This window comes from Amblyomma americanum, chromosome 11, assembly GCF_052857255.1.
Source record: "Amblyomma americanum isolate KBUSLIRL-KWMA chromosome 11, ASM5285725v1, whole genome shotgun sequence".
NCBI classification, from domain to species: Eukaryota; Metazoa; Arthropoda; class Arachnida; order Ixodida; family Ixodidae; genus Amblyomma; species Amblyomma americanum.
The window spans coordinates 37,075,175-37,147,016 of NC_135507.1; the positions used below are offsets into that span (position 1 = coordinate 37,075,175).

Genomic DNA, 71,842 nt, shown 5'->3' on the forward strand with positions numbered 1-71,842 from the left:
GGTTTAGTCATCCATATGGCTCTCTTCTCTCGAATTTTTAACGCAGCTCTGCGTTGTTTTGTATTTTTACTTGATCGTTTTTTATCCCGAAATGCGAAAGGCTAAATAACGACATCACTTGAAGCGATGGCTCTCATGGACATCATATTTAATACACCAGTAAAGCAGGCTTGTCAGTATTTCTGATAGGCACTATGGATCAGTTAGTGCGGTGACTACCTCATATTATTAAAGAGCGCAGTCTTTCTCGTGCCTTAGGCTAGACTAAATATGCTTTGCAATCTGCTTTGAAATGATATTCAGGAAGTGGCGTAACACATTCGAGGGAATGCATCTCGTCGCGACGTCTTGTTTCGGCAAGGCAACCATTCGTATGTGGCATTGCTTGCGCGGCATAGTGCAGCGTTCCGAACGTCCACCTTCGGCCGTCCTCACTGTTCACAACGGCTCCCATGGCGCCACACAAGATTAGGGTGCCGCTATCCAAATTGCGCATTATGAAGACGTTGTACTGTGAAAATAAAAAGTTCCTCGATGCAGCTATCGAGCCACTCAAGCGTGACACGTGCTGGCCTCTGGCTCGCGGATTACGCATCACGCGCAGCACGTTCTCTGCGCTCACATTTAACGAGAACTGCGCGCGCGCCGCTCGGGCTGCTGTTGACAGCGTAGCCACCCTCGGGCCCTACGCTGACTGTGTAGGCGGCTGTACAGCACACAAGGGCTAAAAATCAGAAGGAAACTTTCCCGCAAAGTTTGTTTGGGTTCTGCGCCTTGTTCTCCCTTCGATTCAGAGCCGTGTTCAGCGCCTATTTTTCTTTGTCTTCTATCGCTCTGATCCCAACAGCGCCCGTACCGCGCTGACAACGGGAGCTAACAGTATTTCGGGATTAAATTTAAATTTCATAAGCGCTCATCAAGAGGTTCAAGAAGGCACTCTCAAGACCGTTTTGCTCAGAACGGTTGGTTGTGCGTGTGGTACTGTGGTACCTGCGACTCACGTCATGGTATTCCAAGAACGCAGGTTGAATGAACGTTAACGAAAATATGAGACACTTTATGAAAAAAAAAACTGGTGTGAAGAGCGAGACCAGAAAACATCCGCAAGAGTAGGCACAGACTTCATTGACCGAGCGCTTACCCCTACTGTGCTAAAGAAAATGTTATCCGCCATCGCGTCCGGAAGATTCAATACGTTGTGCTTGCCAAAAAAAAAATGAAAGCAAGTTAAATAATAGCGGGAAGCAGTTTAATACGCCGCTAGAAAATCCACGAAGTTGAATGGAATTTAATTTGCATGACGTTCATAAAGGATTGACCGCAACTATGTACTTGCCGCATAGAAAATATCACTTACCTAAAATTAAAGCGCTGAAGTCCCTGCCTTCAGGAAAATGTTCACAAGCGGGACCTGAAGAAAGGCTTCGCTGCTCTCAGCCGTGGAAATACCGCCTGTTTAAAATCAACCTTTTTATAGCTTCTACGAAAGCGACATGAGTCATGAAAAAAAAACAATGTGTGAGGTGCGATTAGCCGGGTGATTAAACTTGCGATAAAACTAAAATGCCCTGCAGCACCACCTGTGAGAAGTATTATATTTTCCAATCAATCGACCCAGATTAAAGCAAAGGAGGAAAAAGATTGGCGGTGGTTTAGCTCTGGTTAAACCTGGAGTGAAGCGATAACTAGAGCTGGCCGAGTGGAACTTGCTCAGTTGAATTGCAAAGTCAGTCTTTCGCCGCTCCGTTTCGCTTGGCGTTCCTTCATCATCTTCGTCCCACATAACATGGCGCATGCGCACAGCTATGGCAGCTCGGTTTCGCCGGCGCGCTGCGCCGCCGGCAACAGCAGCTGCTCCACACCAAGTGGCTGGTCACGTGAGCAACTACGTGCAAACCTCGTGATCAGCCACGGCGTCGCGCCGCCGGCATCTGCTCCACATCACGTGGCCAACCACGTGGCGGCGCAGCCACGGGGTGGCGGTGCAGCCACTGGGTAGTGGCGCCGCCACGCGGAACGCTCGAAATGCGGCAGTAATGTAGCTGTCGCTACAAAAAGATTGCAAAGAAGGGAAAGCCTTAACGATTTGTACTTAGGGATTTCTGAGGGAATACATATACATAGATCGCCATAATTACTAGTACGTGGACCATGAAACCTTGGATGGATATCAGGAGCGCCGCCTCTTAAACAGTGTGATGACAGGCGCCGCCATAGCCGATATTTCTACCTATTCGTTTGTAAGCAAAACATTTAAGTTGTAAGTACAGTCTCAAAGCTCTCCTGTTTCTTTTCATACAATTTCTGTAGATCTTCATGCAGACAGGTTCTGGCTCCCGGATTTCAATCTTTTGGTCACTGCGTTTGGTTTTAAGCCAGCATTCTTAATAAAACGTTTGCTAACGTTTAAAGCGCATTTATTCGTATCATCTTTGTTATCTCTAAACTCTAGAGTCTCAAGGATAGTCACTGTGTCTGCGCCTACATATGGAGCGGTATTGCCTCATTTTAGTTAAATATGCTGAATCGTTTCCTCATATATAACACACACTGGGTTAAATTTCTTTTTTGTTCACTGACGTTCAAAGACACCATGCTATCTCTTCACGAAGTAAAGCGCTTCCAGTTGAATCACCAGGCAGTGATTGCTTCCTAATCTGAGAAATTAAAAAAAAAACAAAAGAAATGATGCAGTAACTGTCTCACATATCTCCGTGTACATCTGAACCGCGCCGTAAGGGAATTGATAAATGAGGAAGTGAAAGAAGCAAGGATAAAAGAGGTAGCCTAGTGGAGGACTCAGCAGTAATTTGGACCACCTGAGATCTTTAACGTGCATTGACATTCGGCAGCACACGGCTGGCTTTTGCGTTTCGCCTCCATCGAAACGCGCCCGCCTCGATGTGGTTCGAAACCGGGTACTCCAGCTCAGTAGACGAGCGCCTTAGCCACTGATCCACCATGGCCTAATTTTCCTTATTCGTTCTGTGGATATGTCGAAGGTCTACGATTTTCGTTTTGAATTTTTCTAGTTCTTGGTCTCTGCATCTCTGATCTTGAGTTTAATGCTCTTTAGACGCCATTCGCGTCTTTCCATTACATGCTGCTTGGATTGAAAGTCCAATTTCATCACTGTGACTAAATGACCTCTCTGTACAAATTCTGGCGTACCTTAGCTGCCCACCTGTTGCAATCCAATTTTATAAGATGGTCTTCATATAATATTTTATTATCAGCACCCTTCTTGTGTGGTTTAACCACGCCTTGGTGATGTCCACTGGACCTGCGTCAATTGTGGGTTTCTCTTGAGCCCTAATCAGTATGTGCCAAAAGTTCTCTGATGTATTTCTTGCCGCGACTGAACAGTTCATCTGGAGATGTGATGAAAATAGCACCATCTGTCGTCTTCGCGATAGCCGCTGCCATGCTGGTATCCACGCTGGGCAGCAGCCGCCCTTGTATGCAAGAAACTATGTATTTCTAGGCTTGCATAGCTATGTTATCTGGAAACTTTGTAGTTTCAAAACGGCTGCTTAGAACAGCAAATGCTGAACTTGATTTTCACAGTTGAGAGCGTGACGTTCCTGGAAATTTTGTCGCTATCTTTTGACGCCGCTCAGGAATGGAAATTTTTAAGAGCGTTAGCTCTTACTCATCACGTTTCGAGATTTAGTGGGGTCTGCTACCACCCTGAGATCATAGCGCGATCTAAGGCAGTACCTAGAACACAGCACATCTTGCATTGAGACTTGTAGCGCCCTCTATAATAGCATTGTAGAAACAACTACCTGCCGCGTGCCAATGATGACGTCACGATCCAATATGGTGGATAGAGCTAAAACTATGTGAGTATGACGTCAGGGGACGAAATTGTGGCATGGTTTCTGTTTCTCGAATCCAAGATGGAGGCCATTAAAATTGGTTGTGCCCTCCAATTCCTATAGCCATAGCTGCGCACTTGGCAGTCACGCCCGCCGCTGCGCTAGCTGCTGCTCGGCCGCTCCTCCTCACCAGTTGTTGTATGTGACGTGTCACGTGATTTGCTCTGGCTCCTGGCAGCCTCGTCCGCCGCTGCGCTGACCGCCTATATGGCGCTCGCTCTTGCAGTTGTGGCACGTGATGCATCACGTGATTTGCTCTCGCTGAAGTATTGAAAAAATAAAGATGAACCAAATCTAAACCGTTTCTAACTCTGCTTAACAAAGCTTTCGTTCTGTATATCCTGGCTGAGGTTAGTTGAGCCGCATCCACTTTTTTTTTTGGCATCCCTTTTTTTCTACTCATCAGTGTTCGAGTTCCGTTTCAAACCGTAAGCATGGAGAGGGCTTCTTTTAGTTTTATAATTTCTGGGAACTTACAAGTGAAATTGTGTATAATTGAAGGTTGATCAGTCCTAATGCAGCCAGTCAAGGATTACGCTCAAGTTGTGATTGAAGAGGTGAACGAAATAACTTCCACATTACATGCTGCTTATTTTCGCGATCTTATAAGCGTTCTCACATTTGTGGCCTATGCTTTAAGCATAGGATGAACTTAAATTAATGATTAACACAGAATCCCATACTGGGCTACACATTTACCAACATCAGTTTTCCCTTTGTATGGAGCCAGCTAGCTTTAGTTATGAAGTTTTTTGCGCAGGTTTTAAACCGCAGTGATTCATATACAGTGGTTCTGTGGCTAAAATTTTAATGCACCGGTCATATGTACTTTCCCTGACTCTTTAGGACCAGCACTGCAGCCTCTTGCACTCAACACGTCTGCGGGGAAAATGACACCAATTTGAAACTGTTGCGCTGTCACGTTCTTGTTCGCGTTCTGCTTTCGTGCATAAATACGCTAAAGCAGGCACACAAGACATTGCTTTTGGCTCTCTGTATAAAAAAATAAAAACAGAATAAAGCACGACACGAGAGATCCTGTGCAAACAATGCTTGTGTTTGCTTTATTTTGAGATTTTAATTTCCCGGGACCCACTTACTAGAAATGCTTACATCCCTTTCTAATAATAATCTGGTAATCTCAGAAGTCTACATGCGGTGAACGCGACTGAGTCTTTAGAAGCAGCAGGCAGTACGAATAACTGTTACTCTGAACTTTCTCTTTGCCATTCCTTCGCTCGCACTCGACATCGACGCACCAACGGAGGCGTACATTATCTTGAGTGGCACAACTGATTATTTCCTCGGCGTCCAGCGTCCTCGTAAACAATATAAGCTTGTCGCTGTGTTTATCAATGCATGCGTGCTGAAATCTAAGCCTTGACCAATCAATCCTCTGAATAGGCGCGTGCAGCGTACGAATGAAAGACGAAGGTAGTAATGTCAGCGACGGTACGATTCTATTAGACTAGTTGAGTCGGGCTCCCTAAGCCTTGGCCCTGAAAGCCAGCTAAAATTCATGACCCCTACAAAAATTGTCTCGGTCTCTCCATACCCTGGCCTCCGCTTGAGCGAAGACTAAGGCGGGAATCTACAGGGGAAGAGAAAGCCAGGTATCAAGCAGCGTTTCTTCGTAGAACAAGAGTCTGAAGGTTCACAATGGCGGACAAGGACAAAAAGGACGAAGCCAAGGAAGCCCCCAAGGATGAGGCCAAAGATAAGAAGGAGGACGTGAAGAAGGAAGGCGAGAAGAAGCCAGAGGATTCCAACGTAGACAAGGACTTCGTTATCTTCCACTTCCCGGGCGTCGAACAACCAGACGGGACATCGGCGGGATGCGAGACGCTGAAGATCCCGCGCCAGGCGGCCATCGGCATGGTCCAGAAGGTACGTCCCGCCGTGGCGCGGCTCGTCGAGCGCTGTCCCTGTAACGACCCAGAGCCGGAGGCTCCGGAGCCGGTGATCCCCTGCGTAGACTGCATGGCCGAACTCAAGGAAGAGGCGAGGCGGTTGTCGACGCGGGCCGTGGTCAAAACGCCCGTGTCTAACATGTCCATCCAACAGCCGTGCCCGTTCAAGGCGCAGTCGCTGACCCTGACGCAAAGCTGTCCTGTTCCGCCGCAGGCCCCGCCGCTCCCGGAGACGATCACTCAGCAGATGTCCTTCATCAAGTAAGGGCTGCCGCAGTCTTGAGTATATGCCTTGATGCCGTTGTAGACCCGGGACGTTCCTCAGGCCAACGGGTTTTTTTGTGGGTCCAGCAACACTATTTGCCCAGATGGCGTGCACTAATGTCATTGAGGCTACCATAGTGAACAGCCAGGACCCTATAGGAGGCATATCTCTAAGCCTTTTGCAGGCAGCACCAGGAAAGGTGCCTCAGTTGACTCAGCAAAAGGACGAGTTTTTTTAATAGTGAACTTGAGAAGAACGGTCAAACTAAAATAAGATTATTTTTAACCTTGAGTCTGATTTTTTTATACTGAAATACTGAATAGTACGCCAATCTTATGCGTTATTTTCGTTTTGTTTTGTGCGTTGCAATGCAAATTAGCTGATTCCTTATGCGGGTAACCTTTTATTGCTCTGTGAAAAGCTATAGCATTGGTCTAATGTATACAGGTGCCTAGAGGAACTTTCAGAACACTGAAATTATGAAAAATCTGAACTTCCTCACTGCCTTGACGCGCCACCAGGTAATGAAGGTGGCACTGGGCCGGTCACGTAGGGAAATGCAAAAACCTTTAATTTCGTGGCTATACGTATAGATTTCCAATCAAATAACCTTCTTTGTGATCTTCGTGCTTCTAAAAATTTTTTGGGGTGCCTGTACTAAACTACGCCAGCAAGATTTAATGGCTTGATTGCGTGTGAAGGCATTAAAATACCTTTATTGAAAGATATGTACTCACAAGCATCGTGTCATTGGTGCGCGTTTTTTATTCGTATTAAAAAAAAATAAGGTTCATCTGAAAGCTACCTGACCAACTTCGAAAGCAGCAGCTTCAGCAATGGCTCAGTTTCGTACCTGTTTTAACTCGCTGACGACATATAGCTATAACTGTCATACCGTCGACAGAACTGAAAAATATTCTTGAAGAATATACTCAGTACTAAACGCGGCATTGGACTTTTTTTAGCTACGTAACGACAAAGATAATATCAACTATATTCTTTAGGAATGCTTTCTTGAGCCCCGGAGGGGAAAAAGATAAAGTCGCTTAACCAATGGGAGGCTCTTCTACTCAGCTCCTATCTGGACACTCAGACAAAGGTCGTACAACTGGCCGAAGACGCCGCCTTAAGGCGGTGGGCCTAAAGCTCCTCAAACTGTTCAAAATTAAAGTTTTACCATCGTTCGTCTGCGGCTGTCTCGCGCAGGGTAAGATTACGATTTCCTCCTGCCCTGCAAAGTTAGAGGTTTGTGAGCAGAAAAATTCCCAACAGTTTCTTTTGCGCCTTAAAACTTGAAAATCATCGCTGCGCGCAGACGACGACGGCGCGGCTTAGTGGCCGCGTATCCTCGTTGTTGAATGGATTCATTGTACTGCATGCGCACATGTGCAACGACATATGTATCAATGTAATCCGCGAAGTTATGAGTAAAGCAACAGTGTTTCCCAACACCTATCTTTGGTTTCAGTAACCCTTGTGATAAGCTCAACAATGTGTTTTTATATTTACACAGCTCTCCAACTTGCACAGATGTTTTGTTATCGTGCCTCAGTTCCACTGTTTAGTTTCTATGCCCACATAGGAAGAAAGAATTCGAGCCTATAACCGGCCATGGCCATGCCGGGAGTTGCCGCTCGACTGGTAATTTTTGTGAGAGCTTGATAAATTTGCAGGGTGATTCAAGAACGCCAAGGCATATGTCATAACATTGCTTTCTTTCTATCATTTTTTCTTTTTTTGCGCGCATTCATTCGGACATTTTGTTTAACGACGAGGAACATCCCTCTATGTGGTTTGCACTGTTTGCCCCTCCGCGCGACCAATGTTGACACGAGATCACCCTCCCGCAGGATTAGCTGCGGCAAGTGTGGAGCCGAGCAAGTCGCCGACCCGAATCAGACGGCGTCAAGACCTCCCGCTCCAGGAGCCCCTAGAGCACTGCAACCGGGCATGGCATCCACCAGCGGAGGTCCATGCGCTGGACCCGGCATGATGAACGTCGTAAAGTCCATCCCTGGTTCCGACACGCACATCCAGTTCGTCTGCGACTGTCTGGAAAAGTTCCAACCAGGAGGTGCAGGAGGTGGGTACGGTGCACCCCTGCCGCCCATACCGCACGCTCCCAACTGCTGCTACGCCCGGGGTTTCCCTCCGCCCGGCACGTCGGGGGCTCCTCGTCGAGGCCACAGCGAGCGAGTCAGAGACCGGCTCATATCTGAGGAGCGACGCATGATGTCGAGGTTCGAAAGCGAGGACGATTACGCTGGTGGCGGTGGTGCCGGAAGGCCGGGTAGTCGGAGGTGCCAGGAGTTGGAAGAGCGGAGGACATACGCCCCGAACAGAGCTAGCAGTGGAGGCGGGGGTCGATCGGGTCGTTCCCCGCCGCGAGGGTATGAGTTCCGCGGCAGGCTTGAAGAGGCCAGTGAAATAAGCGAAGGCGACGACGGAGGAAACGGTTCGTACGTACTTCGTCGCACTTCCTCTGGCAGCGTCGAGGTCATTGGCGACGACAATTATAACGTACGCGTCTCGTTGGCTGGCGGTATCACCGGCGCAAAATCCATGGGCCGGAGGCACGGCCGATGACCTTTGCGTTGCGGTCGCTGTTCGATAGGTTTCCCGGGACATGCTACATCTTTAAATTTGTCAGCACGAAAGTTGCGATTCGCAGAGAAAACTCGAAAAGCAGCACAAAGCGCGCCAAATTCTTAGCATATGTGCAGAGAATAAGAATAAAATTACTGGTGATCGACCGTCACACTCGCCAAAGATCTCGCCCTTTTTTTGACCATAATCTGGCAGCGATAACTTTAGCTCGCTGGTTCCCTGCTTTCACTGCGATATCAACCTGAGGCTCACACGGAACTGACCGCATTGTTGCGAGTGTCTGAACCTTCATCATCTTGTTCATAATGGCTCAGCAATATATACATATTTTACGCTACCATCACTAGTTGCAGTATCATCATAGTCCATATACAGCGTCAGCCCAACATACCATACCATGCCATGCCACGCCATGCCATGCCATGCCATGCTATACCATACCATACCATACCATACCATACCATACCATGCTATACCATATTCCATAACATACCATGCCATGCCATACCATACCGTACCGCAACATACCATACCATACCATACCATACCATACCATACCTGTTGCTGAAAGCCGGGGGGTCTCGTGGGATATAAATCCTCCCACCGATACAAGAAATTTGAGAACCCCGTGCTAGAATGTAGGGACTCATGAATCCGAAGCAAACAACCACATTTTATTTTTCTTGTCTGTGGTGGTCGTAACATTTTTTTGTTTAGCGTTGCTAAAATTTCCTTGTGGTTTTTAGTAACACACATTAACCTGTTTTTCAAAACCCGAGACGGAGAAAAATACAAAGTTGGCATCGCTACACAGGCGATGAAAGAAAAAGGCAAACCCGGGCTTTTACACCACAATCCGCTCAACACCTGGTTGCTCAGTTCCAAGGCTACAAAATAACAACGAGCTACCTGGAAGGCCTTGGGGATCATTTATTTCATTTCACTGACAAACTAGGCAAACAACGACCTTTAAAAATGATTTCTCTGCTCTGCATAAACCGATGTGTAAAACAGGCCGCCAGCCGCTTTCTCTCTCTCCCGCTCGGAAGACATGAAGTACTGCTCAGGCGACGACAGGTTTCATTAAGGAACGCCAAAGTATTAAAAGGCCCTAAACTCACACACAGAATAAAACTGAAAGAGCAATCAAAGCTAAGCGAAAAGCGCAAGGTAACTTACATAAGAAAGTTTAATATGGAGGGAATTGAGCATGTCCTACAGAACGGAACAGCCTTAAAGCAGTGAAGAGAAAACCAGTCATAGGCAAAAATCAGATGTACGCGTTAAGAGATAAGCAGGGAGCCCCTTCCGAAAACATGTACAAAATACTGAATATTGGTCTTATCAAACTGGCACTTTTCTGCAAGGGCAGTCAAGTTGCCTCTCATATTCTGATTAAAATATCGCGCAAGAGACGCACGTGAGTGTACAGCTTTCGAAAAATAGTCCCTTTAGCTGACGTCCCTGTCAAAAGTAGTTTCGTTAGCGATAAAGGCAAAACGGCGCGTTTATGAACGAGAAAAATATGAAAAAGGGCCGAAAAGAGCCGAGGGCTGAGCGAATGGCCGCCTACCGGCTTGCCCTCTCCGTCAGGGGACCCTGCCAGTAGCTGTGCCTTCGGTCGGGAGTCGAGATATACTTGACATTCTAGTCCTCTGTGAGTTTCCATCCGTTGCTTCGAATAAAGAATAATTGGAAGGTTTGTCTCGTGTGTCTTGGTTTCACTTTTGATGCAGAATGCAAGGCCATGGCTGTTTCCTGGGCAGTTCTGCTAGCGTTTAATGGATAACATGTGTTCGCTCTCCGCGGTGTCGTGCCGCAGGGGTTCCTTCAAACCCGGGCTCCATTGGGTATCGTGTCCGAGCCTTCGGGTTGAAGAAATACGGAACTTGGAGCTTGGGAAAACGAAAAACAAACGGGTTTACTGGCACTTTTCAAGCAACTTGATTACATACTTTAGAAGAAAACAGAAGGAGAAAACAGTCAAGAATTAACCGTTCATTTCGTCGATCGACTGGATGAGTCTTGTCGCCAAGGCCCAGGGTGATCGTTCGTACTCAGGACGCTCGTTAAATAAACTGAGGCTTCGCCTCTTTCACCACACGACTCACAGATGGGAAGAGTCGCCGCACATAGCCCGCAGAGCCCCGTGGGAATAGGCGAGGGGATACGGAAGTCCGCTGCTGCTTCGTCCGAATCAGTCAGTCACGGCAGTTTCGGGAATGCGCTTTTGCCCGCTTCCTTTTGTCGTTTTTTCCATCGTGGGTGCGTCTCGCGGTCCGACACAAGGGGAGCGTGTGTGGGAAAGATTCCACAAGTAGTTCCCCCAAGACATATTTTCGTGGGGTTAACGAGGAGTGAAGCAACGTGCCCCCAGCAGAGTTGTAACAGCGGTCAGAATAACACAGAGATCAAGCAAGCGACGAATCTTGGCATTAAGGATCTCTTTCGAGCTCGGCGAGGCGCGATACGGCCTGGAGCAAAGAGGCTCGTCCGTAGTCACTTGGATATCATGCTCCACTAGCACAGCTTTTCCCGCCCCATCAGCGAAAGTGGATTCAAAATCTGAAAGTATGTGCGGGAAGACGTCCTATTTTGGCTCAGTGAGATCTGAATCGCCAACTGTCCTCTCCAAAACGGCAGTGAAAAAAAGGGGATCCACTCCGGGGAAATATAAAATCTGTCCTTACCTCGTCAGGTGCATTCAGTGCTTTCGTGCTTTCTGTAAAGGTTCGTGAGATTGTTATGGTAAATTTTTACCTCTTTCTGTCTACCTGGCATCTTTACTACGTAGTTGTTCTTCGTCAGTTTCTCCACTACCTGCGCGGTGCCCTCCCACTGCACGTCCTGGTTGTTTCTATCCGACACGGCAGCATTACCCTATCCCCAGCAATTAGCCTATCTATGCTGCCGGACGTTGAGGTCATTACAGAGTTTTGCTTTATACTGGCTGGACTTTATGTTAGCCTCAACGAGACCACTGCACGACTGAAGTCGTTCTTGCAGCTCAAGTACAGTCTTTGGCAAAAATATACAGCCCAAGAGTTTTGCTTCAAAGCCGTGTGGCGGGACCAGTCCTAAGAATGGGACGGTTGAGGACTTAAGTTCTTCCCTCCTTCTTGAGACTGGGGTCTCTGAGTATGCAAGAGCAGCCGCGCTGGAGGGCTCAGAAGCAGACCCCTTGAACTGTAAACTTTCTACAAAGACTGTACATATCTGACGATTGTTGAATCTTTTCATTTTTCCTCCTTAGATCCAGGAAGCATGTGAAGAGGTGACTTTAGCGACGAGTCGTATGCCAGTTCAGCTGGACTAAACCAGGTGGCTTTATGCCGCACTCACCGATAACGAACATGGTACATATGTAGATGGCAAATACGTTTGCCAGAATTGGCGGTGCTCGTTGTGCTAATCTATGAGGACTCTCTTCAGCACTGGATTCCACGCCTTGAGGCTTTCATTAAAAGTGTGTATGACAGAGCAGTGAATAACGCAAATTCCGCAATTTTTGCAAAGGAGGGGGTATGTACTCGTGCGAAAATGTTCTCTTGTTGGCCCTGCAACTCGGAGAAAAAACCGATTCTAGAAAAGACCAGGGAACTTCTTCTCGAGCTGCACTGCCCCAGGCTAGTAAATGCAGCTTCACCGCGCGTGCAGTCACAGAAATTGTGGTCTCCGGAAGAAATGGGACAGCCTACATCACGTACAGAATAATAATTGGTTTTTGGGTGAAGGAAATGGCGCAGTATCTGTCTCATATCGTTGGACACCTGAACCGCGCCGTAAGGAATGGGATAAAGGAGGGAATGAAAGAAGAAAGGAAGAAGAGGTGCCGTAGTGGAGGGCTCCAGAATAATTTCGATCACCTGGGGATCTTTAACGTGCACTGACATTGCACAGCACACGGGCGCTTTACCGTTTTTCCTCCATAAAAACGCAGCCGCTGCGGTCGGGTTCGAACCCGGGAGCTCCGGATCAGTAGTCGAGCGCCCTAACCACTGAGCCACCGCGGCGGGTCTCACGTACAGAGTAGCTGCAGTTTCTACACGAAGAGTTACGACAGATTTGTGGTTTTTATAACTATCCAGAACACGTTATCACAGATGGTGACTAGATACGTTTGGAAATATTCTAACCGTTATAATCACTTTTGTCTTTTATTTAGTATCTGGTCTTGTCTGACTTCTCGATAGAAAAGTCTACAGGACAGAGCTCTGGAAGACCTGACGACCTTCCTCGATCACCGTCGGCTAAAGGCAATAGAACAATAGTGTAGACATGCGGACATTACCTTCATATTTGAACCAGGCAAGCGACCAGCATTAGCCGACTTGAGAGCCATCTCCCTCACATCGTGAGATCGTGATTAGGAATGATGTTGGAGCATATGATCGTTGACAGATTGCAACCTTATTTGGAGAAGCGGGGAGTTCCCGCACACGTAGTTTAGATTGCGGCAAGAGGTGACATGCAGGGCGTCTTTCTACAAATCAAAGAACTAACTGACAAACTTGACAAACATTCCCGCGCCCTTGCATAGGTTTCGACGAATGTTGGCTATATTCATTTGTATAGTCAGCATAAAGCATCCAATGATAATCCTCGCTTTAAATCTCAAAGGGGCCTTTCGCAGTGTAACTGATGACCTTACTTTAAAAAGCCTAGACACCAGTACATGCGGACGAAGGACCTTGAATTACATCACAGCTTTTCTCTAGTACAGAACTGCCACCTTCTGCGTAGGAGGCAACAAATCCGATCCAATTCCGATCGTAGGGGAGGGAACACAACAGGGGACAATTCTCTCACACAGCCTGCTCAATATTGTCATGCGCCATTTGACACCCTTGCCCGGGGAATGCGACACGCATTTTATCCAGATGATAATGCTATCTGCGGCACACACGGTTCAGATGGAGAGATTGAAGTCTCATTGCAGTGAGCTGCGGACACTGTGCATAACATCGCCTGAGCTGTACACCTAACACTCGCCGTCAAAAATCTGAATTTCTTATCCTGCAAAAGTGCAGGGTCCTTATTCTTATTCTGCAAAAGTGGTGGATCCTTATTCTCATTCTGCAAAATTGCAGGATCCTTATTTTTATCCTGCAAAAGTGCACCAGACAAAGATCGATATCGAGGAAGATCTTGTTAGCAAGAACTGCAGGCTTTGGTTAGTCGGACTTCACGTGCGGGCGAACGCGAGAGCCTCATGCTATACTGGACTGTGTAAAATGACAGATAAACCAGCTAATTTGTATGGTAAGTATAACTAACTAGCACTGTGGTCATAAAGAAATTATTTTTCTTTAAATTATTCATGCCTTTATTGTCAGCCGTCTTACATACCACGCCCCTACAGCCGGCTAACGCAAGCTGAATCGAAACAACTAGATACTTTTATTCATAAAGCCGTGAAAATGGCTGCCGTCATACTCCTCTACTCCGCAATAGTCATAGTGTTACAATTAACCTACCATATTAGAATCGACGAGCTTATTAAACCAATAAAATAAACCAACTTGAACGGCTCAAAAGTACTCCCACAGGCGAACACGCACAGTAGAAACTAGGGTAGCCGACCTACAGGCATGCATTCTGTGACTGTAAAGCCATCACCTCGGAATCATAAGTTGACGCCTTTGTCGTCCTATTACCGAGAAACTTACAACTGGAGTTCCACGAAGGAAGACGCAAGGCAAAAGCAATAACACTGCATCATATCTACGGCAAACGTGAAGAAACTGCATCCACGGACGCTACAACACAGCCTATTTAAATGAATGCGACGGCGGCGGTGGCTGACTGGAAGGGTTACACAGTCACCACAGCGACCTCACGCACTGACAATAGCGCAGAGGCGGAAAATTATGTTATAGCACCAGCAATACTAAAAAGGCCACCGGATCAATCAATAATTATCACTACTGACCAGCACACTGCCTGCCGCAACTACGCGCAGGCACACATGTACCCTATCGCGCATAACATCGCACGTCGCACGTATCAAATCCCGAAACCCCGCCTCGTCTCGACACGTGGACACGTTTCTCTCCCTAGAAATGAGCGCGTTCATATGAAAGCCCGAGAGTAGATCGGGGCGCCAGTGGAAGGTCATCGCTACCTAGAGGAGCCGGAGCCCAACTCACTCACCTATTAGCACATTCTCCAACATAACTGCTTCGCCCTCAGAATAAACTCACCATCTCACAAAAAAACTACCGAGGAGGTGGTCTCCAGGCGCCGAATCTTGACTAACACTTTCCCTATCTTGAGCTTATTGACACATTTTATCCCACACGCTGATTGCCCCATTTCTGGCGCACATACAACGGTCTACCTTTGCACATAGAGATGTCCTAATCCTCCCTCAGTACTCTACATACCCACCCCTCGCTGTCCCAGTGGAAATGCTTCCTGTCTAGCGCACCCCTGGACCACCAGCGTGACCTGATCGCTCGTGCCACTCAGACAGCTACGGAAAATGCGGCCCTGGAATAAGGCTCCACCCTCCGGAGCCTCCCTCCTTAGCTTTGCTCATATTAAACTTTTTTTTTTGCGCTGTCTTCAGAACGTCATGGATGGCGTTATTTTCGCTACTCTCCCTCTTCCTTGCAGGGGGCTCGCCTCATGCATGTACAGAAAAAAGGTGACATGAGATTTAGACAGCATGCAAGTCACTGCGTCCTTTTGAAGCTGGTATGAGACCTTGGAGGTTAAGTCTTCATTATGAAAATGCAGCTCTAATACCTACTTGAGAATTGAGAAACAGACACGAGAGACAGAGGAGGCATAGCTATAAATGTTTAAAAATGATGAAAACAAAAGCTTCATTCTATTCAGTCATCAATATCTAATTGTGGGCCTAGTTGCAGAGGAAAAAAAAGAATGGTAATCTTGTCACTTACTAGAAGATAATGAAGAAAATTATAGCGCGAGACAGCGCGCTCCCGTTAGGCCCGAGGGCATTCTATCATGCCACTGCCATACGTAATTTTCTGTTTTTATTGCCTTGCCGGCACGTAACATTTGGTAGCGTTCGGGCGTCGCTCATCATTCAACACCTGTAGCCTCGGCGCTCTGTGTCTGCCTTGGTTGTCTGCCGTGGCCGTAGTTCCTGGTACGCGCAACCCAGCTTTGCGCCAGCCTGCCACAACAGAGCCAAACTCGTGGCAGAACGCTGTGCGCTGTTGGTGTTGGCCATGTTTTAAGAATCTTCTTAGAAAAGTGCGGCATAGATTTTTCGACCTTCATGCCGATCATGCGAAGACTTTTCGAAAAGTTGACATCGTGTTGACTCATTTCGGATAATTTTAAATGTGAGCTATTTTATTCACTATTGAAAACTTGGAGTCTTTGCACACACCTAGAGACGAAACATTCCAAGATTGGTTCGTAGATCTTTGATACTCCTCAGAAAGTTTCGGTTGCCGTCTCCTGACGGTTGTTGGCATCTATGCTAACCGCTGCCATTAAGAAAACAGAGAAAGAAAAAAAAAGAGAGCAGGAAAGAGAAAAAGAAATAAAGTACGAAAGAAAGGAGGAAATAAAGAAGGAAGAAAGGGGAGATGCGTAAGCGAGTCGCTGATCATGTGGAAATGGATACTGGAGTGACACTACTAAAAGCTTGAAGGTCCCCCCATCAGGAACACGAGCATCCCAGGACAATGAAAAGCTATTTAGAACCAAAGTGCTAAGTTTTCAAGCGATTGCCTCGTCTGGCTGTCACATGCTAGAGTAAAGGAGATCAACCTTCACTATCTTAAGTGTCGCCTCCAGCCAAGGGCAAATTAGGGCTGTCTGCTTCACTTGCCACGCAGGCCTTTTGTCGACGTGTGTTTGCAATATTAAACTGATTCGCCCAATAGGGGCGCGGAATTCGGAAATGCTACGCAACATGTCAGTGGCCGAAATAGCAGCGCGTACAGGTGACTGTCACGATAAAGGAAGGCATAGAGGATATCGCTACGCTCTTCAAACACCGCACACAGAATTTCAGGTCGGCCTCATGCAGCACCGGCAAGTTTTCTGTTATCGCCCGTATGTGTGTTTGTGGTCATCCAGAAGTACTCTCGCCGCACCATGAGGCGTTCTTCCGGTCACTGACGCAAGGAAGATTAGCAGAAATTTTAGTCATCTGAGGTAGAGAGAGGGAGACAGTTTAGGTTTCAAGTTTAGTAAGAAAAATCCACAGTCATCATATTTAATGATGAGGGCGGCGAGCATAGAATACAAGAGATTACGCTGGAGGTAGTGAATAAGTACAGGTATCTTGGGGTGTGTATAAATAACGGTGCTGAGTGTCTGACAGAGCATGAAAAATATCAATGCCTAAAGCTAGCTAGAATGAAGCTGTCACAAAAAAGGGCATTGTTCAATTGCAATAGCTACGAAGTGATAAGACAGTTCTGGAAAGGGGTGATGGTTCCTAGTCTGCCTTTCGGCAATGCGCTCCTGTGCAAGAGACCAGATGTTCAAGCAAGGTTAGAATCCAAACAACGCGGCGTAGGGAGGCTAGCTTTGGGAGCACATGGCAGTACACCAAACCAGGTGGTACAAGGTGACATGGGATGGGCGTCGTTCGATAGCAGAAAATCTATCAGTAAGATAGCATTTGAGGAGCAATCGAGAGAAATGCGGGAAAAAGCAGTGGGCAAGGAAAGTTTTCAGTTGCTTGCACATGAGAAATCACGACACAAAATGGAGAAAGCGAACAAGAAGACTGACAAACAAATATCTGGACAGCAGTAGCGGGGGGATCAGGAATTATCGTTTAAAAGAAAATGTTAACGTAACAGAGAGGGCTCTGTGAAAAACAGGGATGGCGATGAAATCGACACATAGAGGATACAAAATGAGCATACAAAGAAAATATCTACGATAACTGCAGAGGAAGCTCTTTGTTGTTCGAGGCGAGAACCGGAACTTTGCAGACTAAGACATCGAGTCAGGTTACCAGGATATAGACACGTTAGGCGGTGTGTGTGAAGAGGGGGAGAAAACTGCTGAAAACTTGATACTTCTCTGTAAAGGGCTTCACTCTAGAGTGGAAAGCAGCGGGGCAGATTTTTTCAAAGCTTTGGGGCTTAAGGACAGTGAAGGAAAATTAGATTTTAAGCGGGTAAAAGTAGCCAAGCGAAAGGTATCTGATTGGTGGCTAAAATGAAGACACGAGTGAAATTTCACCAGTCATGGCTATGTGGCTTGCGCCACCGCGCAAGTTAAACGGTTCAGCCTTATCCACCTATCCATGCGCCAAGTGGCAAAACAGAAAATGATAAGATTTCGTGAGAGTAAAATCGAAATAAAAAAAGGGCCGCCATGTATTTCCTGAGACAGCCGATCTTGGATTCAGCATTTCCGCACCACCTCCGGTGCGATGTTTCCATACCAGCCGTTCTACCGCTCCGTCTACCGGGTCCCGCTCAGGGCAGTCGTTTGGCCGCAACGTTCACACCACCTCTTCTACTCTGGAGGCTTCGATGCCGGTGCGAGGGGCGGCAACCATACGACGCTACTGCTCGTCCATTTCGAGCTTTATACGGAACGGTCTACTCTCGACAGCAGCACGGCTAGCATGAGCCTCAACGGCAAGGCTTTCTATGGCCTTCCTTTCACCATAGTCAACATCACGCCTGTACTGTCGCAGGCAGGCTGGAACGCGTTCGCCTTCTGGAGCGATGTCATCCCGAGGCACGTCACCGTCAATGTCGATGAAGTTGAGAAGATCTCGGAAGACGAGTTGCTACTTTCGACAGACGAAAGCTCCCGTTACGTGCTAACGCAGGCGCACACGGAGGCCCTTCTGAGATGCCGAGGTGCCCAGGCTGAAGACGTCATCGCGAAGGCTTTGCAGGTATGTTTACGTCCGTACAATGCGCGCAGTGGGCACGCTTCGGTCCGCAGGAGTGCGATGTATAAGCGGAATTCTTTTCAGGACATGCGTGAGGAGCCTAAAGAGGCGGTGCATTAGTCCTGTGACCAGAGAGGTCGACCGCTAATTAGTACCAATTTTTTTTTTGCTCCGAGGTTCCAAAAATAGATAATCTTAATTCACGACTATGAAATAAAATTCTGCACCGAACTGTACGCGCTCCTCTTTATATTTAAGAAGTAGGAATTATTCTGTGCAATATTTGTACCCGATGTAAGTATAGTTTTTCCAGTTACTGTTGCCGTAATAACTAAAAACGGAGCAGCGACTTTCAATAACAGTGGCCAGGTGTTTCGACGTTTTGTGGCTTGGAGTTGCCTTTTTGCGTTTTTTGATAATTCTGTACAGAAGGTATCTAGCCGTTCGCAGGTCACGTCTCACTGACAGCGGAATGACTGAGAAATTCATTATCGTGTGTAAGACCGTAATTGTACAGCGTTTCGGTTTCCATTATATTCGCAGTCTGATTTGTCGCGGTTACCCAGTGACGTAGTTTGTGGCGGAAGACAGCACAGACAGATCCAAAAGAGAAGATGAATCTAAACGCTAAAAACCAAATCTGTCTTCTAGTCTATGCGCGGGATAATAAATGAACTAATGTTCTAGGAAAAAACACCAGAGATTTCGTTAGTAGTGCCTTCCCAGCCTCCGAACGTTTTTTGATTGAGGACTCACGCGGAGGCGAAAGTAACCATCGGATGTCCAGCTGGAATACAATATTCCCATCATTTCTGGCATACAAGACCATTTCAAGCACATGCGCTTGCTGTTGGTGATGCACTCAATTAGTTTTTCACTTGCGGATGCAGGTGTCCTTACTCTGTCCGTTGAAGAAAAGCAAGATGAAGGTGCCTTGCCGAGGAGTGCGCTGCCGTCACGCGCAGTGCTTCGACGCCTACGCCTACTTGACTGTCAACGAGTGCACACTGCAGCCTCGCTGGCGTTGTCCGGTGTGCAGCGATCTGGTCCTCGTCCACGATATCCGAGTGGACCTCTTTACGTTGGACATCCTCAACAAGGTGGGCTGCCAGTGCGACCTCGTAGTGCTTCAAGGCGAGGGGAACTGGCAGCCACTGACGTCAGAGAATGACCAAAGCGTCAATGTTGTCCATCAAAATGCGGTGAATGCTAAACCATTCATCGACTTGACAGCCGATTCAGATACAGACTAACGCCACAGCTCCACCTGACGTCGTGCTTCTCCGCTCCAAATGTCCAGTGCATCCGCTAGCGACAAGAGCTGTCAGTGCCCGCTTTCCTAAGGGACGATGAGCCGCTCTAGGCTTTAGCGGGGTATCCGTTGTATCGTTTTAGCTTTCTAATCGGACGCCCTGTAGATGAAAAGCAACGACCTACTAGAACAAACAGTTTTTGTGTGGTCGTGTTGCGGTGTCTGACGGACTAGCCTGACTAGGGCCTTGCATGTCTTTCGTTAACCAATGAACCGGCGCTCTTTTTCGCGCGACGTTTTTATCCGCACTGGAGATGTGCAAATTTCTGTGTTGCTCAGGTTTTAGTACGCGTGTCGATTTTAACTTTGTTTCGAGAGGATATTTTGCGTTTTACGATTTTTACCTCTGTACTGACGCGCATCGCAGGGGAGGGTATGACGATGCAAAGTTAATGGTAATCACCGGTCTTTCCTTACGCGGACCCGATATCTAAGGCGCAAGTTCTTCCCATTTTGCCTCCGCTTTAATTCAGCAGGCGTGGCTACTCTGTCGGCTTTTCTCGAATACGCTGCCGCAATTCTTTGTACTGTGTGTTTGTTAATGCTCAAAGTCACTGGCACACAGCCTTATCATTCTTGTCCATGAAGCGAGATGCGACCAGACTTATCTAGAATGATCGCAGCGACGTGGAACTGCTCCCACATTGTTGTAGTTGCTTTGGCGCCTTATCTTGATGGTTCCTGGCCAGCTTTAAATTGAGCATGGACGAGACAGGCAGGCAGTCTGTTTGACGATCGCCGATCATGCTTTTTGCGAACACCGCCGCCTTGTCGTTCAGAGAACTTTGTGAGCGAGAGTCAGTTCTAATAAACTTCATTTTTACAGGCCCTGTTTTATGCGTTCTTGCCTGGAGCACTGCAAGGGTCTCTGACAACAGAAGATAGGGTACGAAGCAAGCCGAGGGATACTCCTACGTTTAACTGCATACTTTCACATACAGGTAGACGCTATATTAGAGGAAACACGGGAGCCCGGGGCCTCGGCGCTTCGTGAAGCATTGCGGCCGTGAACCGACGAGAATGGGCGGCACTATGTGCATGTGCTAAAGAGCCCCCGAAGCGCGGAGCGCATGAGCTCCCCGTGTTTCCTGTAATAATGCTTCTACCTATAGGTAGTTTGCTTCCTTTACTGGGTGCTACACTTGCGTCGAAGGAGACGAAATTTCCTGCCTGAATATTTTTCACAGAAAGGTTCTTTACATTACGGTTAAAGAGGCTATACTGTGGCCAGCAGTCTTCAACAAACATTTTTAATACTAGAATATTAAAGCGAAAACATTTAATGGCTTATACTCGAGGCCATGGATCTGTCCGGCGTCCGTTACATCCAGCAACTCGATAAGAAAAAAATCTTCGTGCATGGTGGGATTCGAACCATTATCCTTCCATTCCGCAGCAGAGAGTGCTAACGACTACGCTACCTCCTGCCAACGCGTAAGTAGTTCTCCTTGCTTTGGACGCTGGATAGTGTTTGCGGAAAGGCGTTGAATCACGCATGCCACCAAAACACCCTCCAATGTCTCCAGCATTTAAAATTCACAAACAGTTGTGTACATAATCAACATCTTAACCATACACAAGCGACACAAGCGGAAACACTGCGCTTAAGGCTTTTCCCTCACCGCACTTTAGGTCAACAGAGTGCCCCCCTTAGTTTTTTGTAAGCTATTGTGATGAAAATATTGAATAATCTTCCATTATTCTGATGCGTTGCGAAATACTTAGTTTTTGCATCCCTCGCATCCAGCAGTTCAGACTTCCCTAGAAAACCAATGAAGAACGTTAATGAAAGCAAAAACGTTAATAGCAAAAAAAAATTCAAGCCAGCTCAAGGATGATCTGCAGATATACTCATTACTATTGGGAAATTCAAACCATATTTAAAAAAAACGTTCACGAACTCTTTCTCGTTGAAAAAGTATTTTGTCCAGAATTGTTTGGTATGAAAAAGAACGCAAAGCACGTTCGCGTTTATTTTTTTCTGCAGAGCGCAGATATATACACGGCCTTTCATTAAGAATTGAGACCATATTAAAAATTATTGCTTGTAGTTAAAAGGGAGCTGTTTGTGGCACAGCATTGGCAGAGGTGTAGTTCATCAGAATACAGCTAAGACGTGCTAACTGGCAGTCTGGTTAACTAATACTAAATAGTCAAAGTTCAACTATACTGTTAGGCTCTTTAATTATTGAGAGGCGTATAGCTTACCATAAGCAATATCAATTTCACTTTTTAAAATTTTGAAAACGCTGTTACCCTCGGCGCTGTGGTCAAGAAAACTGTCGATGTCGCTTCAACTATAAGCACTTTCCAGAACCTTCCTGGTAAAGCAACCTCTGCAGTGCACGGCTATATGCCTCTCAATAACTAACGAACCTAACGGTAATAGTTACAAAGTTAGCTATTCAATATTAGTAAACCAGCCCCATAGTTAGCACGTAGTAGCTGTATTGTGATGTACTACACTGCTGACAGTAATGTTCCGAAAAAAGCACTCTTCTAACTCAACAAGCCTATATTTAAAAATTTCTTCAGCGGCAAACACTGTTACTGGAATTAATCATTCCATGGCTTTTGGCAGGAGCTGCTTACAGTCATAGGATACTGCATTGTGACACTGGTTGCGCATCTTCAAGCTTCGGTAGGCCTAGATATGCGCAAGGACTGGGTAGGCAACAAGTTTTCGTTTGTAAGCCTCGGTTATAAGCTGCTGCTTTCCCGTCAGAACATCGCCTAGCCTGGACTACGGACGCCACGGAATGCTTATTTAAGATGCAGCAACGCTCGGCCGCTTCGCAGTCAGCGGCAAAACCCGTTGCTGGAATTAATCATTCCATGGCTTTAGGCAGGTCAGCTGTCTTCCGTTACTCTTCTGTCCTTTTTTTTTTTTGCCGCTTACTGCACAGAGTTGCGTTCTGATTCAGACATGCCTTCTGATTGTGCTACTTGTTCCTAGCCCTTGAGTGATAAGTTTTTGACAATATCGGTTGGCCAGGAAAGTTAAACTTTGGAAAGCCTTAACTGACAGCAGTTACGCAAAATTGAGTACCGCTAGGCGCGAAACCTGGGTGTGCCAAACATGCCCACCGAAAAAAAGCTCACAGGGAGACTCTACACAGAAATTGGACGAAGAATCATTTGCGCAGCAGTTATTTGTCGTAAATGATAAACTTGGCCGCCTTGCACCGAATGCAGAAATGCCAACCACAGAAGCACAGGAACTACTTTCTTTCAAGAACGTGGTTGGAAAGATTGAGAATGTGATACAGGAAGCACAGACTTTAATCAAATTTCTCTCTGAATTTCTTTGAATTTCTGAATTTCTTTGAATTTCTGGTTAACATCCCTGCCTTTCCCTCCTCCTATTTATCTATCTCTCTGAAAAGTATGACTCGGAATTGGAGACAGTCACTTCCAATCAAACGGAGGCGGCGGAATTACGCGCCAAAGTGGACTCGCTGAATTCTATCGTCCAGGTTAAATCAGATCAGATTGACAAAATGAGGGAACAAATTAAAGAAATGGAACAGTATAGCCGGAGAATGAATTTCGAAATCCACGAGTTCCCCAGCAAGCCTAAAGAGAACTCGCTATCATTTCTTGGTGACCTTACTGAAAAACTTCAGATCTCTTACTAAGAACCAAGTCTCTGCTTTTCACCGTCTTTCCTGTAGGGTGAATTCTGTGCCTCTTATTTTCGCCCAAATGTGCTCTACTCAAGCTAAGGAACAGTGGTTTCGAACACGCAAAAAACTGCCTTATCTAGTTCAGTATGATTTTCTACGGCTGTTTTTCAATGACAGCTCACAGGTGCTAATCGTGAATTTTTCTGGCTGGATTGCACCAAAGGAAAAGAAAAATCCTTCAAGTACGTCTGGACCAAAAATGCAAGGGTTTTCGCAAGGAAGGAAGATGGCGCTCCACTCGTTCGAATTAGCGGAAGATAGGACATTGACAGAATTGTCTAGTTATGGGCAGTAGCTCTTTCAAGGTCTTTAATACTCTTCCAGAAGTCTCTCGATTTTTCCTCTTACCACGTAACAATGCTTTCAATGTTATCCATGTAAACATTCTAAGCATTCGTAAGCATTGGGACCGCTTGGTAGCCATTGTTTCTTCGGTTCTATTGCTTGTTGACGCCATCGTACTGACCGAGATAAATATTTCTTCAGCACTTCTTGCTCGTTTTGCGTTACCAGGTTATCAGGCATTCTCACTTCTCGCCCTGTGGGCAAAGGTGGGGGCATAGCTGCTTCCTTAAGGAAAATTGGTCAGTCTCCGAAGTAACTTTACCTTTCGACCATGCTGACACTATCACACTCCACTTATCTAATCCTCAATTTTCGTTTACCTTGCTCTTAGCATATCGCCCGCCTAGTGGCAACAGGCGTCTTTTTCTGGACGAGCTAGACACTGCGTTATCTCATATAGGAACTGATGAATGTATCTGCGTCACAGGTGACATCAACATAGATACGCTACGCCCGACAGTATTAATAGTTGCTGGTTATCTAAATACGCTATCAAAATGGGGAATCTAAACTACTATCTATGCGGCAACTCGTGAATAAATCTTTTCTCATCGCCTTGTTGCATCCTGCATTGATCATGCAAATGTTCGCGCCTATAACCTGAAAGTCAAATCTGCCATTGGACAGGTCAAAGTATCCGACCATTACTTCGTCTGCTGTTCACTGGAACAGGCTGCGAATGTCCTTTTACTAAACCTCTTAACCCTATTACACAAGTTAGTATAACTGATGCAAGGATTTTTGAGAAACTAGTCAAAGAAACCGATTGGAATATTTTTCTATTCACCTTGTCACCGAAAAATGTGTACCGCGAATTCGTAGCTCTCCTTGATTCTTTTAGGCAGGCGGCAACACTTGTCAAAATCGGGCAGCGCAGTCTGAGCTAGAAGTAGATGACCAGCGAAATCCTATAGCAGCTATAAAAGAAAAAGATTTGCTGCGGACTAAGGCCAAGCGCTCGCCAAACAGCAATAACTTGCGCCTGAAATATAAATACGCCAGAAATACCATGATAGTTTTAAATATTATCAGCATGAGGAGGTACGGGCTTGTTGACTGCGCCATCCCAGCTGATGGCCCAGAGCAGGAGAAGAAACGCTTTTATACGCTGTGCACATATTTTTGGGCACACTACCCGTGTTCCATCAAAAGTGTAGCTGCATAGAGCTAAGGCATGGTAATGTTCAAGGGTAGACACTTGGGCTTGGTGGTTCATGAAAAAAAAATACGCAGCCGAAAAAAAGAAAAATACTGAGAAAAACGGACGCCTACAGTGCTGTTTCGTTGAGATGTGCTTTTTAAACAAGCTTCGCTAGGCCATAAAGCATAAGGAGTGCGGCTGAAATCACATTTAGAAAAAAAAAACCAGTACGGATTCTTATGTGCTAGGTGCCCATACTTCGCAATGGCGAATCTTTTCTAATCATGTTTTTTTATGCCTAATGTGGCCCTATTTGCAGTAACTGAGAGCTGCACATTAGGGACTGTTGAAAACAATAGCAGCCCACATATCTCTTCCTTTTTGACCACCGATGAGCAGCGAGGAAGTGAAGTTTCCTGTTTGCTATTATGACCATTTAGCTAAATGTCGCTGATGCTAGCGCCACATCACACAAGCTCAAAAAATAACAGCAACGAATGGGAATTATGCATAGTTGCAAAATGCTGACTCTTGCAATTCAATTTCGAGACGCCTCGAATTCTGCTTTACACTCTGAGAAGGAGCATTAAAAACACTTTTTGCTCTATATGGAAGTAACAAATAAGTAAGATGTCCTCTAAGGCACTGCCTTTCATTAGTTTCTTTTGAGAGTCTAAATGCTTATGAGCGTTCTCAACTGCCCATCGCTCCGTTCTCACTAAGCCGTTTTTTCTTGCAGAAGAGTCTATTCGCTATGGGACGATCTAGATCACATCCTGCACTTCGAAAAAAAAAAAGACGTGTGCTTGTGTCTAGTGTGGTAGATGCCCATTCGCACAATTTTCGTGTGCTGCTAGACTGCGGTTGCTCCCGCTCCTTAGTTTCATTCTCAGGAGCTAGTCCGTGATGTTTGCGGACGACTTCCATTTGTGGCGAGAGGCGTGCCGCTTGTAGACTTAAATCCAAAGGGCGGGTTTGAGGAGCAACGTTGACTTTTCTCCCTCAGAGAGGCGGCTTTTACTTTGACTGTAAGAAGATATTTGTCTGCTTCTGAAGTATCGTTAGTCACGGGCTTCAGGGGCAAGTTAGAGAGTCTATCTGCAGGGATATCCATGCTGTGCACCTTTGACCCATTTCATTTTCGTCGCTCTCACCAATTCGTCCATTTATTCCTTTCTTCTCCTGAAGTTACTCAAAGGGGCATTAGTATATTGAAGCCCTCGGCACTCTGTCAGCTACAGCCTGTATGCACGTGGAAGCTAAAAAGGCGACTAGCCTATCAGCGGAAGAGATTTATGTTAGAGAAGTGCTACAACTTTCACATTTTGTTGTGAAATTTTTGTGAAAGATATTTCATTCAAACGGACAATCTGAAATTTAACAATGAAAAATTGGCTACACAATACAATGAGCAGCACGATTTCGGATAATGCATTTATGTCACCTATTTATGGTAATCACGAAGTGCCGATAACTCTAACTGCACTCATCGGTTTGCTAAGCGTTCCCCAAAATTGAAGGCCAATTAATAGAGAACATACCGCGAGTTTCATGACGTCTGTAGATACCGGTACAACGCGAATAAAATTAACGGTACCGTTTCTCTCGCAGGTAAGCGCTGCAGTCTATTGAAAAGCCATAATGCTAGGGATAACGACAGACCTAAATATGATAATGTATACAACGAGGCGTGCGGCGGCTCCGCCAAGTACAAGTTGTACAAGAAGTGCTAAAGTACAGAACTTCACAGAATATTCTTGTTTTCTCGATGTGTTACAGCTGATGGCCGAGAATAACATTAGAATCAAAATACCTTTTTAAGTTTTACGCATTTCTTTGCTTTGTATGGACAAGCACTCTACCGGCGACAGTATGCACACGTTGCTTTTCGTCTTACCCCAGTTGACTACCGTCTAAAACCGGCCCACAAGGCTTGCCGGGAGCCAGGGTGGCAATGGGCGTTACGTTGGGGAAAGTCCTAACAGCGTCTTTGAGTTATTGGTGAAACGCCGAGGTGGTCTCGAGCAATTTGGAAGGTGGCGGCAGACCGGGTGATGAGGTCACGCGGTATAATCGTCATTAGGCAGTAAGCTATGGAAGGACAGCAGAGGGTGGCGGCCTAAGAATGGACAGAAGGGACAGCATATGATGGCATCATGGTGTGAGGAGTGTTAGGCGAACATCACAAAAGGGGCTGACATCAGGGTCACAATGTTGACCGAAAGTGTATGTAGAAAGCATGCTGGTCAGCGTGCGGTTAGCACGCTAAATAAGGCCGTTCATTTGGGAAAGTAAGCCGTAATTAACTTGTTACGGTTGGAGCGCCAGTGGAGAAGGTGTCGAACCACTTGAGAAAGAAGGCAGTGTCTTCGATTCGTAAGCGTTCGACGGCCAGTGCCATGAAGCAGGACGACGTCATTGAGAAGTAAATCGACTGCACCGCAGGGACCGCTGATTGTGATAGCTCGCTTTGTTGCGTACAGTGACAAGTAAAGGGATTAGCACAAAAGACTTGCCACAGGAACAACAGATAGTAACGTTCTGCACTGCGGTTACAAACATTCTGATAACGAAAGTGCCAGGTTTTTTCCAAAGCACAGCGCCGCTCCAGCCGGGCGCTGCGATTTTCGCCCCTCAGGTGACTTCATTGTGCTAATCTTTTTTACTGGCGACTGTACCAGATGGTGTAATCGGTCGCGACGGCAATCCAATTGTACCCGCGGGTTGATATGCGGAAAGGCCTAATCAGGTCGAGACAAATACGAAAAAGCGAGTCAATCGGATTATCGATGGGCTAAAAGCCCAACTAGGTTGAGGCGAAGGTTCCTTCAGGCTCTGGCTGAGCTCTCAAGCGCAAACGTAGCGGCGGACAGAACAATGAAGCCAAGACTAGAAAAACCATCTGCGCACGCTATTTCCTTGATGAGGGAAATGCTGAGGTGAACTGATGTTAGGCCACCATGAGTCTGAACGAAGACAGTGGAGCGAAGACGGGCTAGGAGGGCGAGGAAGAGATTGATGCCATCTGGGGATATATTGCGTCGGTACAGATAGAGTATATCGTGAAGGAGCACCAACAGATTGAGAGAAAGATAGGTATGGTCGCCGCGGACGCTGTCGATTATAGGGGTCAGAGATAGATCACGCTGCTATTCGTCGCTGACGTCGCCAACAAAATGAAGTCATTGACATCACTGTCGGGATATTCGGGAGGCTCGACGGGATGGCGGGATAAGCAGCCTGCATCGTGTGCAGTCGGCCTTATTTGCAGACCACCCCTACAGTGAATTACTGCGAGCGCAATTGAACCAGACGGTTTCTCATGATGATGATGAATTTCTATGGCGCGAGGACATATGTGGCCGAAGAGCACTATGGCACAAGATTTTTGTTCCAGTTAAAGTGGGGTCAGAAACCCGATTTCGAAACATTTCACCCTGTTTAAACCGATCACCAGGCAAGGGGAAGCTTGTACCCTCTGTATCACCGGTTGGTACTCAGCGGCACCGGGGATCGAACCGCGCATCTCCCGCATGCGAGGCTGATACTCAATCGACTAGGCCACCACTTCGGTCCGGAAGAAATGCGACAGCCTATTTCACAATGAGTAGCCTCAGATTCTATATGAACAGTTACAAAAGTGTTGTGGTTTATTAAACCTATCCAAAATATGACGTCCCAAATGTTCACTACAAATCTTTGGAAATATTCTAACCGTTACAATCACCTTTTGTCTTTTACTAAATCTTTGGTTTTGACTGATTTCTTGATAGGAAAGTCTTGACGACAGATCTCTGGAAGAACTAACGACTTTTTTGATCACCATGAGCTAAAGGGAACCATCGCACAAAAGTGGAGATAGGCGTGTATTTCCTTCGTACCTGAATCGGGCAAAGAAACAAACAAACCCATCTGCGTCAAATCGTGAGATCATGTGTAGAGATTATATTGAAGCATGTCATCCTTTCCAGACAGCAGCCACACTTGGGGAAGCAGGGAGAGTTCCTGTATACGATGCTTAGATTGCTGGAAGAAGTGACAAGCAGGTCATTCTTCTACAAATCAAAGAACTACAAAATGACAAATCTCACAAACATACTCGTGTGCTCGGATAGGTTTCGACGAATGTTGGCAATAATCATCTCTATATTCAGCATGAAGCAGACAATGATAATCCTTACCTTAAATCTTAATGTGGCCTTTCGCAGTGTAACTCATGACATTACTTTAAAAAGCCTAGTGACCACTACATGCTGCCGAAGAACCTATAAATACATCACAGACTTCCTCTAGTACAGCACTGCTACAATCCGCGTCGGAGGCATTAAATTCGATCCAGTTCCGTGTGTAAGGAGCGAAAACCACAAGGATCACTTCTCTAACCCAGCCTGCTCAATATTGCTATGAGTTAGTGGCCGCCCTTGCCCGGGTAATGTGACATGCACTTTATTCAGACGGTATTGCTATCTTGGGCACACACTGCTCGGACGGAGAGATTGAAGACTCATTGCAGTGAGCTGTGGACACTGTGGATAACATCGCCTGAGCTGTACACGTAACATGCGCCATCCAAAAATTATGGGTTTATAATCAGGAGTGCAGGAGGATGGCTGACCCTATACCAGAGAGAGGTCGATATCAAGGGGGCTGTTGTTAACAAGGTGTGCAGGCTGTGGTTACTCGGAGTTCACGTGCAGGCGAATGCGAAAACCTCGTACACCACTTCACGTGTAAAACGACAGAAAAGTGGCTGAATTGCATGATAAGAAGAGTAACTAACCACCACTGCGGGTGCAAAGAAGGTATTGTCCTTCAAATTATCTATGTCTTTAAGACCAGTCGTCTTACATATCCCGCCCCTAAACCACGACTAAACCAATACTAAATCAATATAAAGAAATGTGAATCCCAACAACTGGATATTTTCATAAAGCCGTGAAATTAGTAGGCGGCATACTCCTTACCTCCGTTACCATCAGACTGCTACATTTAAGCATACCTATTATAATCGACGAGCTTATTAAACCCACCAAATAAAGCAACTTGAAAAACTCATACTCCCACAGGCGCAAAAGTATTGCAGAAAATAGGGTACCCAACTTCCACTCATGCATTCTGTGAATGTAAAGATTCGCCCTGGAATTAAAACACAACAGCTCCGTCGTCATTTCAGAGGGAAACATGTAACCAGAGTTCGACGCAGGAAGACACAAGGCAGGATTAATAACACTGCATCGTATCTACGGCAAACGTGAAGAAACTCTATACACGGACCATGCAACACAACCTACTTCAATGATTGCCACGGCAGCGGTGGCTGACTGGAAGAGTGACACAGTCAGCACGGCGGCAGCACGCAATGGAAGTTAGCACAGAGGCGGAAGATTATGGCATGCCACTAGCAATAATAAAAACGCCATCCGATCAATCAAAAATAATCACTGCTGATCCGCGCACTGCCTGCCGGAACTACGCGGAGGCAAGCATATACCTTATCCCGCTAAACAGCCTACATCGCACGTGTCAAATCCCGAAAACCCATCTTCTCTCGACACGTGGGCACGTATCTCTCTCCCTGGCAATGAGCACGTTCTTATGAAAACACGAGAGTAGATCGGGGCGCCAGTGGAAGGCCATAGATAACCTGTGGAGCCGGAGCCCATCCGACTCGCCTTTTTGCACATACTCCAAAATTACTGCTTCACTCGCAGAACAAACTCACCACCTCACAAAAACTCTGGAGGAGGTGGACTCCGGGTGCCAAATATAGACTAACGCTTTCGCTACCTTGAGCTTAGTGATATTTTATCCCACCCGCTGATTGTACCGTTTGTGGCATACCTACAACGGTCTACCTTTGCATACAGAGACGTTCAAATCCTCCCTCAGTACCCTAGATACGCACCCCTCGCTGTGCCGGTGGAAAGGCTTCCTGTCTAGCGCACTCTTGGACTACCACCGTGATCTGATGGCCCGTGCCACTCAGACAGCTACGGAGAATGCAGCCCTGGAATAAGGCTCCACCTTCCGGAGTCTCACTCCTTACATTTGCTCATAATAAATGTTTTTCTTTTCGCGCTGCCTTCATAGCGTCATGGATGGCGTTATCGACGCTACGTTCCCTCCTCCTTGCAAGGCACTCGCCTCATGCAAGCGTAGAAAAAAGGAGCCTTAATAGTTAGAGAACACGCAAGTGAATGTGTCCATTTGAAGCTGGTATGAGACCTTGGTGGTTAAGTCTTCTTTATGAAAATGCAACTTTAATACCTGCAGGAGAAACAGACACGAGAGCGAGAGAAGGCATAGCTATAAAAATGACAAAAATGACGAAAACAAAAGCTTTTCGAAAACTTGACGTCATAGTTGATTTGTTTCGGATAATTTCAAATGTGAGCTATTTTATTCACTTTTGAAAACTTTATTAGAACACTCCTATGAAACCAAACATTCTAAAATTCGTCCGTAGACCTTTGAACCTGCCCAGCTGGTTTCTGTTCGCAGCTCGGGGCGGTTGGTGGCATCTATGCTAACCGTTGCCATTAAGAAAAGAAAGAAAGAAAAAGAAAGGAGGAAAGAGAGAAAAAAGAAAGAGATGAAGTAAGAAAGAAAGAACAAAGTAAAGAAGGAAAAAAGGGGGACTGCGCAGTTTTAAGGATATCGTAGCAGACTACAGCTCCTTGCCTGTGCTTTGTGCGCGTGCGGCAGATATTATTAACTTTACCAATTCACGCGTTAGCGGGTCCCTCTTAACGCGAAAGTGGATACTCGAGCTTTACTACTAAAGAATTGGAAAGGTGCCCCGTCAGGAACACCAGTGTCCCAGAACACGAGTAAAGCTACCTAGAACTAAACATTTATGTTCCCGAAGATCGCCTGATCTGGCTATCACATGCTACAGTGCAGGTGATCAACCTTCATTATATCAAGTGGGAGCGCGAGTCAAGGGCAAATTAGAGCTGCCTGGATCAGTTGCCGCGCAGGCCTCTTGTCGACGTTTGTTCGCGATAGTAAATTCATTCACCCAATCGGGGCACGTAATTCGGAAACGTTACGGAACATGTCAGTGACCGAAGTAGAAGCGCGCACAGGCGGCTGTCAATATGAAAGAAGGCACACAGGATATCACTGCGCACACCGCGCACAGAATTTGAGGTCGGCCACATGCAGCAGGGGCAAGTTTTCTGTTATCGCCCGTATGTGCGTTTGTGATCCTCGGAAAAAACGCCCGCCGCACCAGGAGACGTTCCTCTCGTTACTGACGCGCGGAAAATTTGCAGAAGTTGATATTAATGTGTGGTACAGAGCAAGACAGATAAGGATTCAAGACTATAGTAAGGAAAAATCCGCAGTCATAGTATTTAATGAAGACGGTGCCGAGCATAGAATACTGAAGATTACTGTAGTGGTAGTAAATAAGTACTTGTATCTTGGGGTATGTATAAATAGCGGTGTTGAGCATCTGACAGACCATGAAAAGTATCAATGCCAAAAGCTAGAAGGAATGCAGCTGTCACGGAAAATATGGAAATGTCTACTTAAAACAGCTACGAAGTGGGAAGACAGATATGGAAAGTATTGATGGTTAGTAGTCTGACTTTCGTCAATGCGGTCGTGTGCTTGAGACCAGATGTTCAAGCAAGTTTAGAAATCAAACAATGCGGTGGAGGAAGGCATGCATTGGGAGCACACGACAATACACCAAATCAGGGGGTACAGGTTGATATGGGATGGGCGTCGTTCGAGATCAGAGATGCGAGCAGTAAGATAGAAATTGAGGAGCGATCGAGAGAAATGTGGAAAAAGCTGTTGGCTAGGAAAGTTTTCAGTTTCTTGTATATAAGAAATTCTGAAACAAAATGAAAAAAGTGATCTAGAAAACTGACAAACAAATATCCAGACAGCCATAGGGGGGGATCAGGAATTATCGTTTAAGAAAAAATGTTGAAGAAACAGAGAGGGCTCCGAGGAAAACAGGGATGCTGACGGAATCGGCACTTACAGCATACAAAATCTTTAAGCAGGAACTTGTCAAATAAAATATCTACCATAACTGTAGCGGACCCTCTTTGTTGTTTGAGGATAGAACCGGAGTTTTGCGGATTAAGTCTTATCTAGCCAGGTTACCACGATATATATACACGTTGTGGAGTAGAGGAGGAAACGGCTGATCACTTGATACATTTCTGTGGAGGGCTTCACCCTACAGTGGAAAACAGCGGGGCTGGTTTATTCAAAGCATTGGGGCTTAAAGACAGTGAAGGAAATATATATTGTAAGCGGGTAGAAGCGGCCAAGCGATGGTTATCTGATTGGTGGCTCAAATCAAGGCCAGAGTGAAATTTCACAAGTCATGGCTAAATGGCTTGAGCCAACACCCGATTTAAAGAGTTCAGCGTTACTCATCCATTCATTCATTCATTCATGCGCAAAGTGGCGAAAGAGAAAACGATAAGATTTCGTGCCAGTGACAATATAATTCAAATCAAAAGAAAGATAAAGCGCTGACCTTCATCACGTATTTCTGGAGACACCTACAAGCCTACATTGGATACAGCGTATCCGCACCACCGCGACGCATTACATTCGGTCCACTGATCCGCCGCGATGTTTCCAGACCAGCCGTTCTACCGTTCCTTCTATAGGGTCCCGCTAAGGGCACTCTTTCGGCCTAAACATCCACACCTCATCTTCTACTCTGGAAACTTCGCTGCCGGTGGGAGGCCCCGCAATTATCCGACGCTACTGCTCGTCCACTTCGAAATTTACACGCAACGGTCTACTCTCCAGAGCCACACGGCTAGCATGACCCTCAACGGCAAGGCTTTCGAAGGCCTTCCTTTCACCATAGTCAACATCACGCCTGTACTGTCGCAGCCAGGCGTGAACATCTTCGCCTTCTACAGCCAGGTCATCCCGAGGCAAGTCACCGTGAACGTCGACGCAGTTGAGAAGATCTCGGAAGACGAGTTGCTACTTTCAACAGACGAAAGCTCCAGTTACGTGCTAAAGGATGCGCACTCGGATACCCTTCTGAGATGCCGCGGTGCCCAGGCTGAAGATGTCGTCGCGAAGAATTTGCTGGTATGCTTACGTCCGTACAATGCGCGCCATGGGCACGTTTCAGTACGCAGGAGCGTGATATAGAAGCGGAATTCTTTTCAAGACATGCCTGAGGAGCCTGAAGAGGCGGTTCATTAGTGCTGCGAGCAGAGAGCTCGACCGCAAATTAGTCTTTTTTTTTTTCTGCGAGGTTTGAATACTACATCTCTGAATTCACGACTATCTGACGTGAAATTCTGCATCCAACTGTATGCGCACCTCTTTTCATATTAAGCACTAGGAATTATTCTGTGCAAAATCTATACCCGATGTAACCATTGTTTTGCCAGTTAATATTGCCGTAATAACTAAAAATGGAGCAGTAACTAGCAAAATCCTTGGCCAGATGTTTCGACGTTTTGTGGCTTTGAGTTACTTTGCGTTTTTTCAAAGTTCTGTACAGAAGGTCTCTAGACTTTCGCAGGTCACGTCATGCCGACAGCCGAATGACTGCGAAATTCATAATCCTTTGTAAAACCGCAATTTTGTAGTCTTTTGGTTTCCATTATGTTCGCAATCTGTGATTTGTCGCGGTTTCCCAGCGACGTAGTTTGTGGCGGACGACAGCACAGACAGATCAAAATGAGAAGATGAATCTAAACGCTACAAGCCAATTCTCTCTTCTGGTTTATGCGCGGAGAAATAGATGAAGCAATGCTAGTCAAAAATAAAACCCGGGAATTCGTTAGTAGTGTTTTCTTAGCCTCAAAACTTTTCCTGATTGAGGACTCACGCGGAGGCGGAAGTAAACATCGGGTTTCCAGCTGGAATACAATATTCTCGTCAGTTCTCAAATACAGGACTACTGTGAAAGATATACACTGTGCCAGCCACTTCGCGAGGTCAGCGTGGCTGCGCGCTGAGCCGTTGCACCACAGCTCCGCCAGGTGTACGCATGCGTGGAGTGACGTCATAGCCCGCAGCTGGTGTGCGCGCCGCACGCCTACATTACGCTAGCATTTTGAGCTTTCTGCGCGGTGGTGCCGTGGCCACCGTGGCAGCTGCCGGCTGCGCGGCGCGCCGGCGAAACCGAGTGGGGGTGGAGTGGAGAGGGGAGAGTGGGAGGGTGCGAATCAACGTCCATGCAAAAAGATAAAAATAGAGCGCCCAGCGAAACGCAGCGGCGAAGGAGTGATTTCGCAATTAGACTGAGCGATTTCTACTCGGCCAGCTGTAGCTATCGCGTCACACCGGGTTTAAACAGAGCTAAACCAGTCATTGTTTAAGCATATGCGCTTGCTGATGGTCATGAATTCAAACGGTTTTCTTTCGCTCGCGGATGCAGGTGTCTTTACGGTGTCCGTTGAGGAAAAGCAAGATGACGGTGCCTTGCCGAGGAGTGCGCTGCCGTCACGTGCAGTGCTTCGACGCCTACGCCTACTTGACTGTCAACGAGTGCACACTGAACCCTCGCTGGCGTTGTCCTGTCTGCAGAGTTCTGGTCCTTGTCCAGGATATCCGAGTGGACCTCTTCACGTTGGACATCCTCAACAAAGTGCACTGTCATTGCGACCTCGTGGTGCTTCAAGGCGAAGGGAACTGGCAGCCAGTGACGACAGAGAATGACAAAAGCGTCGCTGTTGTCGAACTAATTGCGGTGAATGCTGAACCATTCATCGAATTGGCAGCCTATTCAGATACCGACTAACGCCACTCCTCCACCTGAAGGCTTGCATCTCCGCCCCAAATTTCCAGTGCATCCGCTAGTGACAAGGGCTGTCAGTGCATGCTTCCCTAAGGGGCGATGAGCCGCATTAGGCTTTAGCAGGGTATCCGTTGTGTCGTCTTAGCTTTCTAATCGGACGCCCTGTGTATAAAAGGCAACGCCCTACTAGAACAAACCGTTTTGGTGTAGTCGTGTTACGGTGTCTGGCGGACTAGTCTGACCAGGGCCTTGCATGTCTTTCTTTGACCAAAGAACCGGCGCTGTTTTTCGCGCGACGTTGTTATCAGCATTGGAGATATGCAAATTTCTCTGTTGCTCAGGTTTTAGCACGTGCGTCGATTTTAATCTTGTTTTCGAAGGGGAGGGGGGTGTGTTGTGTTTTACGATTTTTACCTCTGTTGTGACGCACCCAGTAAGGAGGGTATGACGATGCAAAGTTAATGGCAACCAGCTGTCTTTAATAACGCTGACCCGAAATCGCAAAGCGCAAGTTTTTCCCATTTTGCCTCTGTTGTGATTCGGTAGTCGTGGCTACTCTTTCGGCTTTTCTTGAATACGCTGCCACAATTCTTTTTATTGTGTGTTTGTTAATGCTCAAAGTCACCGGCACTCGGCGTTACCATTCTTGTCCACGAAGAGAGATGCGACCAGACGTATTTATAATGGCCGCAGCCAGGGGCGACTGCTTCAAAATTGTTGTGGTTGCTTTGGTGCCTTATCTTGATGGTTCCTCGCCAGCTTTAAATTGAGCACAGAAGGGAGCAGCAGACATTCTGTTCGACGATCGGTGAGCAAGCTTGTTGCTAACGCCACCACGTGTCGTTCAGTTTTGTGGGCAAGAGCCAGTTCCAATAAACTTCATTTTTGGAAATCCTTTTCCTTGCCTTCTTTACTGGAGCACTGCAAGGGTCTCTGTTCCACAACACTAGACAGGAAATTAAGCAGGCGGATGGATATAGGCCACACGGGTCGCAGCATTAGCGACAGGGCATGGGAGCATGAAAAATAGTTAGCAAGCGTAGGTGGGCCGAATTTGGCGCCCCATTGTAAAGATTGCAAGTGTGAGCAAATGCTTAGAGGAATACGTATTCTGGGCGGGAGCCGAGATCAGGTGGCACGCGAATTCTTGAGCATATTATGATCAAATAGAAGGGGAGCACTTGTGTTGGCTACTGTTCGATATCCCTGTGTAGAAATGCAGTTTCCTTTCTTGACAGTTTTTTGTGACGTCATATACTGTGCGACTTCTCAACCCTGCATTTCTTGCAGCCGTCTGTTGGTTTATGTGGATGAAGTTTTGATATTGATTTTTTTCTTTTTTTGTTGTTTTATGTTTCTGACTGCTTTTTCTTCATATGTTTCACTCTGCTTTTGCTACAATTGTTGGACACTGCTTTTTCTAAGAGATGGCTCCTTTCTTTTCTAATTTGTGTTATCAGAATCTGTTAGATTTCTCGGCAGGGGTTAAAGATTTCTTGTCCGCTTTCCAGATGCTGCTTTTTATTCCACGTGCTTAGTAGCGATAACGCGATGAGTCTCATGCTTCAGAGTTATGTTTCAATGTGCCCTTTTCCTTGTAATAAATAGTTGGTAATGTGCGCATATGGTGTCCCTTTCTTGTCAGTGTCCTTTTTGCACCGCCTTTCATTTCATAATGAACCAACTCGCCATCCAGGCCGTTATTCTGTTATACTGCAATGTTTAACTGCATTGTTTCGTGTACAGTTAGAAGCAATATCAGAGGGAACACGGGAGCGCGTGGCCTCCGTGCTTCGTGACTCACTGTTGCCGAGAGCCGGCGAGAATGGGTGGCACTAGGTGCATGCGCGAAAGAGCAGCCGAAACGCGGCGGGCAAGAGCTCGCGTGTTTCCTGTAATAATGGCCGCCCTTGCCCGGGTAATGTGACATGCACTTTATTCGGACGCTATTGCTCTCTGGGGCACACTCGGATCGGATGGAGAGATTGAAGACTCACTGCAGTGAGCTGCGGACACTGCATACCCATGCCTGAGCTGAAAACTTAAAATGCGCCGTCCAAAAATTTGAGTTTCTTATCAGGAGTGCAGGAGGATGGCCGACTCTATACCAGAAAGAGGTCGATTTCGAGGGGGCTCCTGTTAACAAGGACATCAGGCTGTGGTTACTCGGACTTCACGTGCTGGCGAATGCGAGGGCTCCATACACCAGTGAATGTGTAAAACGACAGAAAAGTCGATAATTTGCACGATCAGAAGTCACTAACCGCCACTGCGGGTGTAAAGAAAGTAATGTCCTTTAAATTATCTGTCTTTATTACACAGTCGTCTTACATACCGCTCTCCTAAACTACGACTAAAGGAATACTAAAGCAATACAAAGCAAATTCAATCCAAACAACTGGATATTTTCATAAATCCGTGAAATTGGTCGGTGGCATACTCCCCACCTCCGCAACCGTCAGACTGCTACATTTGTGCATACATATTATAATCTACGAGCTTATTAAACGCGCGAAATAAAACAACTTGAAAAACTCAAACGTACTCCCACAGGCGAACAAGTACTGCAGAAAATAGGGTACCCGACCTCCACTCTTGCATTCTGTGAATGTATAGAAGGGCCCTGGAATTAAAACAGAACAGCTCCGTCGTCCTATCACAGGGAAACATGTAACAGGAGTTCCACGCAGAAAGACACAAGCCAGGATAAATAAAACTGCATAGTATCTGCGGCAAACGAGAAGAAACTCTATACACGGACCATGCAACACAACCTACATCAATGATTGCGACGGCAGCGGTGGCTGACTGGAAGGGCGACACAGTCAACACAGCGGCAGGACGCAATGGAAGTTTACACAGCGGGGGAAGATTATGGCATGCCACTAGCAATAATTAAAACGCCATCGGATCAATCAATAATTATCACTGCTAATCCGCGCACTGCGTGCCGCAACTACGCGCAGGCAAGCATATAACTTATCGCGCATAACAGCCTACATCGCACGTATCAAATCCCGAAAACCCGCCTCCTCTTGACACGTGGGCACGTTTCTCTCACTGGCAATGAGCGCGTTATTGTGACAGCCCGAGAGTAGACCAGCGCGCCAGTGGAAGGCCATAGATACCCTGAGGAGCCGGAGCCTATCCGACTCACCATTTTGCACATACTCCAAAATTACTGCTTCTCCCGCGGAACAAACTCACCACCTCACAAAAAACTCCGGAGGAGGTGGACTCCAGGCGCCAAATCTAAACTAACGCATTGCCTATCTTGACCTTAGTGACACACTTTATCCCACACGCTGATTGCCCCATTTGTGGCACATATACAACGGTCTACCTTTGCATATAGAGATGCCCTAATCCCCCCTCAGTACCCTACATACCCACCCCTCTCTGTGGCAGTCGAAAGGCTTCCTGTCTAGCGCACTCCTGGACTACCACCGTGAGCTGATCGCCCGTGCCACTCAGACAGCTACGGAAAATGCGGCAATGGAATAAGTCTCCACCCTCCGGGGTCTCCCTCCTTACCTTTGCTCATAATAAACGTTTTTTTTTTTGGTCCCGCTCTCTGCACAGCGTCATGGATGGCATTATTTTCGCTACGCTCCCTCTTCTTTGCAGGAGGCTCGCCTCATGCAAGCGTGGAAAAAATGTGCCATGAGGAATTGGAGAACATGCAAGTCACTGCGTCCTCTTGAAGCGGGTATGAAGGCTTGGTGGTGAAGTCTTATTATGAAAATGCTGCTTTAATTCCTGCATGAGAAACAGACACGCGAGGGAGAGGAGGCGGAGCTATAGAAAATATAAAATGACGAAAACAAGAACTTCACTCCATTCAGTCATCAATCTCTTATTCTATGCCCCGTTGCAAACAAAAAAAAAGATTGGTAATCTTGTCACTTAATAAAGAAATAGGAAGCAGACTGCGGCGCGAGACAGTGCACTCGCTTTAGTCCCGAATGCATTGTAACATGTCATTTCCATTCGTAATGTTCTACCTTTATTGTCTTGCCGTTACGTAACATTTGGTAGCGTTCGAGCGTCCCTAATCATTCAAATTCTGCAGCTGCGGCGCTCTGTGTATGCCTTGGTTGTCTGCCGTGGCCGGAATTCCTGGCACGCGTAAACCTGCTTTGCCTCAGCCTGCCAGAGCAGAGACAAACTTGTGGGAGAACAGTGTGCGCCGTCAGTGTTAGCCCTATATTAAGAATCGCTTAAGTAAACTGGGGCATCGATTGTTCGAACTTCATGCCGATCATTCGAGCACTTTTTGTAAACTTGACATCGTGTTCGATTTGTTTCGGATAAATTTGAATGTGAGCTATTTTATTGACTTTTGAAAACTTGGAGTATTACAACACTCCTAGGGTCCAAACATTCCAAAATTCGTTCGTAGGCTTTTGAACCTGATCAACAGGTTTCGGTTGCTATCTCCTCGTTGTTGGCGGCATCTACGATAACCGATGCCATTAAGAAAATAGAGAAAGAAAATAATGAGATCAGGAAAGAGAAAAAGAAATGAAGAAATGAAGTACGAAAGAAATGAGGAAATAAAGAAGGAAAGAAGGGGGACTTCGCAGCTTTAAGGACATCGTAGCAGACTACGTCTCCTTGCTTGTGCTTTGTGCGCGTGCGGCAAATATTATGAGCTTTACTGATTCACGCGTTAGCGGGTCGCTGTTCATGTGGAAGTGGATACTCGAGCTTTACTACAAAAAAATTAGAAAGGTGCCCCATCAGGAACACCAGTGTCCCAGGACACGAGAAAAGCTTCTTAGAACTAAAGTTCTATGTTCCCGAAGATCGCCTCATCTGGCTATCACATGCAACAGCACAGGTGATCAACCTTCGCTATCTTAAGTGTAACCGGGAGCTACGGGAAAATTGGAGCTTTCTGGTTCAGTTGCCGCGCAGGACTCTTGTCGACGTTTGTTGGCGACAGTAAATTGATTCACCCAATCTGGGCACGACATTCGCAATTGTTACGGAACACGCCAGCGAACGAAGTAGCAGCGCGCACAGGCGGCTGTCAAGATGAAAGAACGCACAGAGGATCTTGCTGCCTCACTTTAAACACCGCACACAGAATTTCAGGTCGGCCACATGCAGCACCGGCAAGCTTCCTGTTATCGTCAGTATGTGTGTTTGTGATCATCCGGAAGTACTGCCGCCGCACCAGGAGGCGTTCTTCTCGTCACTGGCGCAATGAACATTTGCAGAATTTGATACTCATCTGCGGTACAGAGCAAGACAGATTAGGTTTCAAGTTTAGTAAGAAAAAATCCGCAGTCATGATATTTAATGATGAGGGTGGCGAGCACAAAATACAGGAGGTTACGCTAGAGGGTTTGAATAGCACATGTATCTTGGGGTGTGTATAAATAACGGTGCTGAGTATCTGACAGACCAAGAAAAGTATCAATGCCTAAAGCTAGAAGGAATGCAGCTGTCAGTCACGAAAAATAGGGCATTGTCAAATTAAAATAGCTATGAAGTGGGAAGACAGATATGGAAAGTAGTGATGGTTCCTAGTCTGACTTTCGTCAATGCGGCCGTGTGCATGAGGCCATATGTTCAAGCAAGGTTAGAAATCGAACAACACGGCGTAGAGATGCTAGCGTTGGGAGCACGTGGCAATAGACGAAATCAGGGGGCACAGGGTGATATTGGAATGGCGTCGTTCGAGAGCAGAGAAGCTAGCAGTAAGATAGCATTTGAGGAGCTATCGAGAGAAATGGGGATAAAGCCGTGGGCTAGAAATTTTTTCAGATAACTGTACATTAGAAATTTTGAAAAAATAGAGAAAGCCATCTAGAAAACTGACAAACAAATATCTGGAAAGCAGCATAGAGGAACAGGAATTATCGATTAAGAAAAAGGTTAAAGAAACAGGGAGGGCTCCGAGGAAAACAGGGATGCTGGCGGAATCGGCACTTACAGCATACAAAATGTTTAAGCAGGAACTTGTCAAAGAAAATATCTACCATAACTGTATCGGACACCCTTTGTTGTTTGAGGATAGAACCGGAGTTTTCCGGACTAAGACGTATCGAGTCAGGTTACCACGATATATATAAACGTTATGCGGTACGTGTGGAGTAGAGGAGGAAACGGCTGATCACTTGATACATTTCTGTGAAGGGCTTCACCCTACAGTGGAAAACAGCGGGGCTGAATTATTCACAGTATTGGGGCTTAAGGAAAGTGAAGGAAAAATAGATTGTAAGCGGGTAGAAGTGGCCAAGCGATGGTTATCTGATTGGTGGCTCAAATCAAGGCCAGAGTGAAATTTCACAAGTCATGGCTAAATGGCTTGAGCCAACTCCCGATTTAAAGAGTTCAGCGTTACCCATCCATTCATTCATTCATGCGCAAAGTGGCGAAAGAGAAAACGATAAGATTTCGTGCCAGTGACAATATAATTCAAATCAAAAGAATGATAAATCATTGACCTTCATACGTATTTCTGGAGACACCTAGAAGCCAACCTTGGATACAGCGTTTCCGCACCACCGCGACGCATTACATTCGGTCCACTGATCCGCCGCGATGTTTCCAGACCAGCCGTTCTACCGTTCCTTCTACCGGGTCCCACTAAGGGCACTCTTTCGGCCTAAACATCCACACCTCATCTTCTACTCTGGAAACTTCGATGCCGGTGGGAGGCCCCGCAATTATCCGACGCTACTGCTCGTCCACTTCGAAATTTACACGCAACGGTCTGCTCTCCAGAGCCACACGGCTAGCATGACCCTCAACGGCAAGGCTTTCGAAGGCCTTCCTTTCACCATAGTCAACATCACGCCTGTACTGTCGCAGCCAGGCGTGAACATCTTCTGCTTCTACAGCCAGGTCATCCCGAGGCAAGTCACCGTGAACGTCGACGCCGTTGAGAAGATCTCGGAAGACGAGTTGCTACTTTCAACAGACGAAAGCTCCAGTTACGTGCTAACGGAGGCGCACACGGATACCCTTCTGAGATGCGGCGTTTCCCGGGATGAAGACGTCGTCGCGAAGGGTGTGCAGGTATGCTTAAGTCCGTACAATGCGCGCAGTGGGCACGTTTCGGTCCGCAGGAGTGCGATATATAAGCGGAATTTCAGGACATGCGTGAAGAGCCTAAAGAGGCACTGCATTAGTCCTGTGAGCAGAGAGGACGAGCGATAATTAGTTCCGTTTTTTTTTTTGCTCCGAGGTTGCAATACTACATCTCTGAATTCACGACTATCTGACGTAAAATTATGCCCCCAAATGTGCGAAGCACCTCTTCACATTTTAAGCACTAGGAATTATTCTGTGCAAAATTTGTACCCGATGTAATTATTGTTTTGCCTGTGAATGTTGCTGTAATAACTAAAAATGGAGTAGCAACCAGCAAAAACCGAGGTCAGATGTTTCGACGTTTTCTGGCTTTGACTCGCCTTTTTGCGTTTTTGATAATTCTTTACAGAAGGTATCTAGACACTCACAGGTCACGTCTTGCTTACAGCGAAATGACTGCGATATTAATTATGGTGTATAAGACAGTAATTGTACAGCGTTTCGGTTTCCTTTATATTCGCAGTCTCATTTGTCGCGGTTTCCCAGCGACGTAGTTTTTGGCGGACGACAGCACAGACAGATTCCAAAGTGAAAATGAATCTAAACGCTACAAACAAATCTGTCTTCTGGTCTATGCGCGGGAAAATAATGAAGCAATGTTCGCGAAAATTGTCTCCCGAGGATTCGTTAGTAGTGTCTTCCTAGCCTCCAAACTTTTCCTTAGTGAGGACTCACGAGGAGGCGGAAGTAAACATAGGATTTCCAGCTGGAATACGATATTCCCGTCACTTCTCGCATACAAGACCGTTTCAAGCACATGCGCTTGCTGTCGGTTATGAATCCAAGCGGTTGTCTTTCGTTGGCGTATGCAGGTGTCTTTACGGTGTCCGTTGAAGGAAAGCAAGATGACGGTGCCTTGCCGAGGAGTGCGCTGCCGTCACGCGCAGTGCTTCGACGCCTACGCCTACTTGACTGTCAACGAGTGCACACTGAACCCTCACTGGCGTTGTCCTGTCTGCAGAGATCTGGTCCTTGTCCAGGACATCCGAGTGGACCTCTTCACGTTGGACATCCTCAACAAAGCGGACTGTCATTGCGACCTCGTGATGCTTCATGGCGAAGGGAACTGGCAGCCAGTGACGGCAGAGAATGACAAAAGCGTCGCTGTTGTCGATCAAAATGGGGTGGTTGCTGAACCATTCATCGATGTGATAGCCAATTCAGATACCGACTAACGCCACTCCTCATCCTGAAGGCTTGTATCTCAGCCCCAAAGGTCCAGTGCATCCGCTTGTGACAAGGGCTGTCAGTGCCCGCTTTCCTAAGGGACGATGAGCCGCTTTAGGCTTTAGCGGCGTATCCGTTGTGTCGTCTTAGCTTTCTAATCGGACGCCCTGTGTATAAAAGGCAACGCCCTACTAAACAAACCGTTTTGGTGTAGTCGTGTTGCGGTTTCTGGCGGACTAGTCTGGCCAGTGCTTTGCATGTCTTTCTTTGACCAAAGAACCGGCGCTCTTTTTCGCGCTACTTTATTATCCGCATTGGAGATATGCAAATTTCTGTGTAGTTCAGGTTTTAGCATGCGTGTCGATTTTAGTTTTTTTCGAGGGGGAAGGGGGTATTTTCAGTTTTACGATTTTTAGCTCTGTTGTGACGCGCATCGTAGGGCAGGGTACGACGATGCAAAGTTGATGGCAACCACCAGTCTTTCCTTTCGCTCACCCGAAATATCAGAGTGCAAGTTTTTCCATTTTGCCTAAGTTGTTATTCGGTAGGCGTGACTACTGACAAGGCTTTTCCCGAATATACTGCCATAATGCTTTGTACTGTGTGTTTGTTAATGCTCAAAGCCACCGGACCTCGCCGTAACATTCTTGTACACGAAGCGAGATGCGACCAGACTTATCTCGAATGGTGGCAGCGACGTGCGACTGCTCTCCTATTTTTGCAGTTGCTTCGGCGCCTTATCTTGATGGTTCCTCGCCAGCTTTAAATTGAGTGCAGACGAGAGCGGCAGACATTCTTTTCGACGATTGCCGAGCATGCTTGCTGCTCACGCCGCCGCCGTGTCATTCATTTTTTTTTGTGGGCGAGAGTCAGTTCCATTAAACTTCATGGTTGGAAGACCTTTTCTACGGCTTCTTGACTGGAGCACTGCAAGGGTCTCGTTCTGACAACAGTAGATAGGGTACAAAGCAGGTGGAGGGATATATGCCAGACGGGTTGCTGTATTAACGACAGGGCATGGGAGCATGAGAAATCGTTATAAAACGGAGGCGGCTTGAATTTGCCTCCCCATTGTAAATATTACAGGTGTGAGCCAATTTTTAGCGGAATAGGGATTCCGGTCAGGAGACGCGATCTGGTAGCACGTGAAATTCTCGAGGCTTTTATGATCAAAAAGAAGGGGAACACTTGTGTAAGCCCTCCGTAGAAATGAAGTTTCCTTTCTTGACACTTTTTTTTCGTTTGTGACGTCAAGTACTGTGCTGCCCTTCAGCCATACATTTAGCGGCCGTCTGTCGATTGTTTAGTAGGGTGAAGTTTCTGCCAGAACATTTCTTTACAGGACGGTTCTTTACGTTAAGGTGAAAGAGGCTATACCGTGTCCAGCACTCTTGGGCAGACACTTTGAACACTAGAGTATTAAGGCGAATGCCTTTAAGGGCTCATACTCGTGGCCTTGGATCTGTCCGGCGTCTATTACATCCGGCAACTCGATAACAAAAAAAAATCTTTGTGCACGGAGGGATTCCAACCACCATATTTTCATTACGCAGCACAGCGCGCTAACACTACTTCCTGCCAACGCCTCTGTAACTCTCCTTGTCTCGGACGCTGGAGAGTGTTTGCGAAAATGTGTCGAAACACGGATACCTCCCAAACGCCCTCCAGTGTCTCCAGCATTTAATATTCACAAACAATTGTGTACTTAATCAACATCTTAACTACACATCAGTGACACAAACAGAAACACCGAGCTAAAGCCTTTCGCCTCACCACAATTTAGGTGAACAAAGTTCCCCCTGAATTTTTTTGTAAGCTATTGTGATGAAAATAATGAAGGTAATGTTCCATTATTCCGATGCGTTGCGAAATCTTAGTTTTTGGATTGCTGGCATCGAGCAGTTCAGACTACCCTAGAAAACCAATGAAGAACGTTGATGATAGCAAAATCGTGAAAAACAAAAAAATACAATCCACCGCATCGATGATCTTTGGATATATTCATTGTTACTGTGAAATAAAACTACATCTAAAAAAAATTCGTGCATGAACTCTTCCTCGTTGAAAAATTCTTTTGACCAGGATTGTTTGGTATCAAAAAGAACGAATAGCAAATTTGCTTTTTTTTTCTGCAGACCGCAGATATATACATACATGACACTTCACTAAGAATTTAAACCACATTTAAATTTAGGTGTTTCTGAGTTAGAAGAGAGCTTTTTTTGGCAGGGCGTTGTCAGAGGTGTAGTACATCAGAAAACAATTCAGACGTGCTAGATGGCAGGCTTGTTAACTAATACTGAATAGATAGATTTTAACTATTACTACTAGGCTCTTTAAATATTTAGAGGCATGTAGCCCACCGTAAGAAATGTCCATATCACTTCTTAAAATTTCGAAATCGCGGTTACCCTCGGCGCTGTGGTCCAACAAATTGTCGACATCGTGCCGAAGTACATGCACTTTCCAGAAGCTTGCCGGCAAAGCAACCTCTGCAGTGCACGGCTATACGCCTCTCAATAAATAACGAGCCTAACTGTAATAGTTACATAATTAGCTATTCAATATTAGTTCACCAGCCTGATTGTTAGCACGTAGTAGCTGTATTCTGATGTACTACACTGCTGATAATGCTATGCCGAAAAAAGCGCTCTTCTAACTCAACAAGCGTAGCTTTAAATATTCTGTCAAGTGTTAAGTTAAACACCCTGTATACGCATATTGTAATGTCCAGTATTGTATTCGCATTTTGCAACACTTTTTCCAGACTCGAGGTGGTAGCTTGTGGTTCAGTAACACCAATTCGTTTATTTCTCCTGATTTTGAGAATAACGTTATCGAAAATAGCGAAAAAATTTCCATGCCGGGAACTGTGAAGTATGAATGGATATTTTGTAAGGGTAATATTGCTTCATTACAACATTCACTGCCCTCACGGGAAAAAGTGTCCGATGCACGCATGCATGAATTCTTACCTTGCCCCGGACAGCATATATAGAGGGTGTTTAAGCTAAAATCTATCAGGGCAAAAAAAAAAAATCTCCAGCCATTCTTGCAAATTTATATCAAGATGATGTTCTTAGCGGTTGTGTGAAGTATTAAGGCGAACGACTTTATAAGGTCATGACTTGACAGCGGAGATATTCGCAGAAACGTGTCACACTGTAGCTGTCAATCAAACTGATGGCATCATAAGGGGTGTTGAAATATAATTGGCTTATCAATTGCTCGTACACAAAAATGGCATTCGAGAGCACCGCCTGCCATGCAATCCTGCCAGACGCCTTCTGAACGCCGATTTGAAAGGATGCCGCCTAAACGCTCTCCCATGTCTCCAGCAACCAAGCGTGCGTGCGCGCGCTAATGAACGGCAGCGACACAAGCAGCAACACCCACTGCGCTGAAGGCTTTCTCGTCACCTGAATTTTTTTCGGCTAGTATTTTTTCCATTCTGTCTACTTTTATAATTCTTCGGCACTCATTATCATTAACCTTTTTAAATATGGCTTTAGACGCCTAGGCTTGCGTGAATGGAAAAGCTGTCGAGCGTCTTGAAGAGGCCCGACAGTAGTGTTTTCTAGGAGACCGCTTTTATCCCTTAACAGGTGTGCGAACCTCACTTCCCGGAAAGTGACATTATTTGTTAACATTGCCGTGTGAACGGCGCCACTGCCCACACCAGTATACCAATTTTTTGGTTGCTCCTTGAACCGAACGCTCTTCAGCAGAAATTATTTAACTGCAGAAACTATATATATCTAGAGATTGTACTACAAAACTGGGCGCAGACACTATAGGAGAATTCGAGTGGATGCTACTGCGACTTAAAGAGCCCTTGCAACTTTTGCGTCACCTTTCCGTTTTATACGATTTAATAAAATAAGGAGATAAAAGGGGGCGAGAAGTTAGTCGTTTTAGAGAATGACAGGTCTGTCATAATCATTCATCCCTTTCGGGATTAACTGGAAAATGTTTAACTTTTCGCCCCTTTGCAGAGGAGTCCGTCATTTAGTCCCTAGATGGAGCAGTTTATAAAAAAATAAGAACACGAAGCGCGTTTTCTGGGTTAAAATCGTGTGGCATAGTATGTGACGTAACGTTTCACGCATATGTGTATAAAGTAAGCATGGATAAACCCGCACGCATATAGCGCGGTTCGGGCTCAGGACCTCTGCATGGGAAACCTAACACGGTTATAAAAAATAAAAAAGCTTTGTTTCCACCATGTACACTAAAGATTGAGGGCAAGTGAAGAGAAGCTGCTAGTAGGCGGCTTGACGAGTCCACAGCTCCATATTAAGCGGCGTTTTGACGACACAAATAAAAAGCAGAACCATTAAACAAATCAGTACGTTTAGTCAGTGCAGAAGAAGTTAAACACATCAGGTTGAGAAAACAAGTCGCAGGATAAGCGCCATCGCTTTTCTCCCTGTGCGGAGATGGATCGAAGTTTAGCAGTCGAAGAAAAAATGAATAAAATTTAGTGAATTCCTATTTGTTCAGAGGTTATGGTAAAGTATATCATAGGCGTTACATATCAGAAGTCAAACGACATGCGGCAACTTTCCAAAATTCTCCATGTCTCGTAGCATAAAGTTGGTAAATTTTTTTACAAATACGCCAAACTATCCAGGTTATGTATGTTTTATCTGAATTTATGTATAAATCTAGGACTTAAACTGTAGTGGTACAGTTTGTAAGCCGCAACGGCATGAGCCCTATGGAAACATTTTGTAGTTGTTGTATTGTATTGAGCAATATGCACGTAGTACAGATATCTTTTTTGCGCACGGTAAATTTTTTGTAAGTTGGAGAATGTAGTCGATCCGCAGACAAGTTGTCAGTAGTTAACATGTGAATACAAGAGAGCAATATAAGCCAGCATTTCAAGGTTTGCAGAAAGAATGTATCTCAGACGACCGATCACACCAATTGTTAGAACCAGATTTGTAATAATAAATTCACGTCAAATTCCCAGGAGATGTGGGAAATATATATCAAACCAAGACATTTGAAATAGTCAACAATGTCAACAGGATGATATTTTAACATAATATCAGCATGATGAGGTACGGGTATATTGAGTGCGTCATCCCAGCAGACAGGCCAGAGCAGGAAAGTAAACTCTTTCATGCGTAGTGCACAATTTTTTTCGGCGCACGACTTGTGTTTTCATAAAAAGTATTGCTGCATTGAGATAAGGCATGGTAATGTTTAAAGATAGAGTCTTGGGCTTGGTGGTTAATGAATGAGCAAAAAAAAAACGTACCGTAAAGAAAAAAGACAAGGATTGAGGAAGACAGACGCGTAAAGCGCTGTTTTGTTGTTATGCGCTTTTTAAACAAGCTTCGGTAGGCTTTAATTCATAATAATAGTCATTCTAGTCGCGTTTTAAGCAAATAAGAAGTACGGATATATATGTGCTTGGTACCCACACTTCACAACAACGAAAAAAATTTTAATCAGTTTTCTTTTTAGCTCTTAAGGTGGCCCTATTTGCAGTAACTGAGAGCCGCACATTACAGACTGTTGAAAACAGAGGTAACAGCCACATTTCTAATCCTTTTTGACCACTGATGAGCAGCGGCGAAGTGAAATTTCCCGCTTCCTATTATGACCGTTTAGCTAAATGTCGCTGATGTCAGCATCACATCACAAAAGCGAGAAAAATAGCGGCAACGAAGGTGAATTATGCATACTTGCATAATGCTGACCCTAACAATTCAATTTCAAGAAGACTCGAATTCTGTTGTACACTCTGAGAAGAAGGAGTAAAAAACACTTATTACTCTATATGGGCGTAAAAAGTGAGTAAGATGACCTCTAGCGCACTGCTTTTTATTCCTTTCTGTTGAGAGCCTACATGCTCTGAGCGTTCTAAGCTGCCCATCGCTCTGATCTCACTAAGACATTTTTTCATGCAGAAGAGTCTATTCGCTTCGGCATGATCTAGATCTTATACTGTACTTCGGAAAAAAATCCGTGTGCTTTTGTGGTAGATGTCCATTCGCACAATTTTCATGTGCTGTTAGGCTGCGGTTTCGGCCCCTCAGTTTCTTTCTCAGGAGCTAGTCCGTCAAGTTTGCGGACGACATCCATTTGTGGCGAGAGGCGCGCCGTTTGCAGACTTATAGCCAAAGGGCGGGTTTTGGGGAGTAACGTAGACTTTTCTCCCTCAGAGAGTCAGCTTTTACTTTGACTGAAAGAAGGTAATTGGCTGCTCCTGAAGTATCGTGAATCACAGGCTTCAGGGGCAGGCTACAGAGACTATCTGCATTGATATGCATGCGGTGTACCTTTGATCCATTTCATTTTTGTCGCTCCCACAAATTCGTCCATTTATTCCTTTCTTCTCCTGAAGCTACTCAAAGGGGCATTAGTATCTTGAAGCCATCGGAACTCTCTCAGGTAGAGCCTGTGTGCACGTGGGAGCTAAATAAGCGTCTAGGCGACTAGCCTGTCAGTGGAAGAATTTTATTTTAGAGAGGTGCTACAACTTTTACACGCTGTTGCGATATTTTCGTGAAAGACATGTCGTTCATATGAACAATCAGAAATTTAACAATGGTAAATTGGCTACGCAATACAATGAGCAGTCCGATTTCGTCTAATGCATTTATATCACCTATTTATTGTAATCACGAAGTGCCGATAACTCGAACTCCACTCATCGGTTTGCTGAGCGTTCTCCAAAATTGTAGGCCAGTTAATAGGCAACAAACTGCGAGATTCATGATGTCTGTAGTTACCGATACAACGCGAATGAAATTAGCGGTACCATTTCTCTCGGAGGTAGGCGCAGCAGCGTCTGGAGACGCCATAATGCTACGGATAACCAAATACCTAAATGTGATAGTGTATACAGTGAGGCGTGCGGACGCTTACCGAAGCGTAAGTTGTACAAGAAGTGCTAATGTGCACAGCTTCACAAATTATTCTTTTTTTGTCGATGTTAGAACTGCGGGGCGAGAATAAAAGGAGAACCAAATTACTTTTGAAGTTTTACGCATTTCTTGGCTTTGTATGAACACACACTCTACCGGTAGCAGTATGCACACGTTGCTGTTAGTCTGATCATCCCGCAGTTAACTCCTGTATAAGACCAGCCCACACGGCTTGCCGGGAGCCAGGTTGGCAGTGGGCTCAACGTGGGGGAAAGTTGTGACTGCGTTTTTGAGTTATTGGTGAAGCGCCGAGGACGTCTCGAGCAATTTGGCAGGCGGCGCCATGGCGGGCGACGAGGCCACGAGGTGTAATCGTCATTAGGCCGTAAGCTATGGAAGGGCAGCAGAGGGCCACGGCCTAAGAATGGCATCTTGGCGTGAGGAGGTTTAGGCGAACATCACAAAAGGGGCTGACATCCGAGTTACGAACGTGGCCGAAAGTATATATAGACAGCATGCTCGTCAGCGTCCGGTTAACACGCTCAGTAAGGCCGTTAATTTGGGAAGGTAGGCCTTAATGAACATGGTAGGGCTGAAGTACGAGCGGACAAGGTCGTGAATCACTGAAAAAAATTGGCTGTGGTTTAGCTCTGGTTAACCCTAGTTGAATTGTGAAAGCCTCGTTTCATCGTCACGTCATTCCGACGCTCTCGAGAACTCGAACCCGTCTCTTCCGCAGTTGAAGAGTCACTCTGGGACGTGGCACGACTTCTTCTTGCCACATGTATCGGTACGACGGTTCTCGACTCGTGCGGCGGGTTCTATTGGCGTCTATTGAGCGCGTTGTTTCTTCCTCACTTCGTTCTGTCGTGGTTGCGTCTCTCGACACCTCCTCTTCCTCTACCCCAGCGGAGCGCATCTGGTAAAGCGAGAGGAGACGGCAGAGGCTTAAACGTTGGCGCCTTCTGTTAGAGCGCGGCTGCGGCGTTGCCTAGCAACGCCGCAGCTGACATACCGCATACGACATACGGTAAACGCGCGACGAGCCGAAATTCTCGCTGACTGGTGTAGTATAGCTTTTGCTTTAAAACAAACCAGTGGCTTCCATCCGTAAGCGTTTGACGGGGAGCGCCAAGAAGTTGGATGACATCATAGACAAGACAATCTACGGCATAGCAGAAACATCTGATTTCGATAGCTCGCTTTATAGTGTGCAGGTGCTCACAAAAGTTTCCTGAACAGAAATTACGAAAAAATTCAATTTTCTCGCTCAAATGAAGTGCTGTAAGGTACTTAGGGGAGCACTGTGCAGGTCACGCTGAGAACTACAAAGCACGCACTTCAGTTCATGCCTGTATGCTTACGCTGCACTGTACTTAGACTTTGTTATAATTTTCGTGTTCGAAAACTTTCGTGCTCACCTGTACAGTCGCGAGTAAAAAATATTAACTCTAGTGACTTGCCGCAGGAGCAACAGATAGTAACGTTCGGAATTGCGGTTACAAATATTGTGATGACGAGGGTGTGAGGTCTGTTCTCAAAGCACAGGGCCGCGCCATCCCCGTGGTGCGATTTTCGCCCCTCAGGTGACCTCATTGTGCTAATATTTTTTACTCGCGACTCTGCCAGATGGTGTAACCGGTCGCAATGGCAATCCACTTCTTCCCGGAAGTTGAGGCCCGAAAAGACCTAAGCAGGTCTAGATCAACTCGGGAAAGTGGGTAACTCGGATTGTCGATGGTATTAGAGGCCAACTAGACGGAACCGAAGGTTTATTCCGGAACTAACTGAGTTCTCAAGCCTCAACGTAGCGGCGTACAGAACAATAAGCCCAGGCTAGGAAAACCATCTGCGCTCGCTATTTTATTCATGCGTGAGACGCTGAGGTTGATTCCGTGCACGTGGATATTGAGCCGATATTGAGTATCGTGATACAGCACCAACAGGTTGTGAGAAAGATAAGAATGGACGTGGATGACGCTGTCAATTGTGGAAGCAAGGCTGAATGGTGGGCCAGTTGGTATGACGTCTTTTTTCAGCTGGTAAAAAATATTCTTCGAAATGTCGATTATGGGGACCAGAGATATATCACACCGCTATTCGTTCCCGACGTCGGCGAGAAAACGCAGTCGTCGGCATCACGGTTGTAGGATTCGGGAGGCTCGACGGGATGGCGGGACAAGCAGTAGCATCTTGGTGCAGTCGGCCTGAGTTGCAGACGACCCTAAATGTGGATTACTGCATGCGCATGGACCAGCGACCCGAACGGTTTCTGATGATGATGATGATGATGATGAATTTTTATGTCACAATTAAGAGCGTCATGACACAATGTTTTTCTTTTTTTCAAGGTGGGGTCAAAGACCAATTTCGCAAGTATTTCAGCCTGAAGCCGAGCACCAGACAATGGCAAGCTTGTACGCATTGTATCAACAGTGGGTACCCGGCGGCACTGGGGATCGAACCTCGCACTCTCGCAAGCGAGGCGGGTGTTCAATTGACTAGGCCATCTCTGCGGTCCAAGACTGCTTCTAGAGTCTTTAAGAAAGGCCAGCCAGCCCATGCCGTCATAGTCTCTAACTACGCAGGTGGTCCTTCCAAAAAATTTCGGGCTGCATATCGTCAATACTCAAACAATAGCGAGGTACTCCCTTTCCGTGATGTAATAGTTACGTTCGAACGGAGATGGCAATGGGCAGGCGTAGGCAGTCACACGGCGGTGAGCGTGCTGGCGCTGTGAGGGGGCGCCCGTACCATGGCCACAGGAGTTCGTGCTAATTTCCCTAGGAGCAGAAGGGTTAACATGGCCAAGCGCAGGTGGAGCAGTCAGGGCCGCAACAAGTGCTGCGAATGCACGAGCTTCGTGAAGCCCCCCCCCCCCCCCCCCCACCCCAAAAAAAAGACACGTCCTTCTTCAGGAGGGTGATAAGGAGGCGTGCGATGGCGGCGAAGTTCGGGTTGAACCGGCGATATATGAGCAGTGTCCGAGGAAATTAACTCGCGGACAGCACGAACATTGTGAGGGTCGGTGTTGACCCCAGTGGCATCGACCAAGAGGCCAGGGAGCTTAATTTGGCGCTTGCTGAGGATGGACTTCTTGCAGTTCAGTTGTAGACCTCCGTGGAAGGTGCAAGGATCGGACAAAGACAATGTGGGCGGCTTTCGAACTTGGGGCAGAAAACGACGACGCCATCTTGATAGCACAAGAACGTCGTCGATTTGAAGCCACATATAAGCGAGTCCATCATGCGCTCAACGATCGAAGGAGTGTTGCAGAAGCCGAAAGGCATGACTTTGAATTGGTAGAGGCCTCCGAGGGTGACAAAGACCACTTCTCGAGATCGTGCATGTTCATCAGCACAAATTTGCCAGTAGCCTGAGCGAAGGTCGATGGAAGAAAAATAGCTGGCATTATGCAGGCAGTCGGCGGTGTCATCCATTCTCGGAAGAGGATAGATGCTTTTCTTTGTTATCTGATTAAGGTGGTGGTAATGGGCATAGAAGAGACTACTTTCGCCTTTTTTTTTCACGAGCACCACAGGAGCGGCCTAAGGACTGCTGGAAAGCTCGATAATATTGCTCGTCAGCCTCTCCTCCATCTCTTTCTGTACGTCAGAGGACGGTTCCCGAAATAGAAGAGGTCACTGTAGGAAACTAAAGGAGGGGGAGGGGGCTTGAAGAGGGCGCGGGCGTGGACAGGTGGCATTTCATAAACGGTCGGCAAGATAGAGATTTCATGTCATATCAATAACACTCGCTTTTATGGTTGTATGTCCCGACCACCTTACCTTGACGCAAGGTATCGGATGTGAACCCAAATACGGTGGTTTTTAAACTTTATATTTAGCGAACCAGTCAGATGACACTTTTGCTGGGTATCATCCTGACTGCGGCAGACAGTCTGTGGAGGCGAGTGTCCTAGAACGTTTCTTCAATTAGCTTTAAATAATTGCCAAGAACAACCCTGCTCCCGCCCACACAAACACAGTAAAGAATATTAGGTTTCGAATTGCATATTTAAATGGGGAAAAGCGCACTTCAACTTGAAAGTTTTAAACACGCCAAGATGAACCTCTCGATTAATGGTCACGAGGCTACTCTCCACAGAATTCTGACGCATCCTAGATTTGGACTACTCATGGTGCTGAGCAATTTGGCTTGTACGATTGCACAGGTCTTCTAAGTAAAGAAGGTAAGAAGGTGAATATGACAGAGTGCGTGCGTGATCCCGTCGACAATAATCTTTTTTCTTGCCTGTACAGGTCAAGCCTGTCAAATTATATAGAATGAATTGTGAAGGTAAGAGCGATTAATGTACCTGCTTGAATGAAAAAGAGACTATACATCTTAACAAAATGTGTAAGACTTCACGTTTTACTACATTCAAGCCTGAAAAAGCCTTAAAGCACACTTAGAGCCCAACAGTGGCGTAGAGGCATCTAGTGCAAATTAGAGATCTGAAGGTAATATTAAGTTAAAAATGTTCTCGGCTCCGGAATTTCAGTACAAAGAGAGTGGTTTGTTGTCATAACTCCCTAAGGTGTCCTTGCTAGTATTTTTGTCAGTGTATAGAAGGAGCAATTGATCAAAATGCGATGAGAGGTGGGGAGATGGAATAAAAAACGAGCTCGTCTTCTTTGAGCTTAAGTTTGTGGGGCGCTATGGCGACGGCATTCCGCTCCACGACATCCGCTGTCGTTCATGCACTCATAAGGTGCTGGAAATACTATTCCTTAGTTAAGGTCACAGACAAAGGACAAAGGGAAGTTTATTTTTGAAATGGTTTCTTCTGTCATAAACAAGTCCCTTGAAGGGACACTGAAAAGAAGCAGAAGTAGGCTGGTATCGATAGAAAATCAGCTCCAAACCACAAGAAGACCACTCTTCCTGAAAACAAAGCTCTCTTAAGGTAGAAAAGAGCAAGAACAAAATTACTGGCATCGCAGCCATAGCGCAACCTCGCAAGTACAAGAGCGACGACGAAATAGCCGAAAAACATCAGGAATATCTGAGGCACACAAACGTGCCTTAAGATTACACATTTAGATATTGAAGTATATAAGTCGTGTTTTGAATAGTGAAGTTTGATCACATAATTAAAACCGAAAAAAGACAACCTGTATTCTGCAAACCAAAGAATTCCTATACCTGACGACGCAAGAGGCGGCAAGTTGAGTTTCGGTATCTTTTGATGGTTCGCGGCAATGTGCTTAGCGTGTTCGAGCGATTTCATTTTTTACGCGCCTCAATTTACAATTGAGGAGCACCAGAGAAACTTCAAATGCCCCTTTAAGTGCTCCTCGGACGAAGTTCACGCAGCAGCACGCACCTGCGTCGAGGAAAACACCTGTGGATAGCTAATTTTCACGAGCCTCCACATAAGCAAACACACCGCTCGGTGAGTGTTTGGTTTTTAACGTACCAAGACGCTGGACTGCAGAAAAAGCTCTACGAGGACTCTTATTACGGAGCCTAAATATGTCCGTACGTATGTATGTCGCCAATCGCCAGTCGTGGCGGTGGATTGGCAGTGACAAGTGCCGCTCCTCTGGCTGGGCTGCCAGACCCGCCGCCACAGGCCCCCCAAGAACTACGCACGATGTTAGGCGTTTAGTTCGCCAAAGTGCGGGATCGTGAACGGAAACGGGATCCCTCGTAATGCTGGTGCAAACGTGAACGAAGGGACTGTAGTGACGCTGGATAGACGCCTTTAACGTTCGACCGGTGGTAGTTTTCATTTCGGCTGCTGCTAGGCTGCACCGCTCGCAACCAGCAATCACGGAGTCCACGCTTACGTTAGTTTACGCCACCTTTCCGTTAGTTCTTCATCAGAGAGTCCCGAGTTTAAATCAGAACGGCGAAAAACGTTTTTCAACTTAGAGTTCAAATGCTTTCTAAAGAAACGCCCTTTGGCTTCCGGACAAGCAATAACAAAGTCACGAAATGCGAAACTATCAGATAATTTTTAACCAAATAAATTTGACTCCGTTGACTTCAGTGTCCCTTTAATAAACCTTTCAGGGTGCCCAGAGTCTTTGAAAACGAGGTTTTAAATGAAATGTGGGCAACTTATTTTAGAACAATAAACTTTGAGGACCGAAAAAAAATCGCAATACTCCGGCCAAAGAGTTCTCAGTATGGATACACCAACTCGCTCAAAAAGAAGTTTTAACAAAATCTATAAAGAAGATTACGTATTTTGGGGCAGCCTTGGCATTGCCTTCAGGGCGATAAAGTATGACAAAGAGATGCGCTTTTAATCCGGTGTCCTGCATTTTGTTTCGCAACATGTTTCTGGGTAACATTTTCGTCTAAATATTACATCGCAAAAATATGTTTTGTCTAGGAGAGGTTCGTCTGCATCTTATTTCGCAACAATTTTTGTGCGTAATTTCTTTGTCAGCTTCTTATTTAACAACAGTACATTTTGTGCCCCATATGTCGTTTGGACAAGGGCAACTTTATTCAGGCTAACACAAAGCTGAATCAGTAGTGACACGAACAAAAAAAAGAAAAATTAGCGACCGCCTTGGACCGGAGAGCCTGCGTCGCGAAACAAAGGATAGTTGTGATGGCAGCACAAACGCATGAGCAGCACTGCTTTCAGAAAAATAATTCCGTTAGGTTATTCGGTTTCCTGAAGAATCGGAAACAAAAATATGTGAAAATGATGATGTTGATGAAGAAGTAATTTAATAACGCAATAATAAAATGAAAATAAAAGATTTTTCTTAGCCCCGGCATCTGCCCTCCATACTGAAGCACCTGAGCTAGGACACCGGAAATAAAGGATAGCAGGCAAAATGGAGAAATGAAATGAAAGAGGTGAGGGGACAGGAAGAAAGGATAACCATGGAGGAAGAAAAGAACTGGCTGCAGCAATAGCAGCCGCTGAGCCACGCTCAGGCCTGTCCCCATTTTAACTAACCAATTTTTTCTAATATATGAAATTTCGTGTGCCGATTGTAGTTGTCCAAGCAGCACAGGTCATCGGCCCAATATTGCAACAGGATGGTCCCACCCTGATCCTTTCTAGGGCCAGCCTTTGCCAATACGTTTCCAATGTTGGGCCAATTACTTGTTGCTTGGGTGTTTACCCAACGTGGAGTCAGTGCGAATTTCTGTTGTTCAAAAAGTACTTCTGAGATAAACATTTTAAAAGATGTGGTGATTACAACAGCACACACAATAACCACTCATATATTGAAAAATTAGATACAGGAGAAACCTATTTTCTCCAAAACAACTTAACAAGATTTCGTTGCTTTAACCAGGCAGGACTTCCTTGAGGAACGACGTGGCCGAGTATGATGTGATTAAGCGTTCATGTAGTTATTTATGTATCAATGTGAGACAAGCTGCCTTAGCAAAGCATTCCATATTGACACGTATGCTCAGCCACGAGATAGAGCACGATTTTCTTTACATATTTATTTCTTTCCCATGCAGTGCTTCAAAATAATACGAGTGCCACAGTTTATATTTTTTTTACATCTGGTAGGCATTGCCGATGTGCAAGCCTTCATTATTCTTTCGTAGTCTGGTTATCGGGATGGCTGATAGATTCTATAGTAACTGTCGTCAGTTTCTTACACAGTGATCTGTATACTTTCACATTGAGGCCACGGCAGTTTTCTTCGTATACTTTTTTGCATATTTGAGGCACACCGTTACCTATGTTCGAAGCGATCATCATCAGTAGACATCCTGTAAAAGATGCGAAGAAAAATGATGTGGCATCTACTTGGGTATTGACGCTTACGAAACAAAGTAATCTAAATGAACAGGTTCTGTCCGTAGTTCTAGGACGCTGAATTCCGGCGTACTCAAGGAGTATCCACGCAGTGAGAGCGAACTCATCGACTGTATGATCCTCTGTCACCTTTGTAGCAAACGTATTGCTTCTTACGGGCTATTAGCAGAGACATAACGACACAATACGTCTAAACCACTCATGAATTGCGGCATTGGCTATCACAGCCGTCCATATAAGTGTCAAAGGTTACAGCGGAACTTGCAATTTGTATGAAAGATTTGAGACCGAAGTCTTTCAGATGTAGCAGGAACAAATCAAAATTATCATCATTGGAAGACAGAGGAATAAACTCATGATCGCTTCTGTATTATTTTATTAATGATTGTTTCAATTAAAAATGAAGAAATCAATCAATAATTTGCTTTAAATAAACGCAGTAGCAAATACATAACATTGATGTGAAGTTGGTTTACTCGGATTGACGACATCAATGTATTCAAGCAAGTGCAAAGAAAAGAAACAATAGTAGGTGCTTCAAAGGTATTTGTTCGCATTAGGTACATATCCCCAGTGTTGCGCTTTCCATAATGTTCATTCTTTGTGAACATTGCAGAGCGGGCCTTAGGTCGCTCCAAATGGTGCTATATTTACGATATGGCAAATGTGTCTTTAAAAGAGCTGTTTTACTTTCATGCAACTGATTTTCATAGCACCATCTAGTTTGCCTGATTGAACCACCTCAGAGTTTTCCTTTGCCGTAATGTTTTTATATAAAAGTAAGGATTTGCATCTAGGTGGATTAAAGTATGAACACAAGGCAGCTTCGCAAAATGGTTCACTGGTTAGAACGGAAAGTCCACCGCCACAAAAATTTTTCGAGCCCGCTGTCTAATATTCCTTATGAACCACTTGGACTCTAAGCACATTATTTTCATTTCAATGCACCGGCATGATGTTTAAGCTGTTATGTTGGGTTTACGTTTTTGTTACTAAGATATGGTGCGCCTCGACTAATTACAAACAATATCGCTCTTTCATACTGATCATTGCACGTTGAAAAATCTTCGTAAACCACGCCCCTCTGACACCAGGGGCGCCTCTTAAGCCCCTTTGTTTGCCGCACTTTATGTTTATCCAAAATAGCATCTTTAACAATCTACGTGCCCTCCCATGTCACGGCCTCTTTCGACGTGTAGACCTTGAGTGTATTCATTCAGTCGACTGCGTTTTGCTCTTGGGACCAAATGGAACAACCAGGTTTCATTCCAGCTGGGATATCACCTAGGTGATATCACTCTATGAAAAAATTGCGCACGATTCCCAAAGAATCTTTACAGAAGACCATCGCACACCTGGTCCACAATTTTTATTCTCTCTCTTGTCTAGAGCCAAGGAAACCACACAGAATAATTTTTGTTTGCATCCCAATCGTTCTATTAGCATTAAGACGGATACTTTTGCGATACCCATGAGCTCTATGATCTGCTCCGTGGTGATGCAACTTTCAATTTAGATGAGTTTATCAATGGCTGATGCGTTTTCATCTCTTCCAAGGGTGAACGGTCTATCTGAACGTGACTATAAGTGGATACTCATCGACACGTCTGATGATATGAAGCCATCAAAACACATCACTTCGATTCATTGTAAAGTCCTGATAGATTGGCAGTTAGTTACGGTGAATCAATGTGGCTGAGTTCTCGGCGGAACTGTGTAGGAATTAAATGATTGCACTATTGCGCTGTGCGGTGTCGCAGTGATCATTCATAGAGCCTTACTGCATTAGTGCGTTTAAGAATTAACTATGATAAAGAGGAAGCAGCACTCACTTGCTTTATCACGTGGGCCCGGTTTTTAACAAAGATCATGCAGATATTTTTGAAATCGATGTACATCAGCTTGTATATCTTCGAAGTAGGTTCTAAAAGGATTTCGAAGCAGGTGAGACGAGTGCAAGCATTAGATAATACATGCATATCGACGATGCTATGCCAAGAAAATGCGTCAAGAAATATAATTTAAGAAACTCAATATGCTAACCGTATGCCTTGCATGAAATGTCCAGAAAATGCATTAGCCCATAGAGGGTAGTGCTGAAAAGTTTAATGTTTACTATAAATATTCAACATAATTTATTTTTTTTTTGCATCATGAGCCCAGGTAAGCAAGATGAAAAACTCATGACACCATGAGAAACAAGGACTTTGCATATTTAAAAAATCATATGAAGCTTACTCAAACGGGATAATCAGCGGTAAGCATGGGACAGATGAGGAGGGGGCACTGAGCTAAAGCAGGAACTGAGGTAAGATCTTTGAGTGTTTCCTAGCCCGAAGAATATACAGAGAAACGACGGAAATAAATTCATAAAATATTGAAGCAGAAGAAGCTATAAAGCTGGTTCCGCTCGTGTAGCTATTCAATGTAGAGAAAATAGTGCAATGAGTGCATTCATAATTCAATGTGTCAGTGCTTGGGATGCAATGGAAATAAGGAGCTTCGTGTTCAGGAACTTACGTGATCCGTACTTGTAGGTCACAGCATTGCAGTCGCGGTGCTTCCCAGTTTTTAACAGTTTCACGTCAGTGCTGACCTTAACGCTAGAGGTTGAGAAAAAAAATTATGAAGTCTCTCAATGCAGTAAGCAGTAGTTTCGGTTCAAAAGCTTCGGTTCAGGCTAACTGATTGATTTGTCGTCACCAAAATCAAGCTGTATAAGTGTTAAGAGTCCTGGAGACCGTATTTCTCTGAATGGTTTCGGTTTCTGCACACTAAACATGAATTAGCCGATACAGGACTGGAAACGTAGGAGATTAAGAACTTTGCGCTGTTACGGCGGCCGCAGCTGGCAAAAGAGAGGGTTAACTGAAGGGACGTCGGGCCTTCCTGAGGTAAATTTCTGTCACAAAACCCGCGGGATACATACAGTTTCAAACGGAAACCAATTCCTACTTCAAAACGTGCGAAATTCCGGCATTTACGAAGATTTTAATCAAGGTTTCTGTCTCCTCTAATCGCTAACCTCAGTGCCTCCTGTGCCATATTTAAAAGTCCTCTTCCATTGCTAAGTTCATGAAGTCGCCATACTTTGCAATGGGAATATGCCTCCGTTGCCAGGAATAAGCATTCCGTACAATTGGCGATTGAAATCTATTCCGGGACGTGGGCAGAATCCTTTTCCTCTAAAAAGATGTGTGCTTAAGGTCGGCATACTCCTTTTCTACTTAAATATAGGCTGATTCGCCTTTAGGATGTGCCCGCGTTCAAAAATTTGTGTTGGTATTTTGCGCGAAAAGCGTATTATTTAACTGCTAACGCCCACCCAGAGTGTAGCTCTGAGGGGGATGTGAAGCGTATGAGAGCGATGAAGAATTTTCCATTCAGCCCGAGCAAAGCACTGTGGATTTCACCATCTTAATGTAGAGGAGTTTATAGCGCAAACAAAGACACAGATAGGAGAGGCGACACACACAGCTGCTGTCCTTGTCGGCGTTTGCACTATAAATCCCTCTACACTAAGATGAACTACCAACCCGTGCAACAGGAAGTTTTAATAGATTTCATCAAGCACTGAGAACATAAAGACAAGATGCGCAGTCATTGCCGGTTAAGAAGGGTGTTTGCTCTCAAGCGTTTTCTTCTGATGCCCTTCAATGATCCGATTAGTTATGCATGATAAGATTTTGAACCAATGGTGAGATGCTGTCGTCTGGTGTTTAATGGCGAGGAGACCGTTACGCTGTAATCTCCACTTAATATATAACCATATATGTCGTGAAGCAACAATCCTGCATTATTTCCATATCTTTACTTCAAGACATTGAATTTTGTAATGACAGTGGTCCCACAATGTTAGCTGGCATTATTGGTTGCTCAAATTACCTGACGAGCTTTGTCTTGTGTTATAATAATTGAATAGTGAGTTAATGCAACAATTCCTTTTGAAATGGACTCAAATACTCTTCACTCTTCGGTATTAGCACCATGGGCTGTACGCCCCATGTTACCTCTTCATCAGGCTCATGGCGAGCGATGATGCAGCCATGGTTGGCGGGAGCAAACAGAGGTAAATTAGAATAGAAACAAGATAGAAGTGTCAAACTCAGTCTGCCCGCGACACTAATAATTCGCAGAAACGCACATGTTATTGACCACGGCAACCCGTGTGGTGCATAACTTCGGGTTCATGAGGGTGCGGATAAATAAATGAAGCTTTGTTACCTTCCCTCAGGAACTCTCGAAGGCAGGCGGGGTCAGATGCATGCGCAGTTTTACATAAACATGAGAAATTGCTTCTTTTAAATGACGGCCCTTTTCTCTTGACTGAAGGGTGTCCTGAAGGTTTGGATAAAATATTTAATCCGCTTTTCATTTTATACCTCTGTCCTATTTACTTTCACTGGCATCGCTTTTCACTGTCAACTTACATGGCTTAGACAAGAACAACAGGTTAGCTGAATTATATGGCTGAAGTTAGTCGAAGCTGATCGCAAAGCATATGCGAGTTTTCCTTTTGTCACTGCTTTTCGGCCAACTTCTGCAGTACGGGAAACCACAGCGCGAGCAAAGCCCTATGAAATGCCCACAAAGATCGTAATGGGATCATTGCACCGATATAGAGCATTGACATAGACGGAAGCATTCGTACACATGCCTACGCTTCCGCTTACGCTTAGCTTCCCAATTTTCTAGCCGAGGCTTCCACTTTCTTGATGTCTGACTAAAGCTACATATTTGGCCTTGTGATGATGGTTATGGATTTTAAATGCGCATGGGCATCAATGGCCAAATGGCGCCATGGGAGGAGGTACTTTCGACTACTCAAGTTAAGGTCAAATACAATTTTTCAAAGCATTTCACCCTGAATAACCCACGCACCAGACAAGGGGAAGGTTTTTATCCTTTTATTGGTCCTCTCAGAAAAAAATACAAAAAAAGCAAATGAAAGAGAGAGGGAGCTCGGGCCAGCAACGCTTTACCGGGCTTAAAGCCAATAAAAAAAAGAAAAGGAGTAAACGCTAAAAAAACAATTTAAAGAGAAAAGCGGGAAAATAGAAACAACAAACAAACACTTGGGAACAAACAAAGCTCCTCACGCATGCGAGGAGGATGCCCAGGCCGCTAAGCCACCACTGTGGTTTGGCATTGTTTCTCACCACATGAAGCAAATTTTCGAGTCGTTTATGCCTAAGCATTGCCCACCCAAACTACCACTAAACATTGCTGTGACGGAAAGCTCGGCCTTTCTTAATTGGGCTGATTGCAAACAAAAGACAATACACTTAATGATTGTCCTTTGCTTACATAGAGCTTAAAAAGTAGCGATGTGATGTGTTTTATAGCTCCTGGATCCTCGTCCAATGACAGAAGAGAAAATTTTTCCATGACAATCACACTAATAGTCAACTCAGAAGGTTTTCCAACCATTGTTCCGGTTCTTCACCACGTAGTACTTGCGGAACATGTCGAAACTGTACAGGAACAGTCAGCCGTCTGTTCTCCTTATATAAGCCGTAATCTTGAATGAATGGTAGCCTACGGGAGCGCTCATCTGATGCCACCTAGCCTTTCTTCTCCTGCTTTAACTTACTTTGTTCGACCAAATGATCATGTTACAGGCTTGAATACAAAGCTCTCGCCCCATTTCAGCCGCAGTAGTGACTGCTAGAAGTGCTGCAGCCCAAACCACAGCCCTAACGTCATGTCCACGTGGATCGCATGACTGCAGTAGTAGCTCATTCGCAGCAGTGCACGTTTAGATAAATTTTCTTTTTATTGTTTTTATGCTTTGTTGTTGTATTCTTAATTCCAGCTGTTTAAATTGTTAAGCTTTTCTAATTACGCTCTAGCGTTCTTGTTGTTGATTTTTCTTTACTATACTTCAAAAAATGGTGTCTGTATTTGTTGTTTCTTTCTTTTCTACACCTTAGATTTCGAACAAAGTGTTATCAAAGTATTTCGTGCGTCCCCCCTATCTAATACTCTTCCCGATGGGCCTCTAGAATATCTGAATAAATAAATAAAGAAATATTTTTTAGTTTACAATTGTCCTGCAATTCTCCAGATATCATTAGGCGCACTAGTAGACGCAAGACAATTGAGCCTACAGCTCGTCGCCATAGCAGACGGCAATGAACGCCGTGTTCACACGGATTCTTCTCGTATTCCCTCGTGGATGCTTAGTATAGGCCTGACACCATTTCCGCCTCTTGCTTATGGTATGTTGGGTCTGATTTGAGTTATCCCTGATCAAAATGTGGACAGGCGGGTCCTGCTCGCGTTTATGAAGAGGTTGTGGATGTCCCGTGGTTTTCTGCAAGACACCGTTTTTGGTCAACGGTAGACAGCAGAGCGGAGGACAACACGGCCTTAAAGAAATAAAAGTACTGGACAAACCCTTGTACCGCGTCCTCACATTTCCTTCATAGCAAATTGAACATTGTTCACGTGCGAAGGGCGCATACAACTACAAGTAAGAGGTTCCGTCACCCTTTAAGTATGACACTGAAGTAGCAGACATATGGAGTAGGGAACAGCCAGAAACTTTCGTGCGTGGTTATGAACGGGGAGACAAAAGTGTGTTAAGTCTCTTAACTGTGCCGCAAATTATCATCCTTGATTGTTATCAGAACAACGAGATGGTAGTGCTATTTCCAGCAGATAATCGCTAGGCTAGTCCCGCCAGTAGATTACAACAACGTACAATTTGGCAGCAGATGAACGTAGGCTCTTTTTGGTATTGACGCGCCACCGCGACGACGGAGTTTAGACGGAAGAAAATGTCCCAACAGATGTCTATATAAATACGGAAAAAGAAATTGCGCAGTGTGCTTACATATGAGTGCGGTTGGTGAGGAAGAAAGCAGCTAGATTAAAGCGATAGTGCGTAGGGCTGCTTTGGTTTTCGAACTTGAAGTTCTTGCACACAAACGGGCAGGCAGGGTCGTAATTCTGGTTCATCACGTAGACCTGTTCTTTAATATTTTTCACCTGCAACCATACACAGACAAGGAAATGTTAACACTGGTCACACTTGAAAAACTTCTGCAGTTGCTGGTCACATGTTATCATCCATCGTCACTGTTAACCTTTTAAGGAAAGGTTTTGGCTCTCGACACTAAATTAATCTTTGAATTGCCAAAAGAAAAAACCATGACTTGAACCTAATACGCAAATTTATCCTTAAGCCCTGCGTTTAATTTTTAACAACGGTATATTGAGAAAAAAGTATATCAAGGTTGAACAAATGATTGACTCGAGCATACCAAGTATGCATAAGAAGTATTACGTCCCAATTTTTCTAAAGGTAACGTAGTTACAACCAGTAAACAACGAATAATAAAACGAATTATTTACTTACATTGAGGATGCGCTGGTGTGCGAAGTTTTTTGGATCTTCTTCAAAGAGTTTTCTTTTACCAGATCCACTGATTATACCATCACTGTCGGAGACGACGAAAATTGCCAAGAAGCAGATAAAAATCGGCTTCATCATCTTCACTTCCCGCTCCAACTGTCGTTTGCTTAGCGAAGACTGACCGCAACACAAAAATTTCTTTTTTTGCTTTTGTAGTGGTTGTGCGATACGATTATTTTCTCCTATTTGGAGAATCCCGCATTACTTTTTTTTAGCCTTTCAGCATCGCCTTGAACCTGTGTGAGACAAATCTATTGTTCTAATGTTTCGAGGTTTCTTGCTCAGACGACCATGGCAGTCAAAGAGGAAGAAAAGAGAAGAGAGGCCTTTCGAATACTCCTGCATGGGGGAGAAGTTGACGCAAGTAACGTGGTTCTGGAGGCCATATCACCAGGGCGTTTATAGCTGCAAAAAACGTTGGTATCGGGCACATATTGCACTGTAGTTGCTATGGCCTCTGTAGTGCCTATCAGTAACCGATCCGGAGAACAGTAAAGAGGAAAAGGCACGTGAAAGAACGAGGAGAAGTTGCACGCACGCATTGTCCGCTCCATACATAGCCGTGTTGCGACGGCCAGGTACCTAACCTCCTACCACCACAACTCCCTCGCCATTAAACTGATTTCCAGAAATATGCGTCCCGAGTATCAGAAAGCTCGTCAGGCCGCACGAGCCCGTGCACCTCGCAGCAGCTATTCTCGAAGCAGGCGACAGTCCATGTCGGCGCAGAAGAATACCCCAAAGCACGAGCTTTTGCTCTGGCAGTGGTTAGCCACAGTGGAAGCCCTCTCACATACGCCACTGCTTGCTTGAAAACGCCTGCGGAAGCGGAGGAGACGGTTATCACACCAGCCATCGCTTCCTGCCTCGCAGAGTATATGCGAAGAAATCCTGAAACCGCCATTTGTCCCTCCACCCAGGGCCGCTTCCGTCTCGCCTCTCCATCCATAACCAAACTCCTCCTCTGACCCGCAATAGCCATATTTTCGTCCCTGCGCAATAGCCCCAATTGGAGAACGAGGCAGCGCACCCATTTACCCCAGGTTTAGCTGACCGGAAGGTGTGCTGTACGTTTTCGTATGGTTTTCTAGCATATGGTAGCGTGTGATTGCTTACCATGAGATCATTCTCCACTACTGCATGAGCGCCTTCGTCCCCCCCCCCTCCCCCCTTCCTAGTCTCTACCTAACCAAGCCTCAGCAAGGAGCAGGGCGTAACTCAAGACCTTTCCGCCCACACTAAATTGCTGGTTAACTAGAGAGAATTCTCCTCTTCATGTAAACTCTGTAATGATCTCAAGGCCATCCCCAATCACATTCTCTACGCTTGCCTTTTGGACATATCCCGGTAGACCTACAGCTCTCCACCCCTTCCTGATGGGTGGCCGCGCTCCTCAGTGCCGACCCGGACGCCCAGTTGAGGGTGGGGCATCGAGCCCAAGCTTTCGCCACGCGCCAAGGGCTCATGGCCACCAAGCGGGCCAAACAACCCCCCACACATTCCACCAATATTGGTGAATAAAGTTGTTTCTCTCTCTTACTTCTACGCCAGCTCTTCCTGCCAAGTATTTACTAATGTACTCAATGGTACAATTAGGACAACCTTCGACTTCATCGAATAAAATACTAGGCTGAATTTTATAAATACTACTGAGCCCTAGTCTCATACTTTATCGTACCCACGCCGTCATAACCAAACTTAGCCGCCAGGGTGGCTCAGTGGTTAGGTCGCTCGGCTGCTAACCCGAAAAACGCGGGTTCGATCCCGGCCGCGGCGGTCGAATTTCGATGGATGCGAAATTGTAGATGCCCGTGTACTGTGCGATATCAGTGCACATTAAAGAAGCCCTGGTGGTCGAAATTTCTGGAGCCGTCACGGCGTCACTTATAGCCTGAGTCGCTTTCTGACAATAAAACCGCATATTAACTCACATCATGCTTAAACTATCAGGTAATAGAGGAATGGGTGGAGTATAACAAACCACCATATATACACATCGTAAATCACAACAAAGCATTTTACTTAGTCGAAACTTTAGCAGTCATGCATGCATTACGGGAACAGGGTGTTGTAGAAGCATACGTAAAAGTAGTGTAAAATATTGATGCAAATCTTTTGAGTGGTTGTTTGTCCTTTACTCAAAGCTACCGGCCCGCGGTTTTATCGCTTCTTTTTGGGTATGATGCAAGACGCGACCTTATCTCGAATGATCAAAACGAATCGAGACCAATTTTACATTTCTCCAGACTGTAATGCTGTATCTCGAAACTTCGTTGTCAGCCTTGAATTAATTTACATTTAACAGACGAGAACGGCGGGCACTCTGTACTACCACCGCCGAGTATGCATGATTCTATCAACTCCTCAGAGTGAATCAGTTACTTGTGGGAGCAGGTGCGCCTAATAAACAATTTGTTTTAAAAGTCCTTTTATCTGTCGTCTTGACTGCCGGACTGCCGTCACTGCTACGTGAAAATATATGTAGAGGGTACCCAGCCATAGGCCTATATAGAGAAAGTACATAAATTATAATGAGGAAGGCTATCATGCAGGAGAGCACGATCTGTCTAGTACCGTTCCCTGCTTCTTTTCAAGAGATTCGGAGATCAATACTGGGGAGAATTTGGTAGAAGAGTTAATGAAGATACCTTAGTGATCTACAATTCAGGGACAACAAGGCCGGGGCTACCTAACTTCGGGGATGAATTGCAAAGCATCATCAATGTTATTGACAGTCAAAGCTGAACGGTAGGTATAAGAATAATATTAGAACCGCCAATTAGTCGACGTGCGAGAAACAGGTTGACTCAGACGATCTGGGACGTGCCACACAGCAGGGAGCTCGAGCGAGGAATACGTACGACGAAGCGCTAGCCCCTAGAATGTCCAAGGCGTGCCAAGCGCCAGGTAAAACAGTTCGGCCGCGGTACGGCGCCACTAGAGGGGTCGTACTGTGGCAATATGCACAAAACTAAAGTAATGTATGGTAGTCACAGAAGACAAAAGTAGTTTATGCAAGGTTATAAAGCGTTAAAGTCGTTCGAGAATACACCTATTTAGGGCAGTTAGTGGCCGCAGATCAAGGCAACGAGAGCAGAGTAACTAGGAGAACAATAATAATAATGAGTTCTTCGGAGCCAAGCCTGGAGATTTTTCCGGCAGCTTTCTGTATGGTCAGGAGGACAGAGAGCCTTTATTTCTCTCTTTTCGGTGTCTGCAGCAATTTATGTTCAGTGGTAAGTTGAGCTTGCCGCCACGATATGAAGTGAACTCTTTCTCCTCTGCTTGGGATTCCGAAAAACTGGAAGGATTATAAGCTACCTTTGAACAAAGCAGGTCTATCGGAAAAAGTTATTGATTCGTTCTCTGTGCATCGCTTTATGGTATTTTCTGGCATGTGCTAGTTTTCTACTTGTCTTCACATATCGGCCAGATCTGAGAGCCTTATCAGGTTTCTTTGTACCCGGTGCAAGTTGAGATGAATTCAAATACCGTTAGTACCATACAGGGAACCATATTGGATGTTTACACACGCGGGCGTAGTTTCTCGGCAAAAAGTGATTATTGCAAATTGCAGTCAAGGGTGCGTCCTTATTAATCACTAGATCTGTCCTTTAAATGCGTTCTTCACCTGAGACGCAGTTCCTGATCACTAGTAGCAGGTGAAGCGATGTAGATGGAGTCTTTGCGGACCCCTACTGACAAAACAACACATAGGAGTACATCATAGCGACGTTGTTGGTAGCGGAACTAGAGACGTAAAAATTCCTGAAAGGTTTTTTTAAATATTAGAGACATTGCGATCAAACTCCAAAAGAGACTATGGAGAAAATTTTCATTCAGGTATGTCGGACGTATGTACAACAACGAAGATACTTGTTCGTAAATTCTTATTCACATATAATGCATTACTGTAGGGTCATTTAACTTCCCAAAAACTGCCACGTGCTGGCATATGGTATAGATGGTGCTGACTTATTCCGCATTTGCAGCCGCAGTGAGGAAAAGTGGCGCATGTGGAGCTAGACCGAAAGTTGCAAGTGGCCACCGGCGATTCACCTATTCACTCGCTACATGACATTGTTTCAGATCTCTCGCCAGGTTACATCTCTCCACAAGCCGATTCAGTCAAGTTGTGAGACCCAGGAGTAAGCTGTTGATACATCACAGCACCAAGGAGAAAAAGGGTTGCAGTTTAGCGTGTGGCTCAGCTAAGCGTGGTTATGCAACCGAAAGGTTTTCTTATGTTTGATTGCGTTGTGGTTTAATCCAGGTTGGGGTCATAAAGACGGACACATGTTTTGAATTGCTTAGCATCGTTTATTTTTTTCCCCTGATTGTTTAGTCTTACAGAAGCGGCATCGCATGCGCAGTGCATGAAAGTTGCTTCTGCATAGAACACCGCCGCACTTTTACGCGTTCAGCGGAACGCTGGTTGTATTCGATGCGACGCCCTGTCGCCCCGAGCCAAAGCTCCCAGGCGGGCAAGGAGTGGCGTAGTGTGCCATGTGGCTGTAACACCTCTAACGCTCCTCCACTTGAAGGTAAAATTGAAGTGCCGGCCACCTTGGCTTGACTAGGCCAATAAAGGTTTCGCTTTAAAAAGGAAGCTGACAAAAAAGCTGGTAATTGTAGCTTTAAAAAACGTCTGTTGTATAAGTGCATCAGAGTGTCAGAAGATATTTATTAAGGGGTTTTACACAGAAGACATACACCTGCGGGGCAGTTTTGTTGCCGAGAACCGATGCTGTCGTGAAGCGTTCAAGCTTCAAAGCATCGCAGATGAGTGGCCGATCAATGCATTCATTAAGCGGGCGACTCCCTCTGATTCAAAATCGAACGGCCATGAGAAAAACGTAGTAGTTTGACTAATTTAAATAGATGAGAAAAATAGGTAGAAGAAATAATAAAAATATATTAAGAACTCTCAAGGGTCTACACACTTCGCAATACAGGGACCTATTCCAATATAATCGCCATTTCTTTCGGTATGATCAGAAGACTTGAGTGGCGATGAAATCAGCAAAGAGAAATTACTAATTATTGATGCAACGCTAGAAAAACTATGAGCGCATGTTTTATTTTTCAGGATTGATGTGGTTTAGGCATAAACATGTGGCAGCAATAAAATATCAACCGATTAAAAAATCTAGTTTTAAAAGTTTTGTATGTAGCCACCGTCTGATACAGAACAAAACCACCCGAAATTTGTTGTTCAGACATTCCCTCCCTACCCGCCGCGGTGGCTCAGTGGTTAGGGCGCTCGGCTACTGATCCGGAGTTCCCGGGTTTGAACCCGACCGCGGCGGCTGCGTTTTTATGGAGGAAAAACGCTCAGGCGCCCGTGTGCTGTGCGTTGTCAGTGCACATTAAATATCCTCAGGTGGTCGAAATTATTCCGGAGCCTCCACTACTGCACCTCTTTCTTCCTTTCTTCTTTCAATCGCTCCTTTATCCCTTCCCTTAATGAGCGGTTCAGGTGTCCAACGATATATGAGACAGATACTGCGCCATTTCCTTTCCCCAAAAACCAATTATTATTATCCATTCCCTCCCAAGTGACAGCTAAGCATGCTCTTAATGTTTATATATAAAAATTATTTTGGGACTGAAACAAGATACCGAAAAAAGTGCACTTCCCCCCTCCCTTTTTTTTTGATGCAGCCGTTAATCAGAGGTTCAATTTTCACTGAAAGAATTGTTGAGCACGTTATTTACGGGCCTTCCAAAACGTTGTAGCTTTTTTCCTGTTTCACGTCTCTCGATT

General features: G+C 45.6%; 3 protein-coding genes across 5 annotated transcripts; all 3 read left to right on the forward strand.

The window, feature by feature from the left end:
* Positions 1-5,321: 5,321 nt before the first annotated feature.
* LOC144110142 (uncharacterized) lies at positions 5,322-8,814 on the forward strand. 3 transcript variants are annotated; one of them, XM_077642975.1, is made up of 3 exons: positions 5,322-5,768; positions 5,946-6,052; positions 7,907-8,814. In XM_077642975.1, exons 1-3 carry the CDS (start codon positions 5,541-5,543, stop codon positions 8,640-8,642), a joined length of 1,071 nt encoding a protein of 356 aa, XP_077499101.1. In that variant the 5' UTR covers positions 5,322-5,540; the 3' UTR covers positions 8,643-8,814. The 3 variants fall into 3 exon arrangements, with proteins under 3 accessions (XP_077499101.1, XP_077499102.1, XP_077499100.1); XM_077642976.1 differs by having other exon boundaries at positions 6,006-6,052; positions 7,907-8,812; XM_077642974.1 differs by having other exon boundaries at positions 5,322-6,052; positions 7,907-8,809.
* A 9,228-nt stretch (positions 8,815-18,042) lies between these two features.
* On the forward strand, positions 18,043-19,998 carry LOC144109556 (E3 SUMO-protein ligase PIAS2-like). The gene is made up of 2 exons (XM_077642381.1): positions 18,043-18,519; positions 19,407-19,998. Exons 1-2 carry the CDS (start codon positions 18,043-18,045, stop codon positions 19,767-19,769), a joined length of 840 nt encoding a protein of 279 aa, XP_077498507.1. The 3' UTR covers positions 19,770-19,998.
* A 13,606-nt stretch (positions 19,999-33,604) lies between these two features.
* Positions 33,605-35,747, forward strand: LOC144109557 (uncharacterized). The gene is made up of 2 exons (XM_077642382.1): positions 33,605-34,081; positions 35,385-35,747. The coding sequence occupies exons 1-2, from the start codon at positions 33,605-33,607 to the stop codon at positions 35,745-35,747; spliced, it is 840 nt and encodes a 279-aa protein (XP_077498508.1).
* The last annotated feature ends 36,095 nt before the right edge of the window (positions 35,748-71,842 follow it).

Excerpts from the sequence above, each read along its gene's own strand:
- LOC144109556 (XM_077642381.1), top strand. The coding sequence starts at position 18,043 with ATGTTTCCATACCAGCCGTTCTACCGCTCCGTCTACCGGGTCCCGCTC. Across the intron at positions 18,520-19,406 it reads TCATCGCGAAGGCTTTGCAG|GTGTCCTTACTCTGTCCGTT; the intron begins GTATGTTTACGT and ends TTGCGGATGCAG.
- LOC144110142 (XM_077642974.1), top strand. The coding sequence starts at position 5,541 with ATGGCGGACAAGGACAAAAAGGACGAAGCCAAGGAAGCCCCCAAGGAT. Across the intron at positions 6,053-7,906 it reads CAGCAGATGTCCTTCATCAA|GATTAGCTGCGGCAAGTGTG; the intron begins GTAAGGGCTGCC and ends ACCCTCCCGCAG.
- LOC144109557 (XM_077642382.1), top strand. The coding sequence starts at position 33,605 with ATGTTTCCAGACCAGCCGTTCTACCGTTCCTTCTATAGGGTCCCGCTA. Across the intron at positions 34,082-35,384 it reads TCGTCGCGAAGAATTTGCTG|GTGTCTTTACGGTGTCCGTT; the intron begins GTATGCTTACGT and ends TCGCGGATGCAG.